A 71,587-nucleotide genomic window follows, 5' to 3' on the forward strand; every position below is an offset into this window, starting at 1 on the left:
TCAAGCAACAACTAAACGAGCAGACAGCAGAAACGTCAGATGTCTAACAACGGGTACGAGGCGACAGGATTAGGCGTCAGGCCGAAGCGAGAGTCATCCATACGCCACACGGAAAGGACAATCAGGATAGCACAAGGACATGGATAAGGGTTTCTCGTTAATCCAGACGGCGAGGCCAAAGGATTATGCGTCAGGCCGAAGCCGAAAGGTCAAGGACGTGGATAGGGATGGAAGGTGATCCCGACCGCAAGGCAACAGGATTCAGCGTCGGGCAGTTGCCAGAGTCATCCGCGATAACGCCAGGTGGAAGGGACACTTACAAAACGGCACAAGGATACGGGTAACGTAGAAGAGAGTATGCGCGGAAGGAGACAAGCAACACAAGACGCGCAGTCCAGACATACACCGCAGCATCCGGAGATTCTATACGGAATGCGCCGGACGAGCTCGTCTAGTTGTTACCCGAGGAAAAGGGGAGGACGGTGCAGAATCAGATCTACACCGTAGCCAGCTGGTCACAAAAAAAAAAAAAACAGAAACACGCACCACACCAACAGTTGACTAAAAACAAGAAAAAGAACGGGGCATGCATGGGCCGCACCAGCAACCCGAAATTTAAAGGGGGCTTAATGCAGGAAAGAGAAACGGACATCATAAATACTTACCTGCTGTCCTGGTTGCGAAGCGAATGCGAAGTCCTCTCCGCACCCGCTCTCAAAAGCTGCCAATGTGGAGTCAGATGCTGCCAACAGAGGACGAGTGAAGGGCGAGAGAGGACGAAAGGATGAGATAAAAAGGAGTGAAGGAAATGCAAAAGAAACTTACATACCTATGAAAGTTGCAAAATCACCACGAGCCAGGGAAGGGGGCGCCTCGATAGGCGATCGATTGGCACTGGACGATAGTGCGATCGATGGGCACACGACAATGGAAATATCGGCCAAGGTGGAAATATCGCAAACGAGCAGGTGGCAACGCCGCACCGTCGGTATCGATATGCGAATAAATATCGATCACGCACGAATGGTGTGACCAGGCGGAGGAAACATGGAAAGGAGTGAGACGCAGCAACGAGCACCGAGCTGGGATCGATAGCCCATGAGTATCGATGTCCCAGTGGAGACACGGGAAACATCGGCGCGGGAGATTTAAAGTTGCTACGAGGAGGATGATCAGCGCTGTAGAAGCTCAAGGGAGTTAAGAGCGTCGAGGGAGCATCGAGGGAGCAACGAGGGAGCGCCGCGGGAATCACAATGACTCGAAGGCTAGGACATGCAAGGAAACGCCGGAGGGTAGAAACAAGTTCTAAATGTTTCCCGAAGTAAGGGGGGAATGTGAGGAGTTGAATAACTCCCCACAAATAGAAGCAGCAGCAGATGGCCGGCCGCTTACCAGTTACGCGGCGAATTCGCGGAGTAACGGCGCGGCGAGGAGAGTTTGAAGACTTGGACGGAGAGCGAGAGAGTTTGGAGACCAAGGATGGAGATCGAGAGAGTTTGGAGACCAAGGATGGAGATCGAGAGAGTTTGGAGACCAAGGACGGAGAGCGAGAGAGTTTGGAGACCAATGAAGGAGAGCGAGAGAGTTTGGAGACCAATGAAGGAGAGCGAGAGAGATTGGAGACCAAGGACGGAGAGCGAGAGAGTTTGTAGACCAAGCATGTTGAACGAGAGAGAATGGAGACTTCGCGGGCAAGGCAAGAGTGCCGTGTGCAAAACAGGATAACGGAACTCAACCGGACTTTGGACTTTCCCGTGAACTTTGGACCGGGAGAGGAAGTGCCACATCTCGGCAGTGGAGCGGCACACAGGCGTGCCACAAGCAGCACGGCAATCAGCGGAGTGGCACCAGTGGGCGGAGCATCTATTGGAAGCGGTACGTGAAGGACAAGTGGGTCAACCAGGAGGCACGGACTTTGGACCCAGAGTGGAGAGATCCTTTTTTTTTTTTTTTCATTTTATTCAAATTTTATTTCGGCCGCTCCTCGAACACTCTCGTGCCCGCCAGCCCCAACCGGACGCGGAACGCGCGCCCCTCTCTCCATACGCGCACGCTGCGCCTGCCGCCCAGGATGCGAGCCTCCTGTACCACCGGTGCCTCCGCGATCCCTTCGGACCACTCATGCTCCGCGATCTCTCGCCATCGCTGGCCCTCCGGCGCCGACACCGTCCGCGACAATTTCGGCCGTGTCACCACCTCGGACACTTCGGGCGCCCAGTGCTGCCGCTTGAGCGGAGGACGGCCGTTTTCCACGGGCTCAGGCCAGGGTCCTCGCTCCAGAGGCTCCGCGGTTACTGTCGCGCTCCCGGTAGGCATTGGCGTCGATGGCCCTGTCCTTGGCGTTGTTGGTCCGGTGCTCGGTGTCGGTGGTGCCCACTCCGGTCTGCCACGGGTCCTGGGATCCAGCGGGCTCACCCGGGGACCACTTTCTTCCCAGATTCGGGGCTCCTCCGTCGCTGCCGTCTCCTCTACGGGTCCCTCCGGCTAGGTCCAGACAACCGTCTGCTGTCGCCACCTAACTCATTCGGCCACGAACGTCCGGGTGCCGGTATGTCCGTCCGGATGTGTTGCTGCTGCGGTGGTGGCTGCTGCTGTGGTGGTGGCTGCTGCTGTGGTGGCTGCTGCTGCGGTGGTGGCTGCTGCTGTGGTGGCTGCTGCTGCGATGGTGGTTGCTCGCGCTCGAGCTGCTGCTGCTGTGGTTGCTGCTTCTGCGGTGGTGGCTGCTCGAACCTCGGCGTGGGCGGTCGTGCTGGCGTCCACTGTGGTGACCCCTCGTACCGCGGTGTGGGCGGTATTTAGGGCAGCCACCGCGGAGGTGAGGACGCCCAGTCGTCTGCCACTTCTTGCGGCGGGATGCAGGGCTCGGGCGCATACCTCGGCGTGGGTGGGTACCCCGGGTTTTCCCACAGCTGCTGCTCCTCCTCCTCGGCCATCCGCAGTTGGGCCTGCCACTCCGGCGACTCCTCCATCTCCTTTCACCGCCGCTCCTCACTCCGCCTTCGCGCCACGCACTTTCGTCGAAACTCCCACGTTGCCGCTACCACAGCCTCGGCATGGCTACTGGGAGCCAGCTGGTCCTGGGGCGGCTCTTCGCTAGCCCACTCCACCTCCGCCTCGCCAGTCGGGATGCGTCCGTCGGCCCGGTTGACCGCTTTGGGAAACCGCCATCGCCGTTGCTCCACCCGCGGGTCCTCCACTAACTCGACGTCGCTGTCGGAGCTGATGACCGGCTCGGGGACGCCCCGCCCGGAGATCCGCCGCGAGGTTCGGGTAGGCCGGGCTGTCGACCATCCTTGCCCCGGGCTAGATCCTCCGGACGGCTGGTGGGCAGCCATCATTTTGCGCGCTTCGCTCCTGGCTATGCGAGTGCTCATGATGCTCGTCGATTTTGATTGTTCAGCTGGAGCCTGGGCTCCCTTTAATGACACCTCGGTTCCGAGCCTTCCTCTTTGCTCAATCCCGCTTTTTCCATCGGCCTCTCCTTCTTACTACCCAGATCTACGGTACAGCTCTCTGCTCTGTGCCGTCTTCCCCCTTCCTTCGGCAGACTTTTGATGCGTGTTTTTCCTTCCTCCGATCAGTCCCAATCGAGACCTTAGACGCTCTGGTTCGCTCCCTTTGTGTTCTTAACGTTCTCCTGATGTCCTTTATGTGTTTCATTGCGCCTTTGTAGATGCCCTGTAGTATCCTTGGAGTCGATTTGTAGTATCCCTTTCGAATCCTTGGAGGTATCCTTGGAATTTGTTCGTAGTATCCTTTGGGAATCCTTGCAGGTATCCGTGGACTCTTTTCGTAGTATCCTTTGGGCATCCTTGGAGGTATCCTCGGAATCCTTTCGTAGTACCCTTTGGGCATCCTTGGAGGTATCCTTGGACTCCTTTCGTAGTATCCTTTGGGCATCCTTGGACGTATCCTTGGACTCCTTTCGTAGTATCCTTTGGGCATCCTTGGAGGTATCCTTGGGATCCTTTCGTAGTATCCTTTGGTCATCCTTGGAGGTATCCTTGGACTCCTTTCGTAGTACCTTTTGGGAATCTTTGGACGTATCCTTGGACTCCTTTCGTAGTATCCTTTGGGAATCCTTGGGGGTATCCTTGGGATCCTTTCGTAGTATCCTTTGGTCATCCTTGGAGGTATCCTTGGACTCCTTCCGTAGTATCCTTGGGGCATCCTTGGGGGTATCCTTGGACTTTGTGAGGAGTCGTTTGACCCCTCACAAATAGCGCCACCAACATCGCCAGCGCCAACAGCATCGGCCGCCAGCGCCAACAACATCGCCAGCTAGCAGCTACAACATCGCCAGCGCCAACAGCATCGGCCGCCAGCGCCAACAACAACGCCAGCTAGCAGCTACAACATCGCCAGCGCCAACAGCAAACAAAACCCTCGCGAATAACTTTGTAAAAAAAAACATTGTACAGTGCATTTAATATATAAGCTTAGCCAATAATCATAAGATTTGTAGTTATATTGATACACAATAATTATTTTAGCTCAGCCTAAGCGATAGGTTCTGTTTACCTTTTCCCCCTCCGTTCTCACATCAGCAGTAGCCACACACACACACACACCAGGAGAGCAACGAAATATTCACCACGATAAGTGCAGCGCCGCACAGGAGCAAGCGAGAGAGGACATGCGATCGAGGAGGAAAACAACCCCCGAAAATTGGCACGCGCCAAGCGAAGAGCGAGATAAAAGGAGTACCGAAACTTCGACAAGTGGAAAAAACCCAGAGCAGCCGAAAACTTGAACAAAACGCGGCGGCAAAGCTTAACTAGCTCTCTTTTGGAAAAGGCGGTGCACGGGATCAGAAGTGCGAGGAGTAATTTTTGCAAAGGCGGTGCACGTGATCAGAAACAGGAGCTCTCTTTTGGAAAAGGAGGTGCACAGGATCAGAAGTGCGAGGAGTCATTTTTGCAAAGTCGGTGCACGGGATCAGAAACAGGTCTCTCTTTTGGAAAACGCGGCGCACCGGACCAGAAGTGCGAGCAGTTCACTTTTGGAAAACGCAGCGCACCGGACCAGAAGTGCGAGCAGGTGACTTTTGGAAAACGCGGCGCACCGGACCAGAAGTGCGAGAAGCAGGGGACTCTTGCAAAGGCGGCGCACGGGATCAGAAGTGCGATCAGAGCAAATTTATGTGGACAACAGGAGTCTTTTGCCTTCGGGCTGATGCCAAGTGACCCAGGAAGGCGTTTACCTAGACGACCTCGAGGAGAGTGTGCCGGCCCAGTACCAGCGGCGGAGCACCCGGAGTCACGCGTGTGTGTGTGCGTGAGAGCGAGACGGGTGAGTGAGTGGAGTGAACCGCGTTTTGGCCAGCGAGAGTCCCGTGCAATGAGAAATTTCTCGAAGGCCTCGATGCGGTTTCGCCCAGAGTAGGCTAGAATTTATAAACCATGACCTAACCTAACCCGTTAGTTGCGAGCACTGAGAAAAAAAAACATGAACCAAGAATTTAAATAAAGAATATTTTCTTACATATCTGAACACATGTTGTTGCCATGTTGTTCTTTTTCCCTTTGACTACTTTGATTTCTGATTTGATTTCCGAGCTGACTACACCGAGAGAAAGGGGTGGACCCAACTTTAGGAAACCCGTTGCTCATTAATTAAATAAAAATATTTCTCAGATATTAAAAATACTACGCACTGCCACACCCTCTTTCCAAAGGAACTTCGGGAAATATTTTTTTAAAAGGAAAATTTGTTCTTCTTCTTTTATCACTGCCGGCTGTATTGAGCCAACTCGCGCCCGACTACACTGGGAAAACAAAATAAAGTAGAAACTCGAGTTACAAATGAATCAATAAAAATACCCCAATAAAAGTATTTCTCGCCTGATTTTAATGCAACTCGTAGGGAAAAAAAATACAATCAAGCTGGCCACGCATAAATATGAATATTTCCAGACAAATGCCTAGATTTTAGGCCATAAATTCTGCCCTAGCGAAAAGTTGTCCCCATAATCGATCCCCTCTCTCTCGTCCTTCTCGTAGCGAATGCTATGAGCCAGGCCCAAATGCGCGTTACCGCTGACGCTTTTCACTCTGCTACAGACACCGAATAAACTGTTTCTCTCACTCCGTACCCCGGTGGCTGGCACTCTACATCTCACGCCAGCCAACCGATTTTCGTCTTAGACCTTTTTGTCCCATATCTTTACAAATATTTTCGGAAAAGAGACCCTGGCGGGACTGAGTATATCCCAGCCTACGAGACTTCTTTACAGAATGGAGCCCGAACAGGGACATGGGGTTTACGAAAATTTTAGACGACCTAAATATGGCCTAAATACCCATCTGTGTACAGAGTTTGAAAATTTTCGGTTCAGTCACTTAGAAGCGAAATTTTTAAGTCGGAACGTAAGGAGAGTCATATATCGAGGGACACAAAAATTTCTAGGGCAGGAAACAGGAAAATATATATATATTCAAAAATATACCAACGCATCGAACATAACCTCAGAAAAAAAAACTTAGAATTTAAGCAGAGCACATGGCATTCGGGAGAACTTATACAAAAGTATACCCACACACAGCGAGAAATTTATAACGCACGCAGACACACATACATGTATTTCTAAGCAGAGCAAAGTACATAACCTAAAATCAGATATTCTTTGTTCCAAGCTCACGTGGCCAGCAAATCAAGTGAGGACGAAACACATACAGGCAGATAATCGGAAAGAGAGAGAGAGCGAGAGCCCTCTAGGCTAGCCAACTCAGCGCAGCCATTTTGTTTTTTTCGTTTTCACTCTCATCGTCGTCCCTCTCACACGAGCAGGAGTCGATCAAGTACAGGCAACGGGATCACATCGTTGGGGGCTTCTCATATAACTATCGCCGAGTCAACACGTGCATCGGCAGCTCTCAAAAACATCGTCGTGGAAAAATTTAAAACTACATCGTCGTCGAACAAAATTTAATCACCGTCGAGAAAATTTAGGAATTAAATCGTCGTTTGACATCGGATTGTGGTCACCATCGTTGCACGTGGGAATTTAGTGAATTCTTGATGACAAATAAAATAAAATTTTCAATGAAGATTTTAACCAGTTCGAACATCGTTTGACCCTCGTCCAAGAATTTCTCTCGTCCTATCGAAACTTTTCCTGTCGTTTGCCAGTTAACTATTATTTCACAGCAATATGGGGGCGCGTTGGATTTCGTATCTCCGGAAGCGGGAATTGGAGGCGATTCTGAAGGAGTTTTCCTTGGAAGCAACCGGAACAGTTGAGGAAATGAGGAGCCGGCTGTCTGCTTTTAATAATCGGGACGACCACGTGCTGGAGATAGCCGAGCGGCTACAGGATTGCGAAGCGGAAGTTACAGCCGCCCTAACGGATAGGAAGCAGCGTTCACCGACTCCGAACCCACACCCACCGGGTCCAACACAGCTTCAGGTGCCAGCACTGGAAGGCCGAGGTGCCGCCGATGTAGTCGGAGACACGGAGATCCATCCGGTCAAGCGGGAAATTTTTCCCAGGAAATCAGAGATGTCCGCAGCCACGCTAGCGGAAAAGCTGAAGAATTGGGGAATCACTTTTGACGGGACCACGGACCCCATAACCTTCATCCAACACCTCGAGGAACGAGCCACCGCACACGAAGTTGACGTGGAGAAGATGCCGCAGGCCATCCCTGGTCTTTTGACGGATACAGCTGAGCACTGGTTTCGGACAAGCCAGCTGCTAGGAAAATCTTGGACGAACTTTAAGAAGGCGTTTCTTGACTTCTTTCTGCCACCCAGGTTCTTTCAGCGACTCGAGGATGAACGAGTACGAGATCCCAGCGTATGCAGGAGCATCACCAATAGGTCAACAGAATTTCACACGACCGGCCAGACGACCACCCACCCCAGCCACAGTTTTACAATCAGTTCCTCGAGTGGGGAACAGGTCAATGGTGCCGAACTTCAGTCTTGCTTGCAGGAATTGTGCCCAGGAGGGTCACCGTTTAGCTACATGTCGCAATCCCATAGTCCTCTTTTGTTGGGATTGTGGTCGCAGAGGAGTACGCACTCTCGAGTGTTGCCGTCGTACCCAGCCGGGAAACGAGAGGAGTCTTCCCCGGAATTAGGAGAAATCTTACAGGTTCAGTCGAGCAGAAATATCGCGCAGGTGCAAATCGAGGGTCAGGAGTTTAACGCTACCATAGACACCGGAGCTAGCAGAAGCTTCGTGAGCGAACGAGTTGTTCAACGTGTAGGGACGCCACATAACGTACGGTCGGTACACACACACGTGCGAAATAATTTATTTCGACGGAATCATGCTACTGTTTCAGCGGAACCAGTAGAGGAAGGGCGAGCGCCTTCCCCAGTCAGACCAGGATACACGCCTGACACTGGAGGAGCACTAGCCGCAATCACCGCAAACGCCGAGCAAGAAGAATTAGAACCCTGGGTAAACAAATTCCTACAGGAGGAATTGGCCAAATTCGAAGGATTGACGGGAGTGTCAAATATCGCTGAGCATACGATCACGATGCGAGATGATAAGCCCATCAAACAGAGGTATTTTCCTAAGAATCCCGCGATGCAGAGGATTATCGATGAGCAGATCGACGAACTGCTACGCAACGACTGTATAGAGCCTTCTCGGAGCCCCCACAGCGCCCCTATTGTACTCGTGGGCAAGAAATCTGGAGAGATGCGACTATGTGTAGATTTTCGACAACTAAATGCCCATTCTATTCCAGATGCATACCCGCTGCCAAGGATAACACACATCTGGGAGCGTCTGCGCCATGCCAAGTACATATCGACGCTCGATTTGAAGAGCGGATATTGGCAAATCCCTGTAGCCGAGTCCAGCCGCGAGTGCACAGCATTTACAGTCCCCGGGAGGGGCTTGTACCACTGGAAAATGATGCCGTTTGGCCTCCACTCAGCACCAGCCGCATTCCAGCGGGCGCTCGACAGCGTCATAGGACCGGACATGGAGCCCAACGCGTTCGCGTATTTGGATGACATCATCATCATCGGCCGCACTCTGGAGGAGCATGTGCAGCATCTACAAGAAGTATTTCGACGGCTACGAAAGGCGAACCTTCGTCTCAACGCGAAGAAATGCAGTTTCTTTAAGCGCAGCCTGGTGTACTTGGGACACGTCATCAGTGAGGAGGGAATTCACACGGATCCCGACAAGATTTCGGCAGTACGGCGACTGAGTCCGCCCACCACATGCAAGGAGTTGAGGAGATTTGTACCCAACTTTGCCAGCGTAGTGCAGCCCATGTCTTTGCTACTCAAGAAAGGAAAGAAATGGCAATGGTAGCAGGAGCAGCAAGATGCGTTCGAGGAACTCAAAAGAAAACTCACGGAGGCGCCGGTTCTCGCCTGCTCCGACTTCAACGAGAAGTTCGTGTTGCAAACAGACGCCTGCGACATCGGCCTAGGAGCAGTTTTAACGCAGAAAATCCAGGGAGAAGAACGAGTCAACGAGAACGCATTCGCCAGCAGACGCCTCATCGCCGCCGAGGAGAACTACTCCGCCACAGAAAAGGAGTGTCTGGCTATCATATGGGCCATCAGGAAACTCAGATGCTACTTGGAAGGTTATCGATTTGAGGTGATAACGGACCACCTCGCCTTGAAGTGGCTCAACTCGATTGATAATCCCACCGGCCGCATAGCGCGCTGGGCGTTTGAACTGCAGCAGTACCAGTTTGACGTCACCTATTGACGCGGGAGCCAGAACATTGTTGCAGATGCACTTTCTCGACAGCCTTTGGAAGTACTTCAGATGATCCAGGAGGATAAGCCGGGATGCACATGGTACCAGCGGATGCTGAAACTTGTTCAGGACAGGCCTGAAGATTACCCGGACTACGCGTACGAGAACCAACAGCTCTATCGGCATATCGGATCCCGACCTGACGACGAAGACTCCGTGCCCTGGAAACTGTGCGTAGCCAAGGAACACCGACAGCGAGTACTGTCGGAATGCCATGACCAGCCGACGGCAGGACATCTCGGAACCAGGAAGACAACCACCCGCATCGCCCAGAGATATTACTGGCCAGGTCTTTTCCGCGATATTGCCAGGTATGTCCGCAAGTGTGACACTTGCCAACGGTTCAAAGTCAGCCAAACCAAACCGGCGGGTAAAATGTTCACCAGACAGATTAACGAGCCGTTCGATACTGTCTGCGCCGATTTTATTGGCCCCTTCCGCGATCCAAGAGTGGGAATACGATGCTGCTCGTATTCTTCGACGCCTTTGCGAAATGGGTTGAGTTGGTCCCCTTGAGAAAAGCTACTTCGGCGCATCTCGAAAAATCCTTTTGGGAGAGGATTTTGAATCACTTTGGTATTTCCCGAACATTTGTCTGCGATAATGGGACACAGTTTACGAGTCGTTCATTCAAAGCCTTCTGCAAGCAGGCGGGAATGGAGATCCAACATACAGCACCTTATACTCCGCAGCAGAACCCGACAGATAGGGCCAATCGCACCATTAAAACGATGGTCGCCCAGTATATCGAGGACAAGCAGACGACGTGGGACGAACTTCTGCCCGAACTGAATCTGGCAATTAATAGCAGCATCTCAGAATCAACCGGATTCAGTCCAAGGCAGAGAGCCACGACTCCCAGGAGCCTTGTATGATGAAGTGACTCCAGGACCAAGCCAAGCGCCACGTTCACCCGAAGCGAAAGCGGAATTGCTACGGGACATTTTCAAGGTAGTACAGGAGAACACTCAGAGAGCTTCGTTGGAGCAGCGGAAGCATTACGATCTCAGGCGACGTGCGTGGAGACCGACCATAGGATCGCTGGTCTTCGTAAAACAGCATCATTTGTCCAGGGCAGCGGATAACTTTGCCGCTAAGCTAGCACCCAAGTACGAGGGCCCGTACAAAGTAAAGTAAAAACCCAGTTAGTAATCGTTAAAACAAAGCACTAATACCCTTTTGTTCTCCCCTACAGACATGGCGTCGGACAACCCGTCACACCTGTGGCGCATGACAACACGCAAGCCACGGCCACCCACATTTCTCAACGCCCCCCGAAGTAGGAGGGGAATGTGAGGAGTCGTTTGACCCCTCACAAATAGCGCCACCAACATCGCCAGCGCCAACAGCATCGGCCGCCAGCGCCAACAACATCGCCAGCTAGCAGCTACAACATCGCCAGCGCCAACAGCATCGGCCGCCAGCGCCAACAACAACGCCAGCTAGCAGCTACAACATCGCCAGCGCCAACAGCAAACAAAACCCTCGCGAATAACTTTGTAAAAAAAAACATTGTACAGTGCATTTAATATATAAGCTTAGCCAATAATCATAAGATTTGTAGTTATATTGATACACAATAATTATTTTAGCTCAGCCTAAGCGATAGGTTCTGTTTACCTTTTCCCCCTCCGTTCTCACATCAGCAGTAGCCACACACACACACACACACCAGGAGAGCAACGAAATATTCACCACGATAAGTGCAGCGCCGCACAGGAGCAAGCGAGAGAGGACATGCGATCGAGGAGGAAAACAACCCCCGAAAATTGGCACGCGCCAAGGGAAGAGCGAGAAAAGGAGTACCGAAACTTTGACAAGTGGAAAAAACCCAGAGCAGCCGAAAACTTGAACAAAACGCGGCGGCAAAGCTTAACTAGCTCTCTTTTGGAAAAGGCGGTGCACGGGATCAGAAGTGCGAGGAGTCATTTTTGCAAAGGCGGTGCACGTGATCAGAAACAGGAGCTCTCTTTTGGAAAAGGAGGTGCACGGGATCAGAAGTGCGAGGAGTCATTTTTGCAAAGTCGGTGCACGGGATCAGAAACAGGTCTCTCTTTTGGAAAACGCGGCGCACCGGACCAGAAGTGCGAGCAGTTCACTTTTGGAAAACGCAGCGCACCGGACCAGAAGTGCGAGCAGGTGACTTTTGGAAAACGCGGCGCACCGGACCAGAAGTGCGAGAAGCAGGGGACTCTTGCAAAGGCGGCGCACGGGATCAGAAGTGCGATCAGAGCAAATTTATGTGGACAACAGGAGTCTTTTGCCTTCGGGCTGATGCCAAGTGACCCAGGAAGGCGTTTACCTAGACGACTTCGAGGAGAGTGTGCCGGCCCAGGACCAGCGGCGGAGCACCCGGAGTCACGCGTGTGTGTGTGCGTGAGAGCGAGACGGGTGAGTGAGTGGAGTGAACCGCGTTTTGGCCAGCGAGAGTCCCGTGCAATGAGAAATTTCTCGAAGGCCTCGATGCGGTTTCGCCCAGAGTAGGCTAGAATTTATAAACCATGACCTAACCTAACCCGTTAATTGCGAGCACTGAGAAAAAAAAACATGAACCAAGAATTTAAATAAAGAATATTTTCTTACATATCTGAACACATGTTGTTGCCATGTTGTTCTTTTTCCCTTTGACTACTTTGATTTCTGATTTGATTTCCGAGCTGACTACACCGAGAGAAAGGGGTGGACCCAACTTTAGGAAACCCGTTGCTCATTAATTAAATAAAAATATTTCTCAGATATTAAAAATACTACGCACTGCCACACCCTCTTTCCAAAGGAACTTCGGGAAATATTTTTTTAAAAGGAAAATTTATTCTTCTTCTTTTATCACTGCCGGCTGTATTGAGCCAACTCGCGCCCGACTACACTGGGAAAACAAAATAAAGTAGAAACTCGAGTTACAAATGAATCAATAAAAATACCCCAATAAATGTATTTCTCGCCTGATTTTAATGCAACTCGTAGGGAAAAAAATCCAATCAAGCTGGCCACGCATAAATATGAATATTTCCAGACAAATGCCTAGATTTTAGGCCATAAATTCTGCCCTAGGGAAAAGTTGTCCCCATAATCGATCCCCTCTATCTCGGCCTTCTCGTAGCGAATGCTATGAGCCAGGCCCAAATGCGCGTTACCGCTGACGCTTTTCACTCTGCTACAGACACCGAATAAACTGTTTCTCTCACTCCGTACCCCGGTGGCTGGCACTCTACATATCACGCCAGCCAACCGATTTTCGTCTTAGACCTTTTTGTCCCATATCTTTACAAATATTTTCGAAAAAGAGACCCTGGCGGGACTGAGTATATACCAGCCTACGAGACTTCTTTACAGAATGGAGCCCGAACAGGGACATGGGGTTTACGAAAATTTTAGACGACCTAAATATGGCCTAAATACCCATCTGTGTACAAAGTTTGAAAATTTTCGGTTCAGTCACTTAGAAGCGAAATTTTTAAGTCGGAACGTAAGGAGAGTCATATATCGAGGGTCACAAAAATTTCTAGGGCAGGAAACAGGAAAATATATATATATTCAAAAATATACCCACGCATCGAACATAACCTCAGAAAAAAAAACTTAGAATTTAAGCAGAGCACATGGCATTCGGGAGAACTTATACAAAAGTATACCCACACACAGCGAGAAATTTCTAACGCACGCAGACACACATACATGTATTTCTAAGCAGAGCAAAGTACATAACCTAAAATCAGAGATTCTTTGTTCCAAGCTCACGTGGCCAGCAAATCAAGTGAGGACGAAACACATACAGGCAGATAATCGGAAAGAGAAAGAGAGCGAGAGCCCTCTAGGCTAGCCAACTCAGGTCACGAGAGTTTCGAAAGAACGAGGTAGGGAAAAGCTAACGTATACTCCCTACAGCGCAGCCATTTTGTTTTTTTCGTTTTCACTCTCATCGTCGTCCCTCTCACACGAGCAGGAGTCGATCAAGTACAGGCAACGGGATCACATCGTTGGGGGCTTCTCATATAACCATCGCCGAGTCAACACGTGCATCGGCAGCTCTCAAAAACATCGTCGTGGAAAAATTTAAAACTACATCGTCGTCGAACAAAATTTAATCACCGTCGAGAAAATTTAGGAATTAAATCGTCGTTTGACATCGGATTGTGGTCACCATCGTTGCACGTGGGAATTCAGTGAATTCTTGGTGACAAATAAAATAAAATTTTCAATGAAGATTTTAACCAGTTCGAACATCGTTTGACCCTCGTCCAAGAATTTCTCTCGTCCTATCGAAACTTTTCCTGTCGTTTGCCAGTTAACTATTATTTCACAGCAATATGGGGGCGCGTTGGATTTCGTATCTCCGGAAGCGGGAATTGGAGGCGATTCTGAAGGAGTTTTTCTTGGAAGCAACCGGAACAGTTGAGGAAATGAGGAGCCGGCTGTCTGCTTTTAATAATCGGGACGACCACGTGCTGGAGATAGCCGAGCGGCTACAGGATTGCGAAGCGGAAATTACAGCCGCCCTAACGGATAGGAAGCAGCGTTCACCGACTCCGAACCCACACCCACCGGGTCCAACACAGCTTCAGGTGCCAGCACTGGAAGGCCGAGGTGCCGCCGATGTAGTCGGAGACACGGAGATCCATCCGGTCAAGCGGGATATTTTTCCCAGGAAATCAGAGATGTCCGCGCCACGCTAGCGGAAAAGCTGAAGAATTGGGGAATCACTTTTGACGGGACCACGGACCCCATAACCTTCATCCAACACCTCGAGGAACGAGCCACCGCACACGAAGTTGACGTGGAGAAGATGCCGCAGGCCATCCCTGGTCTTTTGACGGATACAGCTGAGCACTGGTTTCGGACAAGCCAGCTGCTAGGAAAATCTTGGACGAACTTCAAGAAGGCGTTTCTTGACTTCTTTCTGCCACCCAGGTACTTTCAGCGACTCGAGGATGAGATCCGCACCAGAGATCAGCGACGGGGAGAGGCTTTCAAACAATACCTAGTCAACATCAGACTCATGATGCACAGAGCGGGGTATAATGCGGAGCAGGAGTTGGACCGGATCTATGAAAATCTCCAACCGGAGTACCAGATGTACGCAAGGAGGCACGACTTCACCACTTTGGAGCAACTTACCACTTTAGCGGTAAACTACGAGGTCACCCGCGATCGGAGCACAGGAAGCCATGCCAGAATGTTGGCCGAACCACAACCAGCGCCTAGAAGGAACGAGTACGAGATTCCAGCGTATGCAGGAGCATCACCAATAGGTCAACAGAATTTCACACGACCGGCCAGACGACCACCCACCCCAGCCACAGTTTTACAATCAGTTCCTCGAGTGGGGAACAGGTCAATGGTGCCGAACTTCAGTCTTGCTTGCAGGAATTGTGCCCAGGAGGGTCACCGTTTAGCTACATGTCGCAATCCCATAGTCCTCTTTTGTTGGGATTGTGCAGAGGAGTACGCACTCTCGAGTGTTGCCGTCGTACCCAGCCGGGAAACGAGAGGAGTCTTCCCCGGAATTAGGAGAAATCTTACAAGTTCAGTCGAGCAGAATTATCGCGCAGGTGCAAATCGAGGGTCAGGAGTTTAACGCTACCATAGACACCGGAGCTAGCAGAAGCTTCGTGAGCGAACGAGTTGTTCAACGTGTAGGGACGCCACATAACGTACGGTCGGTACACACTCATGTCAGCCTGGCGGAAGGCTCACGCAAGGAGATAACCAAGTCTCTGGTAGTTTTCCCTTCGTTCATGGAAGACGTACTATTGGGCATGGGCATGTCTGCCACTCTCCAATGCGGCCGCGCTTCGCTGCAGCTGTACCCTCTCCTAATAAGCAGCCCCACTAACGACTTAGCTATGCCTCCTCTCTTGACAAATGCGTTCACTCCAGCAAACAACGATCCAGATAACGAGGTGCAAACCACCCCGACCAGCAGTATTTTAGGGTCTCGAGACGACAACGCCGTGCGAAATAATCCATTTCGACGGAATCATGCTACTGTTTCAGCGGAACCAGTAGAAGAAGGGCGAGCGCCTTCCCCAGTCAGACCAGGATACACGCCTGACACTGGAGGAGCACTAGCCGCAATCACCGCAAACGCCGAGCAAGAAGAATTAGAACCCTGGGTAAACAAATTCCTACAGTAGGAATTGGCCAAATTCGAAGGATTGACGGGAGTGTCAAATATCGTTGAGCATACGATCACGATGCGAGATGATAAGCCCATGATAGGTATTTTCCTAAGAATCCCGCGATGCAGAGGATTATCGATGAGCAGATCGACGAACTGCTACGCAACGACTGTATAGAGCCTTCTCGGAGCCCCCACAGCGCCCCTATTGTACTCGTGGGCAAGAAATCTGGAGAGATGCGACTATGTGTAGATTTTCGACAACTAAATGCCCATTCTATTCCAGATGCATACCCGCTGCCAAGGATAACACACATCTGGGACCGTCTGCGCCATGCCAAGTACATATCGACGCTCGATTTGAAGAGCGGATATTGGCAAATCCCTGTAGCCGAGTCCAGCCGCGAGTGCACAGCATTTACAGTCCCCGGGAGGGGCTTGTACCACTGGAAAGTGATGCCGTTTGGCCTCCACTCAGCACCAGCCACATTCCAGCGGGCGCTCGACAGCGTCATAGGACCGGACATGGAGCCCAACGCGTTTGCGTATTTGGATGACATCATCATCATCGGCCGCACTCTGGAGGAGCATGTGCAGCATCTACAAGAAGTATTTCGACGGCTACGAAAGGCGAACCTTCGTCTCAACGCGAAGAAATGCAGTTTCTTTAAGCGCAGCCTGGTGTACTTGGGACACGTCATCAGTGAGGAGGGAATTCACACGGATCCCGACAAGATTTCGGCAGTACGGCGACTGAGTCCGCCCACCACATGCAAGGAGTTGAGGAGATGTCTAGGGATTGCGTCATGGTACAGGAGATTTGTACCCAACTTTGCCAGCGTAGTGCAGCCCATGTCTTTGCTACTCAAGAAAGGAAAGAAATGGCAATGGGAGCAGGAGCAGCAAGATGCGTTCGAGGAACTCAAAAGAAAACTCACGGAGGCGCCGGTTCTCGCCTGCTCCGACTTCAACGAGATGTTCGTGTTGCAAACAGACGCCAGCGACATCGGCCTAGGAGCAGTTTTAACGCAGAAAATCCAGGGAGAAGAACGAGTCAACGAGAACGCATTCGCCAGCAGACGCCTCATCGCCGCCGAGGAGAACTACTCCGCCACAGAAAAGGAGTGTCTGGCTATCATATGGGCCATCAGGAAACTCAGATGCTACTTGGAAGGTTATCGATTTGAGGTGATAACGGACCACCTCGCCTTGAAGTGGCTCAACTCGATTGATAATCCCACCGGCCGCATAGCGCGCTGGGCGTTTGAACTGCAGCAGTACCAGTTTGACGTCACCTATCGACGCGGGAGCCAGAACATTGTTGCAGATGCACTTTCTCGACAGCCTTTGGAAGTACTTCAGATGATCCAGGAGGATAAGCCGGGATGCACATGGTACCAGCGGATGCTGAAACTTGTTCAGGACAGGCCTGAAGATTACCCGGACTACGCGTACGAGAACCAACAGCTCTATCGGCATATCGGATCCCGACCTGACGACGAAGACTCCGTGCCCTGGAAACTGTGCGTAGCCAAGGAACACCGACAGCGAGTACTGTCGGAATGCCATGACCAGCCGACGGCAGGACATCTCGGAATCAGGAAGACAACCACCCGCATCGCCCAGAGATATTACTGGCCAGGTCTTTTCCGCGATATTGCCAGGTATGTCCGCAAGTGTGACACTTGCCAACGGTTCAAAGTCAGCCAAACCAAACCGGCGGGTAAAATGTTCACCAGACAGATTAACGAGCCGTTCGATACTGTCTGCGCCGATTTTATTGGCCCCTTCCGCGATCCAAGAGTGGGAATACGATGCTGCTCGTATTCTTCGACGCCTTTTCGAAATGGGTTGAGTTGGTCCCCTTGAGAAAAGCTACTTCGGCGCATCTCGAAAAATCCTTTCGGGAGAGGATTTTGAATCACTTTGGTATTCCCCGAACATTTGTCTGCGATAATGGGACACAGTTTACGAGTCGTTCATTCAAAGCCTTCTGCAAGCAGGCGGGAATGGAGATCCAACATACAGCACCTTATACTCCGCAGCAGAACCCGACAGATAGGGCCAATCGCACCATTAAAACGATGGTCGCCCAGTATATCGAGGACAAGCAGACGACGTGGGACGAACTTCTGCCCGAACTGAATCTGGCAATTAATAGCAGCATCTCAGAATCAACCGGATTCAGTCCAGCGTTCATCGTCCAAGGCAGAGAGCCACGACTCCCAGGAGCCTTGTATGATGAAGTGACTCCAGGACCAAGCCAAGCGCCACGTTCACCCGAAGCGAAAGCGGAATTCCTACGGGACATTTTCAAGGTAGTACAGGAGAACACTCAGAGCTTCGTTGGAGCAGCGGAAGCATTACGATCTCAGGCGACGTGCGTGGAGACCGACCATAGGATCGCTGGTCTTCGTAAAACAGCATCATTTGTCCAGGGCAGCGGATAACTTTGCCGCTAAGCTAGCACCCAAGTACGAGGGCCCGTACAAAGTAAAGTAAAAACCCAGTTAGTAATCGTTAAAACAAAGCACTAATACCCTTTTGTTCTCCCCTACAGACATGGCGTCGGACAACCCGTCACCCACATTTCTCAACGCCCCCCGAAGTAGGAGGGGAATGTGAGGAGTCGTTTGACCCCTCACAAATAGCGCAACCAACATCGCCAGCGCCAACAGCATCGGCCGCCAGCGCCAACAACAACGCCAGCTAGCAGCTACAACATCGCCAGCGCCAACAGCAAACAAAACCCTCGCGAATAACTTTGTAAAAAAAAACATTGTACAGTGCATTTAATATATAAGCTTAGCCAATAATCATAAGATTTGTAGTTATATTGATACACAATAATTATTTTAGCTCAGCCTAAGCGATAGGTTCTGTTTACCTTTTCCCCCTCCGTTCTCACATCAGCAGTAGCCACACACACACGCACACACCAGGAGAGCAACGAAATATTCACCACGATAAGTGCAGCGCCGCACAGGAGCAAGCGAGAGAGGACATGCGATCGAGGAGGAAAACAACCCCCGAAAATTGGCACGCGCCAAGGGAAGAGCGAGAGAAAAGGAGTACCGAAACTTCGACAAGTGGAAAAAACCCAGAGCAGCCGAAAACTTGAACAAAACGCGGCGGCAAAGCTTGACTAGCTCTCTTTTGGAAAAGGCGGTGCACGGGATCAGAAGTGCTAGGAGTCATTTTTGCAAAGGCGGTGCACGGGATCAGAAACAGGAGCTCTCTTTTGGAAAAGGCGGTGCACGGGATCAGAAGTGCGAGGAGTCATTTTTGCAAAGGCGGTGCACGGGATCAGAAACAGGTCTCTCTTTTGGAAAACGCGGCGCACCGGACCAGAAGTGCGAGCAGTTCACTTTTGGACTTTTGGAAAACGCGGCGCACCGGACCAGAAGTGCGAGAAGCAGGGGACTCTTGCAAAGGCGGCGCACGGGATCAGAAGTGCGAGCAGAGCATATTTATGTGGACAACAGGAGTCTTTTGCCTTCGGGCTGATGCCAAGTGACCCAGGAAGGAGTTTACCTAGACGACCTCGAGGAGAGTGTGCCTGCCCAGGACCAGCGGCGGAGCACCCGGAGTCACGCGTGTGTGTGTGCGTGAGAGCGTGAGAGTCCCGTGCAATGAGAAATTTCTCGAAGGCCTCGATGCGGTTTCGCCCAGAGTAGGCTAGAATTTATAAAGCATGACCTAACCTAACCCGTTAATTGCGAGCACTGAGAAAAAAAAAACATGAACCAAGAATTTAAACAAAGAATATTTTCTTACATATCTGAACACATGTTGTTGCCATGTTGTTCTTTTTCCCTTTGACTACTTTGATTTCTGATTTGATTTCCGAGCTGACTACACCGAGAGAAAGGGGTGGACCCAACTTTAGGAAACCTGTTGCTCATTAATTAAATAAAAATATTTCTCAGATGTTAAAAATACTACGCACTGCCACACCCTCTTTCCAAAGGAACTTCGGGAAATATTTTTTTAAAAGGAAAATTTATTCTTCTTCTTCTATCACTGCCGGCTGTATTGAGCCAACTCGCGCCCGACTACACTGGGAAAACAAAATAAAGTAGAAACTCGAGTTACAAATGAATCAATAAAAATACCCCAATAAATGTATTTCTCGCCTGATTTTAATGCAACTCGTAGGGAAAAAAATCCAATCAAGCTGGCCACGCATAAATATGAATATTTCCAGACAAATGCCTAGATTTTAGGCCATAAATTCTGCCCTAGGGAAAAGTTGTCCCCATAATCGATCCCCTCTATCTCGGCCTTCTCGTAGCGAATGCTATGAGCTAGGCCCAAATGCGCGTTACCGCTGACGCTTTTCACTCTGCTACAGACACCGAATAAACTGTTTCTCTCACTCCGTACCCCGGTGGCTGGCACTCTACATCTCACGCCAGCCAACCGATTTTCGTATTAGACCTTTTTGTCCCATATCTTTAAAAATATTTTCGGTAAAGAGACCCTGACGTAACTGAGTATATCCCAGCCTACGAGACTTCTTTACAACTTTCAATGTTGTTTTGCGTCTGTTGTGTTTGCTTGCTGTGGCCGCTCGCTTGTGTTTTCCGTTTGTTGCTGTTTTTTGAATATAAAATAAACGACGCGCCGAAAGTAATTGTTATTTGTTCCCCGTGCCCCGTGTTTTTTTTCGCGTCTAGTAGTCCTTGTGCCCGTCGAACGGAAGTGTCAAACTCACCAGTGCTAGTCGCCCCAGTTGTGCAGTCAGTAGGACCACAAGTTTCCACACACGACAGGCCTGTTTGCTGCTCTCTCTGCCCGGCAAACAAACATTTAGTGAATATTTTCTACACTTTTTGTTCGGTCGTGTTTTTTTTATTTTGCTAAAGACACGTTGTGCCATCGGTATTGTTTTCGTTTCGGTTTTCGGGGAACAGTGCCGTTGTTCGTCTTGGCGGTCTAGTGACCTTGCGCGACCCGCACCATGGACCTGCGCAGCTGGCGTAAGGTCCTTATCCAGTAGGTCATCGAGTGTCGCTTTACCGAACACAACTTCATCACACTGGAGCAGTCGGACATCGATGCCTTCTTCTCGATCTACGTGCAAAAGGCCCAGGTGGCGCCGGTAGAGGAGGAGAACGCGCTGCCGGCCCAGCCTGGGGAGCACCGCTCCCCCCTGCAGAACTTCCTCCGAGATCATTATCCAGAGTTCAGTGCCCACATAGATGGCCGTGGCCAACTTGTGACCGCGGACTACGTGTATGTCTACACACTGCTCCTGCATTACTCATGCGTGAAGCAGCCCAGCGTGTTTATCCACAGCATCTGCAAGAAGCTGCCGGAGCTAGTGCAGACCTGCATCGCAAACTTCTTCGGCCAGACGTTGGAGCAACAGCTGACGCGCCAATTTCTCCGCCAGTCTATGAACAATGTGGCTGTGATTTACCGCCAGGGCGTCCAGATCAGCCCCAGTCGTCCGAGCTGCAGCACCATGAGTCCCGAACTGACCATTCCTCGTCCACATCCGCATCGCCTCAGCCGCCGAGCAGCACGCCACAGATCCGTCATCCAGCGCCTCCAAATGTCCGCCAACGAAATGCTAGCAGCGCACCCGGGAGCTGCACGGTGTTCGGGCCCAGCTGGAGGTGGTGTCCTACGAGAAGACCATGCTCGAGGAGCAGCAAACGGAGAAGGAGGACCTGATCATAGAAATGCTGGACAACATTGATGGGGCCAGAGGGTCAGGCTCGATGCTGTGCTTCTCGACGAAGCAAGCCACACTCTCGCTTAGCTCCAGCAAGATAGCGTTCTGCTTCTGCAGCTCTTTCCTCAGCTCGGCGTTCTCGTGCTCCTTCTCGCGCAGCTGCTTGTCGACCACAGAGCTGTGCAGATTCTCGGGCGTGGTGTTCGGGGACAGGGAACAGTTGAGCAAATCCGAGGACGCATTTAGAACCTCACGTCGGTTGTGTAACTCCTCGCGCGCTTCCTGTAGACAACGATCCAGCTCCTGCTTGTCGCGCTTCAGGCTGGATTCCTCCAGGCGCTGTTCCAGCTATTCAAGAAGAAAAACAAAAAAATATAAATATATATTTATGGAATTTTGGGTAGGTATTATGTAGGTACTTTGAATTTATATTTCCTAAACAGCGCCCTTTTTCGCCAATATTAATTTTAGAATTATGTACCTAGTAGCTTTAATTTAATTAAATAATTAACAACCATTAAATATGAATTCAAAAATATTAATTTAACAAATAAAATTCCCTCTCAATACCAAAAGTGTGTACAGTTCCGACCCAAAGATGACTAGTTTTTCGCTGATATTCACACAAAATTCGCCGGATTTAGTTCTTTTGTGTAATGCCCCCATAAAATCAGAGAGGTAGCATACCTGCTCGACAAGCTCGGATTTTTCGGCGCGCAAATCCTGTAGCTTATCGTTAGTCTCGGCTATAATGGCCTCCTTTTGGCTGCTTTCCTTCATCAGGCTTCGCTTCAACTGAAATGAGGAAAGTTTTATTATTGGTTTATGGCACCAAGTACCTGTGACCATCTGGTGGTCTACTACCTACATGATCGAACTCATTTAGCACGTTGTCTGCATTCTCACCATTCTGGACGGCGTTCTTGAGCTTGGCCAGTTGACTCTTGGCCATCATGTTCTCTGTAATGGGAAAAAACGATAAAATATGTTACTATCATATTTAACTACTATCAGAGGGATGTAAGCCACAAGATCTATGAGGCATTCTTACCTTTGTTTAGCGTTTTAATCAGATCCTCGTCCGCTTGCTGCCCTTCGAGCATGGTCTTCTCGTAGGACACCACCTCCAGCTGGGCGCGAACACCGCGCAGCTCCCGGGTGCGCTGCTCCAGCAGCTCGGTTCTGGGTGTGAGCGGAGCGGACATTTAGAAGCGCTGAATTTTGTGTGAATATCAGCGAAAAACTAGTCACCTTTGGGTCGGAACTGTACACACTTTGGGTATTGAGAGGGAATTTTATTTGTTAAATTAATATTTTTGAATTCATATTTAATGGTTATTAATCATGTTAAGCTACTAGGTACATAATTCTAAAATTAATATTGGCGAAAAAGGGCGCCGTTTAGGAAATCTAAATTCAAAGTACCTACATAATACCTACCCAAAATTCCATAAATATATATTTATATTTTTTTTGTTTTTCTTCTTGAATAGCTTAAAACGTCCGGGAACAAACTACTCGCGTGCGTGGACAGAATCCGGGAGCTGGAACAGCGCCTGGAGGAATCCAGCCTGATTGTATCTTCCAGAGAAGATACAATCAGCTCCCTGAAGCGCGACAAGCAGGAGCTGGATCGTTGTCTACAGGAAGCGCGCGAGGAGTTACACAACCGACGTCAGGTTCTAAATGCGTCCTCGGATTTGCTCAACTGTCCCCTGTCCCCGAACACCACGCCCGAGAATCTGGACAGCTCTGTGGTCGACAAGCAGCTGCGCGAGAAGGAGCACGAGAACGCCGAGCTGAGGGAAGAGCTGCAGAAGCAGAACGCTATCTTGCTGGAGATAAGCAAAAGTGTGGCTTGCTTCGCACAGCATCGAGCCTCTGGCCCCATCAGTGTTGTCCAGCATTTCTATGATCAGGTCCTCCTTCTTCGTTTGCTGCTCCTCGAGCATGGTCTTCTCGTAGGACACCACCTCCAGCTGGGCGCGAACACCGTGCAGCTCCCGGGTGCGCAGCTAGCATTTCGTTGGCGGACATTTGGAGGCGCTGGCGATCGCGATGATCAGCTCGGCGGCTGAGGCGATGCGGATGTGGACGAGGATGTGCCCGGTGTGGTGTCAATGGTTAGCTCGAGACTCATGGTGCTGCAGCTCGGACGACTGGGGCTGATCTGGACGCCCTGGCGGTAAACCACAGCCACATTGTTCATAGACTGGCGGAGAAATTGGCGCGTCAGCTGTTGCTCCAATGTCTGGCCGAAGAAGTTTGCGATGCAAGTCTGCACTAGGTCAGGCAGCTTCTTGCAGATGCTGTGGATGAACACGCAGACGTACACGTAGTCCGCGGTCACAAGTTGTCCACGGCCATCTATGTGGGCACTGAACTCTGGATAATGATCTGCGTTGGAATAAAAATGGGTCTCATTATTTGGCTAGTTTTAAGCAACAAGTTAGGGGAGGAAAATCCTTGGAAAATCCCAAAACCTTTTCGAGGCGCCAAGGGAACTAGCTTAAAAGAGGACTTGAGAAGTGTACATACCCTTGCATGTCCTATAGTAATCTAAGGTTTCACTAAAATTGTATAAAATGGCCATTAATCCTTGAATAATCCTACTATTTCAACTAGTTTATTGACAATAAAGTGAAGTAAAATGGAAGAAAGAAAATCCTTTGAAAATCCCAAAATAAGAAAATAACTAAATTAAAAAGGGGAATTTGATATGTACATATCTAAAAAGAATTTATATTCCCTTGTATTTATAATCACAATTCAATATTTGACTAAATAGGAATAAAATAAACATTTGCCCTTGAACAATACTTATATTTCAACTAGTTTTATTGAAATTAAAAAAAATTGCTCATATAATCAGTTCTATAAGTTAAATATCAAGTCGGTTAGGGTCTATTCAAAGTCCTTCCTTTTCCCCATGAATGTTCCTATATCCAAAACATTTTTTTCTTATCTAGATATGAGGTAATACACCCTGACAGTACTGAAATAATATACAATGACCATTAGTCCTTGAATACCATTATTTCCACTTGTTCTGTTTACAACAAAGTGAAATTCTCATATAATCAGTTCTTTAACAATCGACTCTGGTAGGTGCCTATGTTTTTTCTATATGAAAGTTCCTATATCAAAGGTGTCTTGGAATGTAGACTCATGACATTTGGGCAACCATGACTTTGAAAAAATAGTATCCCCTATAGTATAGTATAGTATTGAAAAAATAGTATAGTATAGTAGTAAAATAGATGAAAGATGACAACCCTGTTTTTCAGGAGACATGACATGCAAAATTATTTCGGGCTGGAAATGCAAAATACCCGAACTCACCTCGGAGGAAGTTCTGCAAAGGCGAGCGGTGCTCCCCGGGCTGGGTCGGCAGCGCGTTCTCCTCCTCCACCGGCGCCACCTGGGCCTTTTGCACGTAGATCGAGAAGAAGGCATCGATGTCCGACTGCTCCAGCGTGATGAAGTTGTGTTCGGTGAAGCGACACTCGATGACCTGTGTCGGGAAATCGCGTAAGTGGATGGCATCGGGAAGACCTGCGAAGATCCCAGGATCTCTACTACTTACCCACTGGATAAGGACCTTACGCCAGCTGCGCAGGTCCATGGTGCGGGTCGCGCAAGGTCACTAGACCCCCGACGAACAACGGCACTGTTCCCCGAAAACCCAACCGAAAACAATACCTATGGCACAACGTGACTTTAGCAAAATAAAAAAAAACACGACCGAACAAAAAGTGTAGAAAATATTCAATAAATGTTTGTGTTTGCCGGGCAGCGAGAGCAGAAAACACGTCTGTCCTGTGTGGAAATGTGGAAGCCTGTGCTCCTACTGACTGCACAACTGGGGCGACTAGCACTGGTGAGTTTGACACTTCCGTTCGACGGGCACAAGGACTACTAGACGCGAAAAAAAATACACGGGGCACGGGGTACAAATAACATTTACTTTCGGCGCGTCGTTTATATTATATTCAAAAGCCGACGCTAGGGATGGGAGAAATGTATCAAAATCGATACTTTTCGTATAAAAATAAATATTTATATCGTGATATTTTTCAACTGACTTATCGCTGTTATCGCTATCAGCAACGTAAGTGACGGAAACGTAAGTGCGTAAATACAAATAAATATTTATGTCCTTCAAATTAGCGTCGGCCTGTTAGCAATGTCCGTCAAATTAGCGTCGGCCTGTTAGCAACGAAAGTGGAACGGTGGAATTTGGAACATGGGGGCTCTTTTTATTTTTAAATTTTCTCGCTTTTTGGGGACCAAATCGAAAAATCTAAAATGCTAGATTGTTAAGAAAGAAAAGATCTATCGATCTAGGTAGGTTGGAGACACATCCGAGGTCTATTAATGTTTCAAAAATGCATTTGAAAAATCGTGTCCCCACAATTTTCTTAACTGCTCCCCTCACAGAGGTTGTGCCAATATGCACGATAAGCCAAGCTATTGGGAGTTAATTCAAGCTCCTTTTCTGAAAGTTTCATTAAAATCAAACCCACAGTTTTCGAGAAAACAGCCTAACAGTGACGCAACCTCGGATTTTCCCAATACAAAAAAGGGGGCAAAAATGAAATTACCTACGTCTCCACTCCTAGAAGTTGTGCCAACATGCACGGTATATGGGTAGATAGGGGATAATCTAAGAAGTGTTCTGTGAAAATGTTATCAAAATCAAACCCACAGATTTTGAGAAAACTGCTTTACAGTTGGGGGTGCTAAAAAGGTTAATAAAAGACCGTTTAATCCAGAAACTGAACCTTTAGATACTAAGACATGAACCTCAATGTAAACAGCTTAGCCATGACAATCATTCGACGCTAACTTTCTATAACTTTATACAACTTTCACAGAGGTTGTGCCAACTTGCACGGTATCGCATTAGAAGGGGCATCATTTTAGCTAATTTCTGAATAAATTACAGGCAATTCAAATCCACAGTTTTCGAGAAATTCAAGTATTTTCAATTATGGCTTTTGCCACGCGGTCACACTGTCCAGGCCAGCGAGAAATCGTATGCACCCGTGACATCAACCATCAAAATATATATGCAAATTTTAATTAATTCATACAACTCTCACAGAGATTGTGCCAACTTGCACGGTATCGCATTCGAAGGGGCATCATTATAGCTAATTTCTGAGTTAATTACAGGCAATTCAAACCCACAGTTTTCGAGAAATTCAAGTATTTTCAATTATGGCTTTTGCCACGCGGTCACACTGTCCAGACCAGCGAGAAAGCAAATTCAGCCAAGACATTTACCACGAAAAGGTATTTATCGGTATATGGCCAAGTGCCAAGCTACGAGCTACAACACTTAATTGAGCCAATCGAATACTTTTGGCCGCCAAGTATTGAAAAATATATATTTTATGTTTCAAATTTTCATTGTGATATGTATGCACCCCCTAATTGGTATTTATTTCCCTATTATTTTAATGTATAATTCATCGAAATCGAGCCAGTGGTTTGGTAGAATTTAACATTTTATTGATTTAAGAAAAATATAAAAATTACCTATTTGCTATTGTGGAGTTGCCATACTGCCGAACAGAATCCCCGTTACTTTGAATTAGAAGCTCGTGCAGAGAAGTAAAGTGAAAAGAAAATAAAAGCTGAAATTTATAATAAAACTTAAAACATAGATACATCATGTGTAATTTATTCGTATTAAAACTATTTTGCTGCTCGCTAATGCGATTAGTGTGAGTGCTGGCAGCGCGGTTGCCAAACGATTTAAAAATCGCTTAACAGACAACACATCCGCGGCCCAGCTTCATCGCGCCCAACATCCCAGCTTCCACAAAGTGCATATCGATTTCCTTCTGTGTCGACATGTTGATGTCCCAGTGCCACAGAGAGTCTGCTGCATCATTTCTAAGTCTCCTCCGGCTTTTGTTTGAGTTTCGATTCGTGACTTCTCCATCCTGGTTGAAAGTAAATCCGCTCGACACAAAAGGAGCGCGCAGAAGCACACGGAGCATAGCTGGTACAGCGAGGAGCACTCTTCAACTTCCTCCCTCCCCGGCATCGCTATCTTCGTTATCCTTATCATTATCCGGCATACGCGCGGAAACATCGTCCACCCCGAGTAAACAATGTTGGCGCCTGGAAACACTCAAGTGCAATATTTGGCAACAATAACTTAATGTCAACATAAGGTTTTTTCGGATCGTGACTGCAACTCCAGTGGCGGCTTATCAATGTTTAACCAGAGCTGCATAACAGGCGCAGAGCTACAGCAATAAGCCCCGGAGGAGATACTGCTGAGAAGACTTGGATATTTTTGAGAAAACATTTTTTTATTGGACGGAAGAGGCGAGCCCCAAGTGGTATGCATAGCCGAGGACATCGGGCAGGTGCTGAAATCCCATTCTCCCCCAACTAACATTCCGGGGATATGGCGACAAATCCGCTCTTAATTAATTAAGATTTGACTTTGTGTACCGCCATGTGAGCTAATTAGAGGTCGCGACCCCCCGCATGGCGACCCCATTAAACCCGAGTGCGCTTCGGCTGCTTTCCGGAATGGTGTCATACCTGCCATAAAGCATGTCTGCCAGCCGTCAAAGGCGCCGTGTCAACACGACCATTGCACTTCTGCTCCGGCGGGACCAAGATGACATTGCATCACCACCATCGATTCCAGTGGGTCAACAGCCGTCCCGGTGACGGGGTTGCCATCCCCCCGACCCAGGGCTTAGTTCGGTGCGTGTGATTAAACAATTGCATGGCCGGGTGGGAAGCCCTATTTGCCTTTCGGAAAAGAAATTCCTGGAACGGCCCTTATTAAATTGCTCAACCTAAAAGTTTTGAATTTCTCACACGGACACCCTACAACAATTTGGCTCTCAAGTGGCGGCAATGTGACAAGTGGGGGTATTATTTCAAGTGCAGTGGCGTTCATGACTGGGACCCCGGGTGGAGCGGACGCGTCCGCAAAACATTACTCAAATCGCCCCTAATGGTGGTGTATTTATATTTCGGGGCACGGAGGCCAGCTGACCGACTCATGGACGCGCAACAATTCCATTTACAAATTATAGCTTCGGTGTTTTATAACATATAACCTCCTAAGCTTGGAAATAATTTTTATTTATTTATTTACATTCTGGTTTTGGGACAATTGCAAATTGCCACCAACCACTTAATTTAGCTATAGCTACTGGGCCTTAAGCTATTTACATATTTTCTGCAAAAGTTTATTTATATATAGTTATTAACAAAATTTAGATATTGTTATATAAGCGTATGGCCTTGATGAAATCATTGGCGCTGGCGATATTGGTGGATTTTGGGGATAGGGCATCAGGTGACTTTATGGAGAGGAAAAAGTGCCGCACGTTGTTTCGCGTACCGCAGTGCTCGCACTGGGGTGGGGGTTGTTTATTGAGAACATGCTCATGGGTGTATCTTGAGTGTCCAAAACGTAGTCTTAAGAATTTTGTGAGATCTCTGCGGTTGATGTTGTCTTCGGATGGGATGGTGTATTCTTTAATTGATCATTTCTTTTCGTTGACATATTTGTAGTGGTCAGATGCGTTTTATCAGATCGATTCCATTTGTGTTTTGAAAGTATTTTAAATGAATAACTGTGTGTCTGTGAAGTTATAGTTGCATTCCATAACCTGTGGGCTTCTTTTGTTGTGAGCTTCTTTTGCTGCTAGGTCTGATGTGTCGTTACCTGGAATCCACAGTAATATAATCTTTGGTTGGTGGCGGTTGAGGATGTCTCGAGTACGAACGGTATAGAAAGATTGGTTATTGGTGTTGGTAACTAAAGTTACAGCCCTTCAGTTCAAAAAAAAAGTTTCACTTGTGAATCACCTTGTGAATCCCGTGGGACATGTCCTCTTGCACAAGTGAAGAACAAGTGACGCTCCATATAGAAAATTGTATGGGATGTCCGCATTTTCACAAGTGAAAATTCAAATGAAAATTTTTCGAAGTCCCACGGGATTTCACTTGTTCCTTATACCCATTTTTCGTATGGCCTGTCACGTGCCGGTGACACGTCTCAAGTGAAATCACTTGTGAAAATAACATTTTTCCCATGAGTTTTCACTTATGAAATCACTTGCAAGTGACACGTCCCAAGTCAAATCACTTGTGAAAATGAGATTTTTTCCATGCGTTTTCACTTATGAAATCACTGGCAAGTGATACGTCCCAAGTGAAATCACTTGTGAAAATCAGATTTTTTCCATGAGTTTTCACTTATAGAATTTAAAATACATAAATTTGTATATACTTTTAAATATTTTCTGTTAAAGGACAATTATTTTTAGTAAGCCTAATTTTGTGTTACGTTAATTTGCTTTTTACATTGGTCATCGCCTTCCTTAAACCTTTGTCCGGGTCCTCCGAATCCTTGGCCAACGCTCCTGATAACGATCGTAACGAGTGATACACCAATCGAAAGGTATCGTAAAAACCAAAAAGATTGCATACCAAGACTTTCGAAATATAGATTTGTTTGGGAGAAAAGGCGGTGAAAGTGTAAAAGTAAAATTTTAGAAAATTGGAGCTGCTGGATACGGTGGGGCTAAAAACCCCCGGCTATTTAGCTAGTTTTATTCTTACTGGGAATAAGCGTCGAATGACACCTCATTTGTTGAAATGAATTTTAAAAGCAATTAAAACTTATACCAAAAGTACACCAAACTTTTATAAACTATATACTCATGTTTGTTAAATTAAGTTTAGTTCGACTTAACTTGTTTCCAGTCCATTTTTAAAGTACTTAGACCAGATAATAATAAGAAACAACACGATCCTTGAACGATCACATTTTCCCCAATTTCAAAGGCGACTCAACATACAAGCTCAAAGTGTCCCAACTTACAGACCTCCTAATTTTCCGACCTCTCCCCTAAAAATTAAAAAAATTACATGAATATTTTCTTGTTATTTTCAGAAATAAAAATGTAAACGTGACCAAGGCTATAGAAGCCGCTTTAGAGCTAGGACTAATAGGGACGTCAGGCCGTTTGTCAGAAAACGAGTACCAAATAATTCTTACGTCTTTACGTAAAAATTTTTGTATTGCCAATAGTGGATATTTTAAGCAAAAAAATGCTCCAAACAAATGGCAGAAACGAATTTTCCTAAATTACAAAAGAGTTTTAGAAAAGTTGAATTTAAAAAGAAAGACTTTTTTATTGGAAAATAAATCAGAGAAATCAGAAAATGAATTTCCTGAAGTTAGTGGTAGTGGCTTCCTGAATTGCAATCACTTCCGCTTGGAAAACACTACAGTGGTCTGGTAGGCGGAATGAGACTTTTAAGTCTAGTTCGGGGGAAAAGACTCCCCCACCTGTTTGGGAGTTAAGCTTGGAACCGTCAGTGTATATGTTGACGGCGTTTACGAATTTATGTGGGAGGTTGTCCCAGTCTGAACGGGTGGGTATATAAATTTTGTATCTTCTTTTGAAGTCGACTATGGGTGGGGCGTAGTCTGTATAACGTGGTAGGGGTGAATGCTTTGATAGGATATTGGAGTGACCCGTGGAGCCTGTTGTCCAAGCCGCTGCTTCACGGAGCCTCAGCGCTGTGGCTGATGCCCAGCTTTTGGCAAGTAGGTCCAGGGGTTGGAGATCGAGAATTGTATTTAGTGCCTCAGTGGCGGTAGTGCGCAGCGCCCCACTGATGCAGAGCTCTGCGCCTCTTTGGATCTTGTGAAGGATCCGGAGGTTACAGTTTTTATCTAGAGAAGGCCACCAAACGATGTTTCCGTAGAGTAGAATGGGTCTGACTATTGCAGTATATAGCCAGTGAACTATCATGGGGGAGAAACCCCACTTCCTCCCCATGGCTTTTTTACAAGCGAAGAGGGCTATGGCCGCTTTGCGTGTGCGATCTAGGATGTTATCAGTCCAGAGGAGCTTTTTGTCAAGAATGACACCTAGGTACTTTGCTTGGTTGCTAAAGGTTAGGCGCGTTTGGTGTAGTTTTGGGGGAACTAGAATTGGTACCTTGTACTTCCTTGTAAAGAGAACTAGTTCGGTTTTTTCCGGGTTAACTCACAGTCCACAGCCAGCTGTCCACCGGGAGAGGGTGGATAGGGCTGTCTCCATTAGATTGCAAAGGGTTTGCGGGAATTTACCCTGCAGTAGGATAACCACGTCATCCGCGTAGGCTACCACTTTTGTGCCCGCCTCTTCTAGGAGTGAAAGCAGTTTGTTGACCACTAAAACCCATAGAAGAGGTGAGAGTACGCCCCCTTGGGGGGTTCCTCTACTGACGTTCCTGGTCGAGTGGGCCGGTCCCATAGTGAAGTGCACTACCCTGCTGGTTAGCATGGTGTGTATGAGTCCCACTATGGGCCACTCAATGCCCAGTTCAGTCAGAGCACAAGTAATCGCCGTTGGGGTGACGTTGTTAAAGGCGCCTTTTATGTCTAGAAACGCTACAAGAGAGTATTCCTTATTGCGGAAGCCTCGTTCTGTACTGTACACTAGAGAGTGGAGGGCGGTATCGGTTGACCTACCCTTACGGTACGCATGCTGTGCGTCAGAGAGTAGGCTATGGTCGATGGTTAGTCTGATATGGGTGTCGATTAGCCTTTCCAGGGTCTTCAACAAGAAGGAAGAGAGACTGATCGGGCGGAAGTCCTTTGGGTTGGTGTGGGAGGGCTTGCCGGCTTCGGTATAAAAATTACCTTAACGTCCAGCCACCTTGTTGGAATATGGTTTAGAGCAAGGCAGCCGTTGAAGATGGCTGTCAGCCAGGGAAGGGACATATCTAGTGTCCGTTGTAACTGGGCCGGGAAGAACCCATCTGGGCCAGGTGATTTGCAGGGCTTAAAAGAGTTGACAGCCCACTGAATGCGGCCAGGGTTTGAAATGTTGTCAATACTCTGGTCGTCTAAATTCTCCTCTATGTGGAGGTCCTCCACTACATGGGTGTTCTTAGGGAAGTGGGTGTCTAATAGTAGTTCAAGGGTTTCCTGAATGTTTTCCGTCCAGCTGTCAGCATTGGTTTTACGATAGCCAATGGTCGCTGGAGCTTTAGCTAGAATTTTTCTGAGTCTGGATGCCTCCGCAGTAGATTCTATACCACTGCAGAAGTTAGCCCAGGCTCTTCGTTTTGATATTCTAATTTCCTTTTTGTATAGGCTTAGTTTTGTATGATATAAATTCCAGGAGGATTCGCTATTATTGTATTTAGCTTTATTGAAGTAAGTTCTACACTCTCTTTTAAGGTTCGCTAGGGTTGGTTTCCACAATGGGGGTTTGTTCTTTGTTTTGACTGTTCTACATTACATTGCCCTGGTACCACCCTGCATCTGTGCAATCGGGTGGCGGGCCTGGGTTTTCGTCCAGCACTTTCAAGGCCACTGATGCAAGGGCCCGTCTAACCAGACCCCATTGGTTTCTTGGGATCCTTCCGCCTTCAACGCTCTGGTCGATGACACCAATGATCTTCCGATCCTTTACCACTTCCGCAAAGGATCTCGACCATGTGCCGCGGTTGGTTACCTTAGCCTTCTTGCTCGCTGGTTGAGCTGACTCCATCGACCTCTCTCGCTTGTTGCTGTGGGTGGTGGTCATAGCGATGTCGAAGTCTGGGATAATTGCCTTTGCCCAGGCTATGTCCTCTTGGATTTTCAGGTAATCCAATTTCGATGTCTGATCCTCCCGTATCGGATTGGTGGCCAGCCGTTTGAGGATCCTAGAAGCCTTCCTTCTTTCAAGAGGTCCTGCCTGGTTAGGTGGTACCCTTTTAAACTCCTTTGCCCTGGTACTCACCACGAGACCGGCCTTAGCGCTACCCTCAGGTTGGAGTGGCTTGTTAGCCACACATACGCTGGTGGGAGGCTTGGGCTTGTCGCTATGGCGAGTTGGGCTTAGCCGGCTGCGTTGTTCGCTGGCCTTGGCAGGGGTGGACGTCTCGTGGACTGGGGTAGTCAGAGCCGTGATCTTGCTCTTTCTTTCGTCGTTGGTTACGACTTCCGACTTTATAAGAGTGTCGGGCTCTTGTCTTGTGCAGTCTTTTAATTTTATATTTGTTAAATTCTTCATGTTAATTCCCACGAGCTGCGGAGAAAGGACAGGTCCACCCGGGCAGAGATCCGCCGTACCCGGGTAAGGCTGAATTAGAACAGGCGGTCGCCACTTGCCTGAACTCACCGTTTGAGACTGAGTTGTTTGATGACTCGGGCTCCCAGCCAGATTGACTCTCGGCACGGTACGAGTGACACCTTAGTCCAGCCCGGGGTGAGATGAGTTGTGTGGGTAGGGAAGAGGTAGGTACAGAGCGTGTGGGCAGGGGTGTGTGTGAGCTATTTGTCGGAGGCGGCAGCACAAGCGCGACGTCGGTACTGCTACGGCGCAGATACCCGCTGACTGTCCGGGGCTACTTATTTGCGCTTCGTGTTGGGGGCTTGGTGGTAGCCGGGCCGTGTCCAACTTCCACGCTTATTCGTAGCTACCCTGGAGAACCAGGGCGCTCGCTATCCGCAACCTGCGACCCGTTCGGTAGCCTTCAGCTCGGCGCCCTCAGAGCCATCCCACTAGCTCTTTGGCCGAAAAAAAAAGGAACAAGTGAAATCCCGTGGGACTTCGAAAAATTTTCATTTGAATTTTCACTTGTGAAAATGCGGACATCCCAAACAATTTTCTATATGGAGCGTCACTTGTTCTTCACTTGTGCAAGAGGACATGTCCCACGGGATTCACAAGGTGATTCACAAGTGAAACTTTTTTTTTTAACTGAAGGGCTGTAACTTTAGTTACCAACACCAATAACCAATCTTTCTATACCGTTCGTATTCGAGACATCCTCAACCGCCACCAACCAAAGATTATATTACTGTGGATTCCAGGTAACGACACATCAGACCTAGCAGCAAAAGAAGCTCACAACAAAAGAAGCCCACAGGTTATGGAATGCAACTATAACTTCACAGACACACAGTTATTCATTAAAAATACTTTCAAAAAACAAATGGAATCGATCTGGCAAAACGCATCTGACCACTACAAATATGTCAACGAAAAGAAATGATCAATTAAAGATTATACCATCCCATCCGAAGACAACATCAACCGCAGAGATCTCACAAAATTCTTAAGACTACGTTTTGGACACTCAAGATACACCCATGAGCATGTTCTCAATAAACAACCCCCACCCCAGTGCGAGCACTGCGGTACGCGAAACAACGTGCGGCACTTTCTCCTCTCCATAAAGTCACCTGATGCCCTATCCCCAAAATCCACCAATTGGCGCCAGCGCCAATGATTTCATCAAGGCCATACGCTTATATAACAATATCTAAATTTTGTTAATAACTATATATAAATAAACTTTTGCAGAAAATATGTAAATAGCTTAAGGCCCAGTAGCTATAGCTAAATTAAGTGGTTGGTGGCAATTTGCAATTGTCCCAAAACCAGAACATAAATAAATAAATAAAAATTATTTCCAAGCTTAGGAGGTTATATGTTATAAAACACCGAAGCTATAATTCAGCTGGCCTCCGTGCCCCGAAATATAAATACACCACCATTGGGGGCGATTTGAGTAATGTTTTGCGGACGCGTCCGCTCCACCCGGGGTCCCAGTCATGAACGCCACTGCACTTGAAATAATACCCCCACTTGGCACATTGCCGCCACTTGAGAGCCAAATTTTTGTAGGGTGTCCGTGTGAGAAATTCAAAACTTTTAGGTTGAGCAATTTAATAAGGGCCGTTCCAGGAATTTCTTTTCCGAAAGGCAAATAGGGCTTCCCACCCGGCCATGCAATTGTTTAATCACACGCACCGAACTAAGCCCTGGGTCGGGGGGATGGCAACCCCGTCACCGGGACGGCTGTTGACCCACTGGAATCGATGGTGGTGATGCAATGTCATCTTGGTCCCGCCGGAGCAGAAGTGCAATGGTCGTGTTGACACGGCGCCTTTTACGGCTGGCAGATATGCTTTATGGCAGGTATGACACCATTCCGGAATGCAGCCAAAGCGCACTCGGGTTTAATAGAATGGGGCGACTAATTGGGGTCGCCATGCGGGGGGTCGCGACCACTAATTAGCTCACATGGCGGTACACAAAGTCAAATGTTATAATGTAGACATTATTATGTAGACATTAAATTATTGTTGCCAAATATTGCACTTGAGTGTTTCCAGGCGCCAACATTGTTTACTCGGGGTGGAGGATGTTTCCGCGCGTATGCCGGATAATGATAAGGATAACGAAGATAGCGATGCCGGGGAGGGAGGAAGTTGAAGAGTGTTCCTTGCTGTACCAGCTAAGCTCCGTGTGCTTCTGCGCGCTCCTTTTGTGTCGAGCGGATTTACTTTCAACCAGGATGGAGAAGTCACGAATCGAAACTCAAACAAAAGCCGGAGGAGACTTAGAAATGATGCAGCAGACTCTCTGTGGCACTGGGACATCAACATGTCGACACAGAAGGAAATCGATATGCACTTTGTGGAAGCTGGGATGTTGGGCGCGATGAAGCTGGGCCGCGGATGTGTTGTCTGTTAAGCGATTTTTAAATCGTTTGGCAACCGCGCTGCCAGCACTCACACTAATCGCATTAGCGAGCAGCAAAATAGTTTTAATACGAATAAATTACACATGATGTATCTATGTTTTAAGTTTTATTATAAATTTCAGCTTTTATTTTCTTTTCACTTTACTTCTCTGCACGAGCTTCTAATTCAAAGTAACGGGGATTCTGTTCGGCAGTATGGCAACTCCACAATAGCAAATAGTTATTTTTTATATTTTTCTTAAATCAATAAAATGTTAAATTTTACCAAACCACTGGCTCGATTTCGATGAATTATACATTAAAATAATAGGGAAACAAATACCAATTATATATTTTTCAATACTTGGCGGCCAAAAGTATTCGATTGGCTCAATTAAGTGTTGTAGGTCGTAGCTTGGCACTTGGCGATATATCGATAAATACCTTTTCGTGGTAAATGTCTTGGCTGAATTTGCTTTCTCGCTGGTCTGGACAGTGTGACCGCGTGGCAAAAGCCATAATTGAAAATACTTGAATTTCTCGAAAACTGTGGGTTTGACTTGCCTGTAATTAACTCAGAAATTAGCTATAATGATGCCCCTTCGAATGCGATACCGTGCAAGTTGGCACAACATCTGTGAGAGTTGTATGAATTAATTAAAATTTGCATATATATTTTGATGGTTGATGTCACGGGTGCATACGATTTCTCGCTGGCCTGGACAGAGTGACCGCGTGGCAAAAGCCATAATTGAAAACACTTGAATTTCTCGAAAACTGTGGGTTTGAATTGCCTGTAATTTATTCAGAAATTAGCTAAAATGATGCCCCTTCGAATGCGATACCGTGCAAGTTGGCACAACCCCTGTGAGAGCTGTATGAATTAATTAAAGTTTGCATATATATTTTGATGGTTGATGTCACGGGTGCATACGATTTCTCGCTGGCCTGGACAGTGTGACCGCGTGGCAAAAGCCATAATTGAAAATACTTGAATTTCTCGAAAACTGTGGATTTGAGTTGCCTGTAATTTGTTCAGAAATTAGCTAAAATGATGCCCCTTCTAATGCGATACCGTGCAAGTTGGCACAACCTCTGTGAAAGTTGTATAAAGTTATAGAAAGTTGGCGTCGAATGATTGTCATGGCTAAGCTGTTTACATTGTGGTTCATGTCTTAGTATCTAAAGGTTCAGTTTCTGGATTAAACGGTCTTTTATTAACCTTTTTAGCACCCCCAACTGTAAAGCAGTTGTCTCAAAATCTGTGGGTTTGATTTTGATAAAATTTTCACAGAACACTCCTTAGATTATCCCCTATCTACCCATATACCGTGCATGTTGGCACAACTTCTAGGAGTGGAGCCGTAGGTAATTTCATTTTTGCCCCCTTTTTTGTATGGGGAAAATCCGAGGTTGCGTCACTGTTAGGCTATTTTCTCGAAAACTGTGGGTTTGATTTTATTGAAACTTTCAGAAAAGGAGCTTGAATTAACCCCCAATAGCTTGGCTTATCGTGCATATTGGCACAACTTCTGTGAGGGGAGCAGTTAAGAAAATTGTGGGGACACGATTTTTCAAATGCATTTTTGAAACATTAATAGACCTCGGATGTGTCTCAAACCTACCTAGATCGATAGATCTTTTCTTTCTTAACTGTTCGTACCCAAAGGTACTCAACATGACCACACCCAACAAATCAAGCAGTAGCCAAGTTGGGAACAGTACCAGGCGCTCAGTAGCACCCACTGCATATGAGAATTGCTGATCAGCATATTATATGTCTCACTAACTCACCGTCTCACCGACTCAACGGCACACTGACCGGCCAATGCAGTCAGCACATTTTGCAGTGTCAGCCAACTACGCAAAGCCAACTACGCAAACTGCTACCATAATCATAATTCCCTGATCTACTTTAGAATATAGCTTACTTCACTAATCATTACACTAAACTTCCGTGTTCCAAGTAGTATATAAACATGTTCCAAATGAAGAATAAAACAGTTATCAACACACCTCTTAACTCCGCGGTTCTACTTCCTACATCTGGGAATAGGGCTCGTAATACACTATCTCAACTAACAGCTAACCACGTTAGCTCACCCTCAGCGCAGCTCTAGCATCGCCTGTGGTCCGGCATCGTAGTAACCATCGTTACCATTGCCGCGACGCGATCGTCCTGCCATCAAAGCGTCCCCGTGCCAGCGACAAGTGCTCATTACCCCCTTGTCCCGCGGTGTGACCCGGAAGTGTCTACTTCGGTTAGGCACAAACATTGGTGACCCCGACGTGATCCTTTAACAACAAAGGATCACACTCAAGCAACCCCCTTCCCACTAAAGGACTCACAGCTTTATCCAGCTTCACAGGATACGCTTCGTCTTCCAGCGTCACAGGAACTTCAACTTAATCCAGGTTCACAGGATACGCTTCGTCTTCCAGCGTCACAGGAACTTCAGCTTAATCCAGCTTCACAGGATACGCTTCTTCTTCCAGCGTCACAGGAACTTCAGCTTAATCCAGCTTTACAGGATACGCTTCTTCTTCCAGCGTCACAGGAACTTCAGCTTAATCCAGCTTCACAGGATACGCTTCGTCTTCCAGCGTCACAGGAACTTCAGCTTAAACCAGCTTCACAGGATTCGCTTCTTCTTCCAGCGTCACAGGAACTTCAGCTTCATCCAGCTTCACAGGATACGCTTCTTCTTCCAGCGTCACAGGAACTTCAGCTTCATCCAGCTTCACAGGATACTCAGCTTCATCCAGCTTCACAAGATTCTTTGTTTCCAAGACACACAATATGTCTACTTCATTCATTGAGGAAACAAGTCACACAAGAATCGATTTACACAATCGATTACTAGACACCCAAAACGACCTGCAAGGGAAAATCCAACAGCTCATTAAGAATTATGGCAAGGATTCTGCCGACCGACGCCACCGAGACGGCTATTATTCCGGTAAGCTAAATCAGTTAAACGATCTCTGGCAGCAGTTTTGCGACCTAGATGAAGAAGTCCAGCAAGCGGCATTACCCACTGGAAGTGAGTACTCTTCACGACTAGTAGCACTTAAAGAGCTGGTCGAAAAATATCAGAATATCTTTCTGGACAACGTGCCGACTGGAAGCGGGCTTCCGAAGGCTCCCAGACGAACTTCGGCCAACATCAAGCTTACAACAAGAGATCAAGTCAAAGGAGATTCCGCAATTGACACGGTGATCCGACAGTTGCAGAGAAGATGCAACGAATTGGAGTCATCATTAACATTAGCCTCGAACGCCCCAACTGTCACCCCAGCCTTACAAAGGCACCTGGATCTCCATTGGGCGTTACTGAGGCAAGCCCACGACGAATTGGATAGCACACCTGGGGCCGCAGCTCTGGCAGAAGCAGAGCTAGCCCAATTCCACACATTATACGAGGAATACGAAATGAACCTGCTACGAGAAAACGACGCGCCAATGAGCCTAAACTTGGCACTTCCGCCAATTAGCATTCCGGAGTTCAACGGCGAGTATCTAGACTGGCCACGGTTCCATGATCTCTTTGTGGAATTAGTACATAACAAACCATATTCGGCCAGTCAAAAACTACATATTCTACAGAGTTCGCTTCGTGGTGAAGCGAGGAACGTCTTGACAGACACAGCCTTCTCACAGGGTGGCTATGACGACACCTGGTTGCGGTTGAAGGCCAGGTACCAGAACGGCAAAATATTAGTATTCGCCGCCATAGCTAAAATTATTGACCATAGGCCTATAGACGGCTCCTCGCGCCAACTAAGGGCCTTACATGACACTATAAAAAACTCAATGAGTACTCTTAAAACCTCGATATCAGCACAAAATCCTGGGATCCAATCCTGTGTTTTCTTATCAGAAGAAAACTAGACCAGCAATCTCTAGCTGCTCTAGAAAATTCAGCGGATGCACCAACGGAAATTCCAACGTTAAGGAGTGTACTAACGTTTATTGAACGGCGCGCTTGCATGCTGGAGACGATAAGCGCTCAACCTACAGCAACACTACGCCATCAGTCAGTTCACAACGAAGAGAGCTGTAAGATTTGTCACCTAGGACCACATAATCTTAGAGCATGTAGCCGGTTCCAGGAAATGGACCCCAAAACACGGCGCCAAGCCATTATTCAAATAGGAGCATGCACAAATTGTTTGTCGACAGCTCATATGGTTGAAAACTGTGGATCACCGACCAATTGTCGAGTCTGCCAGCAACGGCACCATTCACTGTTACACAAAGGACCAACTAGCAATCCAGTGGCCGGCGCAGTAACCATTGCAGGCTACGACAACGTAGGAGGATATACTATGCTCGCGACCGCCAAGGTCTCATTACAAGGGCCAAACGGTCAATTACAAACATGTCGCGCTGTAATAGATGGTGGATCACAGGTGAATCTTATCTCAAGGAGAATGGCAGAGCTACTATCTCTTAAGGAAGGTTCACCGATTGAAATATCTGGAATCGGAGGAAAGATATCAACAGTAATTAGATCAACACTAAAGCTCTTATCCTGTACATCAGGGTTTGAAAAACTATTAGAGGTATTTATTATGCCCACAGTCATTACAGACCAACCGTCAGTACCGATTACAACCGATCTTAATATTCCCGAGGGACTGCCATTAGCAGATCCTGACTTTCGGCAACCTGGACCCATTGACCTAACCTTAGGGTCTGAGGTGTATTCTCGTGTAATAACCGGTGAACTTCTTGAACTAGGACCTAATAAACCTTTGGCACAAGGCACTAGGCTTGGTTATGTAATCACAGGTTATCTCAATAAAGAAACCTCATCTGATACGGAAATCAACCCTATTCTGGTAGAAGGCAGAGGTGATTTTGCAGGACCGAACGTTGCTTATGAACCAACGAAAGATAAAAATCCGATGAATATAGAACCAACTTCTCATCAATTCAAAACCTACAAGAAGGCTGACTTTGGTTCACCATTTCTAAACTTAACCAAGAAAGATCTTAGTTTTGTTGCAGAACGTCCACATACCATAGACGTTCCAAATGATCAAGTTCTACGAGGGCACAATTTCAGTCCCCACGGTAATGTCAATTTTATCGCAAAGGGGAGTGTTAAGCAGCATCAAGAAGATGTGAAGGACCTGAATTACAATCATGAACCTCAGTTGAAGGAACGATCCACCTTGGTCAATGATTTGTTAGGTGCTTCCGATACAATTCGGTCAAGGACTGACCGACATCACGACCTAATTGAGGGTACCCCTCAATGGGGGGGAGAATGTTCGTACCCAAAGGTACTCAACATGACCACACCCAACAAATCAAGCAGTAGCCAAGTTGGGAACAGTACCAGGCGCTCAGTAGCACCCACTGCATATGAGAATTGCTGATCAGCATATTATATGTCTCACTAACTCACCGTCTCACCGACTCAACGGCACACTGACCGGCCAATGCAGTCAGCACATTTTGCAGTGTCAGCCAACTACGCAAAGCCAACTACGCAAACTGCTACCATAATCATAATTCCCTGATCTACTTTAGAATATAGCTTACTTCACTAATCATTACACTAAACTTCCGTGTTCCAAGTAGTATATAAACATGTTCCAAATGAAGAATAAAACAGTTATCAACACACCTCTTAACTCCGCGGTTCTACTTCCTACATCTGGGAATAGGGCTCGTAATACACTATCTCAACTAACAGCTAACCACGTTAGCTCACCCTCAGCGCAGCTCTAGCATCGCCTGTGGTCCGGCATCGTAGTAACCATCGTTACCATTGCCGCGACGCGATCGTCCTGCCATCAAAGCGTCCCCGTGCCAGCGACAAGTGCTCATTACCCCCTTGTCCCGCGGTGTGACCCGGAAGTGTCTACTTCGGTTAGGCACAAACATTGGTGACCCCGACGTGATCCTTTAACAACAAAGGATCACACTCAAGCAACCCCCTTCCCACTAAAGGACTCACAGCTTTATCCAGCTTCACAGGATACGCTTCGTCTTCCAGCGTCACAGGAACTTCAACTTAATCCAGGTTCACAGGATACGCTTCGTCTTCCAGCGTCACAGGAACTTCAGCTTAATCCAGCTTCACAGGATACGCTTCTTCTTCCAGCGTCACAGGAACTTCAGCTTAATCCAGCTTTACAGGATACGCTTCTTCTTCCAGCGTCACAGGAACTTCAGCTTAATCCAGCTTCACAGGATACGCTTCGTCTTCCAGCGTCACAGGAACTTCAGCTTAAACCAGCTTCACAGGATTCGCTTCTTCTTCCAGCGTCACAGGAACTTCAGCTTCATCCAGCTTCACAGGATACGCTTCTTCTTCCAGCGTCACAGGAACTTCAGCTTCATCCAGCTTCACAGGATACTCAGCTTCATCCAGCTTCACAAGATTCTTTGTTTCCAAGACACACAATATGTCTACTTCATTCATTGAGGAAACAAGTCACACAAGAATCGATTTACACAATCGATTACTAGACACCCAAAACGACCTGCAAGGGAAAATCCAACAGCTCATTAAGAATTATGGCAAGGATTCTGCCGACCGACGCCACCGAGACGGCTATTATTCCGGTAAGCTAAATCAGTTAAACGATCTCTGGCAGCAGTTTTGCGACCTAGATGAAGAAGTCCAGCAAGCGGCATTACCCACTGGAAGTGAGTACTCTTCACGACTAGTAGCACTTAAAGAGCTGGTCGAAAAATATCAGAATATCTTTCTGGACAACGTGCCGACTGGAAGCGGGCTTCCGAAGGCTCCCAGACGAACTTCGGCCAACATCAAGCTTACAACAAGAGATCAAGTCAAAGGAGATTCCGCAATTGACACGGTGATCCGACAGTTGCAGAGAAGATGCAACGAATTGGAGTCATCATTAACATTAGCCTCGAACGCCCCAACTGTCACCCCAGCCTTACAAAGGCACCTGGATCTCCATTGGGCGTTACTGAGGCAAGCCCACGACGAATTGGATAGCACACCTGGGGCCGCAGCTCTGGCAGAAGCAGAGCTAGCCCAATTCCACACATTATACGAGGAATACGAAATGAACCTGCTACGAGAAAACGACGCGCCAATGAGCCTAAACTTGGCACTTCCGCCAATTAGCATTCCGGAGTTCAACGGCGAGTATCTAGACTGGCCACGGTTCCATGATCTCTTTGTGGAATTAGTACATAACAAACCATATTCGGCCAGTCAAAAACTACATATTCTACAGAGTTCGCTTCGTGGTGAAGCGAGGAACGTCTTGACAGACACAGCCTTCTCACAGGGTGGCTATGACGACACCTGGTTGCGGTTGAAGGCCAGGTACCAGAACGGCAAAATATTAGTATTCGCCGCCATAGCTAAAATTATTGACCATAGGCCTATAGACGGCTCCTCGCGCCAACTAAGGGCCTTACATGACACTATAAAAAACTCAATGAGTACTCTTAAAACCTCGATATCAGCACAAAATCCTGGGATCCAATCCTGTGTTTTCTTATCAGAAGAAAACTAGACCAGCAATCTCTAGCTGCTCTAGAAAATTCAGCGGATGCACCAACGGAAATTCCAACGTTAAGGAGTGTACTAACGTTTATTGAACGGCGCGCTTGCATGCTGGAGACGATAAGCGCTCAACCTACAGCAACACTACGCCATCAGTCAGTTCACAACGAAGAGAGCTGTAAGATTTGTCACCTAGGACCACATAATCTTAGAGCATGTAGCCGGTTCCAGGAAATGGACCCCAAAACACGGCGCCAAGCCATTATTCAAATAGGAGCATGCACAAATTGTTTGTCGACAGCTCATATGGTTGAAAACTGTGGATCACCGACCAATTGTCGAGTCTGCCAGCAACGGCACCATTCACTGTTACACAAAGGACCAACTAGCAATCCAGTGGCCGGCGCAGTAACCATTGCAGGCTACGACAACGTAGGAGGATATACTATGCTCGCGACCGCCAAGGTCTCATTACAAGGGCCAAACGGTCAATTACAAACATGTCGCGCTGTAATAGATGGTGGATCACAGGTGAATCTTATCTCAAGGAGAATGGCAGAGCTACTATCTCTTAAGGAAGGTTCACCGATTGAAATATCTGGAATCGGAGGAAAGATATCAACAGTAATTAGATCAACACTAAAGCTCTTATCCTGTACATCAGGGTTTGAAAAACTATTAGAGGTATTTATTATGCCCACAGTCATTACAGACCAACCGTCAGTACCGATTACAACCGATCTTAATATTCCCGAGGGACTGCCATTAGCAGATCCTGACTTTCGGCAACCTGGACCCATTGACCTAACCTTAGGGTCTGAGGTGTATTCTCGTGTAATAACCGGTGAACTTCTTGAACTAGGACCTAATAAACCTTTGGCACAAGGCACTAGGCTTGGTTATGTAATCACAGGTTATCTCAATAAAGAAACCTCATCTGATACGGAAATCAACCCTATTCTGGTAGAAGGCAGAGGTGATTTTGCAGGACCGAACGTTGCTTATGAACCAACGAAAGATAAAAATCCGATGAATATAGAACCAACTTCTCATCAATTCAAAACCTACAAGAAGGCTGACTTTGGTTCACCATTTCTAAACTTAACCAAGAAAGATCTTAGTTTTGTTGCAGAACGTCCACATACCATAGACGTTCCAAATGATCAAGTTCTACGAGGGCACAATTTCAGTCCCCACGGTAATGTCAATTTTATCGCAAAGGGGAGTGTTAAGCAGCATCAAGAAGATGTGAAGGACCTGAATTACAATCATGAACCTCAGTTGAAGGAACGATCCACCTTGGTCAATGATTTGTTAGGTGCTTCCGATACAATTCGGTCAAGGACTGACCGACATCACGACCTAATTGAGGGTACCCCTCAATGGGGGGGAGAATGTTCGTACCCAAAGGTACTCAACATGACCACACCCAACAAATCAAGCAGTAGCCAAGTTGGGAACAGTACCAGGCGCTCAGTAGCACCCACTGCATATGAGAATTGCTGATCAGCATATTATATGTCTCACTAACTCACCGTCTCACCGACTCAACGGCACACTGACCGGCCAATGCAGTCAGCACATTTTGCAGTGTCAGCCAACTACGCAAAGCCAACTACGCAAACTGCTACCATAATCATAATTCCCTGATCTACTTTAGAATATAGCTTACTTCACTAATCATTACACTAAACTTCCGTGTTCCAAGTAGTATATAAACATGTTCCAAATGAAGAATAAAACAGTTATCAACACACCTCTTAACTCCGCGGTTCTACTTCCTACATCTGGGAATAGGGCTCGTAATACACTATCTCAACTAACAGCTAACCACGTTAGCTCACCCTCAGCGCAGCTCTAGCATCGCCTGTGGTCCGGCATCGTAGTAACCATCGTTACCATTGCCGCGACGCGATCGTCCTGCCATCAAAGCGTCCCCGTGCCAGCGACAAGTGCTCATTACCCCCTTGTCCCGCGGTGTGACCCGGAAGTGTCTACTTCGGTTAGGCACAAACATTAACAATCTAGCATTTTAGATTTTTCGATTTGGTCCCCAAAAAGCGAGAAAATTTAAAAATAAAAAGAGCCCCCATGTTCCAAATTCCACCGTTCCACTTTCGTTGCTAACAGGCCGACGCTAATTTGACGGACATTGCTAACAGGCCGACGCTAATTTGAAGGACATAAATATTTATTTGTATTTACGCACTTACGTTTCCGTCACTTACGTTGCTGATAGCGATAACAGCGATAAGTCAGTTGAAAAATATCACGATATAAATATTTATTTTTATACGAAAAGTATCGATTTTGATACATTTCTCCCATCCCTAGCGTCGGCTTTTGAATATAATATAAACGACGCGCCGAAAGTAAATGTTATTTGTACCCCGTGCCCCGTGTATTTTTTTTCGCGTCTAGTAGTCCTTGTGCCCGTCGAACGGAAGTGTCAAACTCACCAGTGCTAGTCGCCCCAGTTGTGCAGTCAGTAGGAGCACAGGCTTCCACATTTCCACACAGGACAGACGTGTTTTCTGCTCTCGCTGCCCGGCAAACACAAACATTTATTGAATATTTTCTACACTTTTTGTTCGGTCGTGTTTTTTTTTATTTTGCTAAAGTCACGTTGTGCCATAGGTATTGTTTTCGGTTGGGTTTTCGGGGAACAGTGCCGTTGTTCGTCGGGGGTCTAGTGACCTTGCGCGACCCGCACCATGGACCTGCGCAGCTGGCGTAAGGTCCTTATCCAGTGGGTAAGTAGTAGAGATCCTGGGATCTTCGCAGGTCTTCCCGATGCCATCCACTTACGCGATTTCCCGACACAGGTCATCGAGTGTCGCTTCACCGAACACAACTTCATCACGCTGGAGCAGTCGGACATCGATGCCTTCTTCTCGATCTACGTGCAAAAGGCCCAGGTGGCGCCGGTGGAGGAGGAGAACGCGCTGCCGACCCAGCCCGGGGAGCACCGCTCGCCTTTGCAGAACTTCCTCCGAGGTGAGTTCGGGTATTTTGCATTTCCAGCCCGAAATAATTTTGCATGTCATGTCTCCTGAAAAACAGGGTTGTCATCCTTCATCTATTTTACTACTATACTGTACTATTTTTTCAATACTATACTATACTATAGGGGATACTATTTTTTCAAAGTCATGGTTGCCCAAATGTCATGAGTCTACATTCCAAGACACCTTTGATATAGGAACTTTCATATAGAAAAAACATAGGCACCTACCAGAGTCGATTGTTAAAGAACTGATTATATGAGAATTTCACTTTGTTGTAAACAGAACAAGTGGAAATAATGGTATTCAAGGACTAATGGTCATTGTATATTATTTCAGTACTGTCTGGGTGTATTACCTCATATCTAGATAAGAAAAAAATGTTTTGGATATAGGAACATTCATGGGGAAAAGGAAGGACTTTGTATAGACCCTAACCGACTTGATATTTAACTTATAGAACTGATTATATGAGCAATTTTTTTTAATTTCAATAAAACTAGTTGAAATATAAGTATTGTTCAAGGGCAAATGTTTATTTTATTCCTATTTAGTCAAATATTGAATTGTGATTATAAATACAAGGGAATATAAATTCTTTTTAGATATGTACATATCAAATTCCCCTTTTTAATTTAGTTATTTTCTTATTTTGGGATTTTCAAAGGATTTTCTTTCTTCCATTTTACTTTACTTCACTTTATTGTCAATAAACTAGTTGAAATAGTAGGATTATTCAAGGATTAATGGCCATTTTATACAATTTTAGTGAAACCTTAGATTACTATAGGACATGCAAGGGTATGTACACTTCTCAAGTCCTCTTTTAAGCTAGTTCCCTTGGCGCCTCGAAAAGGTTTTGGGATTTTCCAATGATTTTCCTCCCCTAACTTGTTGCTTAAAACTAGCCAAATAATGAGACCCATTTTTATTCCAACGCAGATCATTATCCAGAGTTCAGTGCCCACATAGATGGCCGTGGACAACTTGTGACCGCGGACTACGTGTACGTCTAAACACTGCTCCTGCATTACTCGTGCGTGAAGCAGCCCAGCGTGTTCATCCACAGCATCTGCAAGAAGCTGCCTGAGCTAGTGCAGACTTGCATCGCAAACTTCTTCGGCCAGACATTGGAGCAACAGCTGACGCGCCAATTTCTCCGCCAGTCTATGAACAATGTGGCTGTGGTTTACCGCCAGGTCGTCCAGATCAGCCCCAGTCGTCCGAGCTGCAGCACCATGAGTCTCGAGCTAACCATTGACACCACACCGGGCACATCCTCGTCCACATCCGCATCGCCTCAGCCGCCGAGCTGATCATCGCGATCGCCAGCGCCTCCAAATGTCCGCCAACGAAATGCTAGCAGCGCACCCGGGAGCTGCACGGTGTTCGCGCCCAGCTGGAGGTGGTGTCCTACGAGAAGACCATGCTCGAGGAGCAGCAAACGAAGAAGGAGGACCTGATCATAGAAATGCTGGACAACACTGATGGGGCCAGAGGCTCGATGCTGTGCGAAGCAAGCCACACTCTCGCTTATCTCCAGCAAGATAGCGTTCTGCTTCTGCAGCTCTTCCCTCAGCTCGGCGTTCTCGTGCTCCTTCTCGCGCAGCTGCTTGTCGACCACAGAGCTGTCCAGATTCTCGGGCGTGGTGTTCGGGGACAGGGAACAGTTGAGCAAATCCGAGGACGCATTTAGAACCTCACGTCGGTTGTGTAACTCCTCGCGCGCTTCCTGTAGACAACGATCCATCTCCTGCTTGTCGCGCTTCAGAGAGCTGATTGTATCTTCTCTGGAAGATACAATCAGGCTGGATTCCTCCAGGCGCTGTTCCAGCTCCCGGATTCTGTCCACGCACGCGAGTATGTTCCCGGACGTTTTAAGCTATTCAAGAAGAAAAACAAAAAAAATATAAATATATATTTATGGAATTTTGGGTAGGTATTATGTAGGTACTTTCAATTTAGATTTCCTAAACGGCGCCCTTTTTCGCCAATATTAATTTTAGAATTATGTACCTAGTAGCTTAACATGATTAATAACCATTAAATATGAATTCAAAAATATTAATTTAACAAATAAAATTCCCTCTCAATACCCAAAGTGTGTACAGTTCCGACCCAAAGGTGACTAGTTTTTCGCTGATATTCACACAAAATTCAGCGCCTCTAAATGTCCGCTCCGCTCACACCCAGAACCGAGCTGCTGGAGCAGCGCACCCGGGAGCTGCGCGGTGTTCGCGCCCAGCTGGAGGTGGTGTCCTACGAGAAGACCATGCTCGAAGGGCAGCAAGTGGAGGAGGATCTGATTAAAACGCTAAACAAAGGTAAGAATGCCTCATAGATCTTGTGGCTTACATCCCTCTGATAGTAGTTAAATATGATAGTAACATATTTTATCGTTTTTTCCCATTACAGAGAACATGATGGCCAAGAGTCAACTGGCCAAGCTCAAGAACGCCGTCCAGAATGGTGAGAATGCCGACAACGTGCTAAATGAGTTCGATCATGTAGGTAGTAGACCACCAGATGGTCACAGGTACTTGGTGCCATAAACCAATAATAAAACTTTCCTCATTTCAGTTGAAGCGAAGCCTGATGAAGGAAAGCAGCCAAAAGGAGGCCATTATAGCCGAGACTAACGATAAGCTACAGGATTTGCGCGCCGAAAAATCCGAGCTTGTCGAGCAGGTATGCTACCTGTCTGATTTTATGGGGGCATTACACAAAAGAACTAAATCCGGCGAATTTTGTGTGAATATCAGCGAAAAACTAGTCACCTTTGGGTCGGAACTGTACACACTTTTGGTATTGAGAGGGAATTTTATTTGTTAAATTAATATTTTTGAATTCATATTTAATGGTTGTTAATTATTTAATTAAATTAAAGCTACTAGGTACATAATTCTAAAATTAATATTGGCGAAAAAGGGCGCTGTTTAGGAAATATAAATTCAAAGTACCTACATAATACCTACCCAAAATTCCATAAATATATATTTATATTTTTTTGTTTTTCTTCTTGAATAGCTGGAACAGCGCCTGGAGGAATCCAGCCTGAAGCGCGACAAGCAGGAGCTGGATCGTTGTCTACAGGAAGCGCGCGAGGAGTTACACAACCGACGTGAGGTTCTAAATGCGTCCTCGGATTTGCTCAGCTGTTCCCTGTCCCCGAACACCACGCCCGAGAATCTGCACAGCTCTGTGGTCGACAAGCAGCTGCGCGAGAAGGAGCACGAGAACGCCGAGCTGAGGAAAGAGCTGCAGAAGCAGAACGCTATCTTGCTGGAGCTAAGCGAGAGTGTGGCTTGCTTCGTCGAGAAGCACAGCATCGAGCCTGACCGTCTGGCCCCATCAGTGTTGTCCAGCATTTCTATGATCAGGTCCTCCTTCTCCGTTTGCTGCTCCTCGAGCATGGTCTTCTCGTAGGACACCACCTCCAGCTGGGCGCGAACACCGTGCAGCTCCCGGGTGCGCTGCTAGCATTTCGTTGGCGGACATTTGGAGGCGCTGGATGACGGAACTGTGGCGTGCTGCTCGGCGGCTGAGGCGATGCGGATGTGGACGAGGATGTGTCCGGTGTGGTGTCAATGGTCAGTTCGGGACTCATGGTGCTGCAGCTCGGACGACTGGGGCTGATCTGGACGCCCTGGCGGTAAATCACAGCCACATTGTTCATAGACTGGCGGAGAAATTGGCGCGTCAGCTGTTGCTCCAACGTCTGGCCGAAGAAGTTTGCGATGCAGGTCTGCACTAGCTCCGGCAGCTTCTTGCAGATGCTGTGGATAAACACGCTGGGCTGCTTCACGCATGAGTAATGCAGGAGCAGTGTGTAGACATACACGTAGTCCGCGGTCACAAGTTGGCCACGGCCATCTATGTGGGCACTGAACTCTGGATAATGATCTCGGAGGAAGTTCTGCAGGGGGGGGCGGTGCTCCCCAGGCTGGGCCGGCAGCGCGTTCTCCTCCTCTACCGGCGCCACCTGGGCCTTTTGCACGTAGATCGAGAAGAAGGCATCGATGTCCGACTGCTCCAGTGTGATGAAGTTGTGTTCGGTGAAGCGACACTCGATGACCTACTGGATAAGGACCTTACGCCAGCTGCGCAGGTCCATGGTGCGGGTCGCGCAAGGTCACTAGACCCCCAAGACGAACAACGGCACTGTTCCCCGAAAACCGAAACGAAAACAATACCGATGGCACAACGTGACTTTAGCAAAATAAAAAAAACCACCGAACAAAAAGTGTAGAAAATATTCACTAAATGTTTGTTTGCCGGGCAGAGAGAGCAGCAAACAGGCCTGTCGTGTGTGGAAATGTGGAAACTTGTGGTCCTACTGACTGCACAACTGGGGCGACTAGCACTGGTGAGTTTGACACTTCCGTTCGACGGGCACAAGGACTACTAGACGCGAAAAAAAAAACACGGGGCACGGGGAACAAATAACAATTACTTTCGGCGCGTCGTTTATTTTATATTCAAAAAACAGCAACAAACGGAAAACACAAGCGAGCGGCCACAGCAAGCAAACACAACAGACGCAAAACAACATTGAAAGTTGTAAAGAAGTCTCGTAGGCTGGGATATACTCAGTCCCGCCAGGGTCTCTTTACCGAAAATATTTGTAAAGATATGGGACAAAAAGGTCTAATACGAAAATCGGTTGGCTGGCGTGAGATGTAGAGTGCCAGCCACCGGGGTACGGAGTGAGAGAAACAGTTTATTCGGTGTCTGTAGCAGAGTGAAAAGCGTCAGCGGTAACGCGCATTTGGGCCTGGCTCATAGCATTCGCTACGAGAAGGCCGAGATAGAGGGGATCGATTATGGGGACAACTTTTCCCTAGGGCAGAATTTATGGCCTAAAATCTAGGCATTTGTCTGGAAATATTCATATTTATGCGTGGCCAGCTTGATTGGATTTTTTTCCCTACGAGTTGCATTAAAATCAGGCGAGAAATACATTTATTGGGGTATTTTTATTGATTCATTTGTAACTCGAGTTTCTACTTTATTTTGTTTTCCCAGTGTAGTCGGGCGCGAGTTGGCTCAATACAGCCGGCAGTGATAGAAGAAGAAGAATAAATTTTGCTTTTAAAAAAATATTTCCCGAAGTTCCTTTGGAAAGAGGGTGTGGCAGTGCGTAGTATTTTTAATATCTGAGAAATATTTTTATTTAATTAATGAGCAACAGGTTTCCTAAAGTTGAGTCCACCCCTTTCTCTCGGTGTAGTCAGCTCGGAAATCAAATCAGAAATCAAAGTAGTCAAAGGGAAAAAGAACAACATGGCAGCGGCAAATTTTGTGTTCAGATATGTAAGAAAATATTCTTTGTTAAAATTCTTGGTTCATGTTTTTTTTTCTCAGTGCTCGCAATTAACGGGTTAGGTTAGGTCATGGTTTATAAATTCTAGCCTACTCTGGGCGAAACCGCATCGAGGCCTTCGAGAAATTTCTCATTGCACGGGACTCTCACGCTCTCACGCACACACACACGCGTGACTCCGGGTGCTCCGCCGCTGGTCCTGGGCAGGCACACTCTCCTCGAGGTCGTCTAGGTAAACTCCTTCCTGGGTCACTTGGCATCAGCCCGAAGGCAAAAGACTCCTGTTGTCCACATAAATATGCTCTGCTCGCACTTCTGATCCCGTGCGCCGCCTTTGCAAGAGTCCCCTGCTTCTCGCACTTCTGGTCCGGTGCGCCGCGTTTTCCAAAAGTCCAAAAGTGAACTGCTCGCACTTCTGGTCCGGTGCGCCGCGTTTTCCAAAAGAGAGACCTGATTCTGATCCCGTGCACCGCCTTTGCAAAAATGACTCCTCGCACTTCTGATCCCGTGCACCGCCTTTTCCAAAAGAGAGCTCCTGTTTCTGATCCCGTGCACCGCCTTTGCAAAAATGACTCCTAGCACTTCTGATCCCGTGCACCGCCTTTTCCAAAAGAGAGCTAGTCAAGCTTTGCCGCCGCGTTTTGTTCAAGTTTTCGGCTGCTCTGGGTTTTTTCCACTTGTCGAAGTTTCGGTACTCCTTTTCTCTCGCTCTTCCCTTGGCGCGTGCCAATTTTCGGGGGTTGTTTTCCTCCTCGATCGCATGTCCTCTCTCGCTTGCTCCTGTGCGGCGCTGCACTTATCGTGGTGAATATTTCGTTGCTCTCCTGGTGTGTGTGTGTGTGGCTACTGCTGATGTGAGAACGGAGGGGGAAAAGGTAAACAGAACCTATCGCTTAGGCTGGGCTAAAATAATTATTGTGTATCAATATAACTACAAATCTTATGATTATTGGCTAAGCTTATATATTAAATGCACTGTACAATGTTTTTTTTTACAAAGTTATTCGCGAGGGTTTTGTTTGCTGTTGGCGCTGGCGATGTTGTAGCTGCTAGCTGGCGTTGTTGTTGGCGCTGGCGGCCGATGCTGTTGGCGCTGGCGATGTTGTAGCTGCTAGCTGGCGATGTTGTTGGCGCTGGCGGCCGATGCTGTTGGCGCTGGCGATGTTGGTGGCGCTATTTGTGAGGGGTCAAACGACTCCGCCTGCTTGCAGAAGGCTTTGAATGAACGACTCGTAAACTGTGTCCCATTATCGCAGACAAATGTTCGGGGAATACCAAAGTGATTCAAAATCCTCTCCCGAAAGGATTTTTCGAGATGCGCCGAAGTAGCTTTTCTCAAGGGGACCAACTCAACCCATTTCGAAAAGGCGTCGAAGAATACGAGCAGCATCGTATTCCCACTCTTGGATCGCGGAAGGGGCCAATAAAATCGGCGCAGACAGTATCGAACGGCTCGTTAATCTGTCTGGTGAACATTTTACCCGCCGGTTTGGTTTGGCTGACTTTGAACCGTTGGCAAGTGTCACACTTGCGGACATACCTGGCAATATCGCGGAAAAGACCTGGCCAGTAATATCTCTGGGCGATGCGGGTGGTTGTCTTCCTGATTCCGAGATGTCCTGCCGTCGGCTGGTCATGGCATTCCGACAGTACTCGCTGTCGGTGTTCCTTGGCTACGCACAGTTTCCAGGGCACGGAGTCTTCGTCGTCAGGTCGGGATCCGATATGCCGATAGAGCTGTTGGTTCTCGTACGCGTAGTCCGGGTAATCTTCAGGCCTGTCCTGAACAAGTTTCAGCATCCGCTGGTACCATGTGCATCCCGGCTTATCCTCCTGGATCATCTGAAGTACTTCCAAAGGCTGTCGAGAAAGTGCATCTGCAACAATGTTCTGGCTCCCGCGTCGATAGGTGACGTCAAACTGGTACTGCTGCAGTTCAAACGCCCAGCGCGCTATGCGGCCGGTGGGATTATCAATCGAGTTGAGCCACTTCAAGGCGGGGTGGTCCGTTATCACCTCAAATCGATAACCTTCCAAGTAGCATCTGAGTTTCCTGATGGCCCATATGATAGCCAGACACTCCTTTTCTGTGGCGGAGTAGTTTGCAACACGAACTTCTCGTTGAAGTCGGAGCAGGCGAGAACCGGCGCCTCCGTGAGTTTTCTTTTGAGTTCCTCGAACGCATCTTGCTGCTCCTGCTCCCATTGCCATTTCTTTCCTTTCTTGAGTAGCAAAGACATGGGCTGCACTACGCTGGCAAAGTTGGGTACAAATCTCCTGTACCATGACGCAATCCCTAGACATCTCCTCAACTCCTTGCATGTGGTGGGCGGACTCAGTCGCCGTACTGCCGAAATCTTGTCGGGATCCGTGTGAATTCCCTCCTCACTGATGACGTGTCCCAAGTACACCAGGCTGCGCTTAAAGAAACTGCATTTCTTCGCGTTGAGACGAAGGTTCGCCTTTCGTAGCCGTCGAAATACTTCTTGTAGATGCTGCACATGCTCCTCCAGAGTGCGGCCGATGATGATGATGTCATCCAAATACGCAAACGCGTTGGGCTCCATGTCCGGTCCTATGACGCTGTCGAGCGCCCGCTGGAATGTGGCTGCTGCTGAGTGGAGGCCAAACGGCATCACTTTCCAGTGGTACAAGCCCCTCCCGGGGACTGTAAATGCTGTGCACTCGCGGCTGGACTCGGCTACAGGGATTTGCCAATATCCGCTCTTCAAATCGAACGTCGATATGTACTTGGCATGGCGCAGACGCTCCCAGATGTGTGTTATCCTTGGCAGCGGGTATGCATCTGGAATAGAATGGGCATTTAGTTGTCGAAAATCTACACATAGTCGCATCTCTCCAGATTTCTTGCCCACGAGTACAATCGAGGCGCTGTGGGGGCTCCGAGAAGGCTCTATACAGTCGTTGCGTAGCAGTTCGTCGATCTGCTCATCGATAATCCTCTGCATCGCGGGATTCTTAGGAAAATACCTATCATGGGCTTATCATCTCGCATCGTGATCGTATGCTCAGCGATATTTGACATTCCCGTCAATCCTTCGAATTTGGCCAATTCCTACTGTAGGAATTTGTTTACCCAGGGTTCTAATTCTTCTTGCTCGGCGTTTGCGGTGATTGCGGCTAGTGCTCCTCCAGTGTCAGGCGTGTATCCTGGTCTGACTGGGGAAGGCGCTCGCCCTTCCTCTACTGGTTCCGCTGAAACAGTAGCATGATTCCGTCGAAATGGATTATTTCGCACGGCGTTGTCGTCTCGAGACCCTAAAATACTGCTGGTCGGGGTGGTTTGCACCTCGTTATCTGGATCGTTGTTTGCTGGAGTGAACGCATTTGTCAAGAGAGGAGGCATAGCTAAGTCGTTAGTGGGGCTGCATATTAGGAGAGGGTACAGCTGCAGCGAAGCGCGGCCGCATTGGAGAGTGGCAGACATGCCCATGCCCAATAGTACGTCTTCCATGAACGAAGGGAAAACTACCAGAGACTTGGTTATCTCCTTGCGTGAGCCTTCCGCCAGGCTGACATGAGTGTGTACCGACCCTACACGTTGAACAACTCGTTCGCTCACGAAGCTTCTGCTAGCTCCGGTGTCTATGGTAGCGTTAAACTCCTGACCCTCGATTTGCACCTGCGCGATAATTCTGCTCGACTGAACTTGTAAGATTTCTCCTAATTCCGGGGAAGACTCCTCTCGTTTCCCGGCTGGGTACGACGGCAACAGTCGAGAGTGCGTACTCCTCTGCGACCACAATCCCAACAAAAGAGGACTATGGGATTGCGACATGTAGCTAAACGGTGACCCTCCTGGGCACAATTCCTGCAAGCAAGACTGAAGTTCGGCACCATTGACCTGTTCCCCACTCGAGGAACTGATTGTAAAACTGTGGCTGGGGTGGGTGGTCGTCTGGCCGGTCGTGTGAAATTCTGTTGACCTATGCATACGCTGGGATCTCGTACTCGTTCCTTCTAGGCGCTGGTTGTGGTTCGGCCAACATTCTGGCATGGCTTCCTGTGCTCCGATCGCGGGTGACCTCGTAATTTACCGCTAAAGTGGTAAGTTGCTCCAAAGTGGTGAAGTCGTGCCTCCTTGCGTACATGTGGTACTCCGGTTGGAGATTTTCATAGATCCGGTCCAACTTCTGCTCCGCATTATACCCCGCTCTGTGCATCATGAGTCTGATGTTGACTAGGTATTGTTTGAAAGTCTCTCCCCGTCGCTGATCTCTGGTGCGGATCTCATCCTCGAGTCGCTGAAAGTACCTGGGTGGCAGAAAGAAGTCAAGAAACGCCTTCTTGAAGTTCGTCCAAGATTTTCCTAGCAGCTGGCTTGTCCGAAACCAGTGCTCAGCTGTATCCGTCAAAAGACCAGGGATGGCCTGCGGCATCTTCTCCACGTCAACTTCGTGTGCGGTGGCTCGTTCCTCGAGGTGTTGGATGAAGGTTATGGGGTCCGTGGTCCCGTCAAAAGTGATTCCCCAATTCTTCAGCTTTTCCGCTAGCGTGGCTGCGGACATCTCTGATTTCCTGGGAAAAATATCCCGCTTGACCGGATGGATCTCCGTGTCTCCGACTACATCGGCGGCACCTCGGCCTTCCAGTGCTGGCACCTGAAGCTGTGTTGGACCCGGTGGGTGTGTGTCGGTGAACGCTGCTTCCTATCCGTTAGGGCGGCTGTAATTTCCGCTTCGCAATCCTGTAGCCGCTCGGCTATCTCCAGCACGTGGTCGTCCCGATTATTAAAAGCAGACAGCCGGCTCCTCATTTCCTCAACTGTTCCGGTTGCTTCCAAGGAAAACTCCTTCAGAATCGCCTCCAATTCCCGCTTCCGGAGATACGAAATCCAACGCGCCCCCATATTGCTGTGAAATAATAGTTAACTGGCAAACGACAGGAAAAGTTTCGATAGGACGAGAGAAATTCTTGGACGAGGGTCAAACGATGTTCGAACTGGTTAAAATCTTCATTGAAAATTTTATTTTATTTGTCACCAAGAATTCACTGAATTCCCACGTGCAACGATGGTGACCACAATCCGATGTCAAACGACGATTTAATTCCTAAATTTTCTCGACGGTGATTAAATTTTGTTCGACGACGATCCAGTTTTAAATTTTTCCACGACGATGTCTTTGAGAGCTGCCGATGCACGTGTGTATTCGGCGATGGTTATATGAGAAGCCCCCAACGATGTGATCCCGTTGCCTGTACTTGATCGACTCCTGCTCGTGTGAGAGGGACGACGATGAGAGTGAAAAAGAAAAAAACAAAATGGCTGCGCTGTAGGGAGTATACGTTAGCTTTTCCCTACCTCGTTCTTTCGAAACTCTCGTGACCTGAGTTGGCTAGCCTAGAGGGCTCTCGCTCTCTCTCTCTTTCCGATTATCTGCCTGTATGTGTTTCGTCCTCACTTGATTTGCTGGCCACGTGAGCTTGGAACAAAGAATCTCTGATTTTAGGTTATGTACTTTGCTCTGCTTAGAAATACATGTATGTGTGTCTGCGTGCGTTAGAAATTTCTCGCTGTGTGTGGGTATACTTTTGTATAAGTTCTCCCGAATGCCATGTGCTCTGCTTAAATTCTAAGTTTTTTTTTCTGAGGTTATGTTCGATGCGTTGGTATATTTTTGAATATATATATATTTTCCTGTTTCCTGCCCTAGAAATTTTTGTGTCCCTCGATATATGACTCTCCTTACGTTCCGACTTAAAAATTTCGCTTCTAAGTGACTGAACCGAAAATTTTCAAACTCTGTACACAGATGGGTATTTAGGCCATATTTAGGTCGTCTAAAATTTTCGTAAACCCCATTTCCCTGTTCGGGCTCCATTCTGTAAAGAAGTCTCGTAGGCTGGGATATACTCAGTCCCGCCAGGGTCTCTTTTCCGAAAATATTTGTAAAGATATGGGACAAAAAGGTCTAAGACGAAAATCGGTTGGCTGGCGTGAGATGTAGAGTGCCAGCCACCGGGGTACGGAGTGAGAGAAACAGTTTATTCGGTGTCTGTAGCAGAGTGAAAAGCGTCAGCGGTAACGCGCATTTGGGCCTGGCTCATAGCATTCGCTACGAGAAGGCCGAGAGAGAGGGGATCGATTATGGGAACAACTTTTCCCTAGGGCAGAATTTATGGCCTAAAATCTAGGCATTTGTCTGGAAATATTCATATTTATGCGTGGCCAGCTTGATTGGATTTTTTTTCCCTACGAGTTGCATTAAAATCAGGCGAGAAATACTTTTATTGGGGTATTTTTATTGATTCATTTGTAACTCGAGTTTCTACTTTATTTTGTTTTCCCAGTGTAGTCGGGCGCGAGTTGGCTCAATACAGCCGGCAGTGATAAAAGAAGAAGAATAAATTTTCCTTTGGGTGTGGCAGTGCGTAGTATTTTTAATATCTGAGAAATATTTTTATTTAATTAATGAGCAACGGGTTTCCTAAAGTTGGGTCCACCCCTTTCTCTCGGTGTAGTCAGCTCGGAAATCAAATCAGAAATCAAAGTAGTCAAAGGGAAAAAGAACAACATGGCAACAACATGTGTTCAGATATGTAAGAAAATATTCTTTATTTAAATTCTTGGTTCATGTTTTTTTTTCTCAGTGCTCGCAATTAACGGGTTAGGTTAGGTCATGGTTTATAAATTCTAGCCTACTCTGGGCGAAACCGCATCGAGGCCTTCGAGAAATTTCTCATTGCACGGGACTCTCGCTGGCCAAAACGCGGTTCACTCCACTCACTCACCCGTCTCGCTCTCACGCACACACACACGCGTGTCTCCGGGTGCTCCGCCGCTGGTCCTGGGCCGGCACGACCTCGAGGTCGTCTAGGTAAACGCCTTCCTGGGTCACTTGGCATCAGGCCGAAGGCAAAAGACTCCTGTTGTCCACATAAATTTGCTCTGATCGCACTTCTGATCCCGTGCGCCGCCTTTGCAAGAGTCCCCTGCTTCTCGCACTTCTGGTCCGGTGCGCCGCGTTTTCCAAAAGTCACCTGCTCGCACTTCTGGTCCGGTGCGCTGCGTTTTCCAAAAGTGAACTGCTCGCACTTCTGGTCCGGTGCGCCGCGTTTTCCAAAAGAGAGACCTGTTTCTGATCCCGTGCACCGACTTTGCAAAAATGACTCCTCGCACTTCTGATCCCGTGCACCTCCTTTTCCAAAAGAGAGCTCCTGTTTCTGATCACGTGCACCGCCTTTGCAAAAATGACTCCTCGCACTTCTGATCCCGTGCACCGCCTTTTCCAAAAGAGAGCTAGTTAAGCTTTGCCGCCGCGTTTTGTTCAAGTTTTCGGCTGCTCTGGGTTTTTTCCACTTGTCGAAGTTTCGGTACTCCTTTTCTCTCGCTCTTCCCTTGGCGCGTGCCAATTTTCGGGGGTTGTTTTCCTCCTCGATCGCATGTCCTCTCTCGCTTGCTCCTGTGCGGCGCTGCACTTATCGTGGTGAATATTTCGTTGCTCTCCTGGTGTGTGTGTGTGTGTGGCTACTGCTGATGTGAGAACGGAGGGGGAAAAGGTAAACAGAACCTATCGCTTAGGCTGAGCTAAAATAATTATTGTGTATCAATATAACTACAAATCTTATGATTATTGGCTAAGCTTATATATTAAATGCACTGTACAGTGTTTTTTTTTACAAAGTTATTCGCGAGGGTTTTGTTTGCTGTTGGCGCTGGCGATGTTGTAGCTGCTAGCTGGCGTTGTTGTTGGCGCTGGCGGGCGATGCTGTTGGCGCTGGCGATGTTGTAGCTGCTAGCTGGCGATGTTGTTGGCGCTGGCGGCCGATGCTGTTGGCTCTGGCGATGTTGGTGGCGCTATTTGTGAGGGGTCAAACGACTCCTCACAAAGTCCAAGGATACCCCCAAGGATGCCCCAAGGATACTACGGAAGGAGTCCAAGGATACCTCCAAGGATGACCAAAGGATACTACGAAAGGATCCCAAGGATACCCCCAAGGATTCCCAAAGGATACTACGAAAGGAGTCCAAGGATACGTCCAAAGATTCCCAAAAGGTACTACGAAAGGAGTCCAAGGATACCTCCAAGGATGACCAAAGGATACTACGAAAGGATCCCAAGGATACCTCCAAGGATGCCCAAAGGATACTACGAAAGGAGTCAAAGGATACGTCCAAGGATGCCCAAAGGATACTACGAAAGGAGTCCAAGGATACCTCCAAGGATGCCCAAAGGGTACTACGAAAGGATTCCGAGGATACCTCCAAGGATGCCCAAAGGATACTACGAAAAGAGTCCACGGATACCTGCAAGGATTCCCAAAGGATACTACGAACAAATTCCAAGGATACCTCCAAGGATTCGAAAGGGATACTACAAATCGACTCCAAGGATACTACAGGGCATCTACAAAGGCGCAATGAAACACATAAAGGACATCAGGAGAACGTTAAGAACACAAAGGGAGCGAACCAGAGCGTCTAAGGTCTCGATTGGGACTGATCGGAGGAAGGAAAAACACGCATCAAAAGTCTGCTGAAGGAAGGGGGAAGACGGCACAGAGCAGAGAGCTGTACCGTAGATCTGGGTAGTAAGAAGGAGAGGCCGATGGAAATAGCGGGATTGAGCAAAGAGGAAGGCTCGGAACCGAGGTGTCATTAAAGGGAGCCCAGGCTCCAGCTGAACAATCAAAATCGACGAGCATCATGAGCACTCGCATAACCAGGAGCGAAGCGCGCAAAATGATGGCTGCCCACCAGCCGTCCGGAGGATCTAGCCCGGGGCAAGGATGGTCGACAGCCCGGCCTACCCGAACCTCGCGGCGGATCTCCGGGCGGGGCGTCCCCGAGCCGGTCATCAGCTCCGACAGCGACGTCGAGTTGGTGGAGGACCCGCGGGTGGAGCAACGGCGATGGCGGTTTCCCAAAGCGGTCAACCGGGCCGACGGACGCATCCCGACTGGCGAGGCGGAGGTGGAGTGGGCTAGCGAAGAGCCGCCCCAGGACCAGCTGGCTCCCAGTAGCCATGCCGAGGCTGTGGTAGCGGCTACGTGGGAGTTTCGACGAAAGTGCGTGGCGCGAAGGCGGAGTGAGGAGCGGCGGTGAAAGGAGATGGAGGAGTCGCCGGAGAGGCAGGCCCAACTGCGGATGGCCGAGGAGGAGGAGCAGCAGCTGTGGGAAAACCCGGGGTACCCACCCACGCAGAGGTATGCGCCCGAGCCCTGCATCCCGCCGCAAGAAGTGGCAGACGACTGGGCGTCCTCACCTCCGCGGTGGCTGCCCTAAATACCGCCCACACCGCGGTACGAGGGGTCACCACAGTGGACGCCAGCACGACCGCCCACGCCGAGGTTCGAGCAGCCACCACCGCAGAAGCAGCAACCACAGCAGCAGCAGCTCAAGCGCGAGCAGCCACCACCGCAGCAGCAGCCACCACAGCGGCAGCAGCTCGAACGCGAGCAGCCACCACCGCAGCAGCAGCCACCGCAGCAGCAGCCACCGCAGCAGCAGCCACCGTAGCAGCAGCAGCTCGAACGCGAGCAACCACCATCGCAGCAGCAGCCACCACAGCAGCAGCCACCACCGCAGCAGCAGCCACCACAGCAGCAGCCACCACCACAGCAGCAGCCACCACCGCAGGCTCAACACATCCGGACGGACATACCGGCACCCGGACGTTCGTGGCCGAATGAGTTAGGTGGCGACAGCAGACGGTTGTCTGGACCTAGCCGGAGGGACCCGTAGAGGAGACGGCAGCGACGGAGGAGCCCCGAATCTGGGAAGAAAGTGGTCCCCGGGTGAGCCCGCTGGATCCCAGGACCCGTGGCAGACCGGAGTGGCCACCACCGACACCGAGCACCGGACCAACAACGCCAAGGACAGGGCCATCGACGCCAATGCCTACCGGGAGCGCGACAGTAACCGCGGAGCCTCTGGAGCGAGGACCCTGGCCTGATCCCGTGGAAAACGGCCGTCCTCCGCTCAAGCGGCAGCACTGGGCGAAGTGTCCGAGGTGGTGACACGGCCGAAATTGTCGCGGACGGTGTCGGCGCCGGAGGGCCAGCGATGGCGAGAGATCGCGGAGCATGAGTGGTCCGAAGGGATCGCGGAGGCACCGGTGGTACAGGAGGCTCGCATCCTGGGCGGCAGGCGCAGCGTGCGCGTATGGAGAGAGGGGCGCGCGTTCCGCGTCCGGTTGGGGCTGGCGGGCACGAGAGTGTTCGAGGAGCGGCCGAAATAAAATTTGAATAAAATGAAAAAAAAAAAAAAGGATCTCTCCACTCTGGGTCCAAAGTCCGTGCCTCCTGGTTGACCCACTTGTCCTTCACGTACCGCTTCCAATAGATGCTCCGCCCACTGCTGCCACTCCGCTGATTGCCGTGCTGCTTGTGGCACGCCAAAGTGCCGCTCCACTGCCGAGATGTGGCACTTCCTCTCCCGGTCCAAAGTTCACGGGAGAGTCCAAAGTCCGGTGGAGTTCCGTTATCCTGTTTTGCACACGGCACTCTTGCCTTGCCCGCGAAGTCTCCATTCTCTCTCGTTCAACATGCTTGGTCTCCAAACTCTCTCGCTCTCCGTCCTTGGTCTCCAAACTCTCTCGATCTCCATCCTTGGTCTCCAAACTCTCTCGATCTCCATCCTTGGTCTCCAAACTCTCTCGCTCTCCATCCAAGTCTCCAAACTCTCCTCGCCGCGCCGTTACTACGCGAATTCGCCGCGTAACTGGTAAGCGGCCGGCCATCTGCTGCTGCATCTATTTGTGGGGAGTTATTCAACTCCTCACATTCCCCCCTTACTTCGGGAAACATTTGTCCTAGCCTTCGAGTCATTGTGATTCCCGCGGCGCTCCCTCGATGCTCCCTCGACGCTCTTAACTCCCTTGAGCTTCTACAGCGCTGATCATCCTCCTCGTAGCAACTTTAAATCTCCCGCGCCGATGTTTCCCGTGTCTCCACTGGGACATCGATACTCATGGGCTATCGATCCCAGCTCGGTGCTCGTTGCTGCGTCTCACTCCTTTCCATGTTTCCTCCGCCTGGTCACACCATTCGTGCGTGATCGATATTTATTCGCATATCGATACCGACGGTGCGGCGTTGCCACCTGCACGTTTGCGATATTTCCACCTTGGCCGATATTTCCATTGTCGTGTGCCCATCGATCGCACTATCGCCCAGTGCCAATCGATCGCCTATCGAGGCGCCCCCTTTCCTGGCTCGTGGTGATTTTGCAACTTTCATAGGTATGTAAGTTTCTTTTGCATTTCCTTCACTCCTTTTTATCTCATCCTTTCGTCCTCTCTCGCCCTTCACTCGTCTTCTGTTGGCAGCTTTTGAGAGCGGGTGCGGAGAGGACTTCGCATTCGCTTCGCAACCAGGACAGCAGGTAAGTATTTATGATGTCCGTTTCTCTTTCCTGCATTAAGCCCCCTTTAAATTTCAGGTTGCTGGTGCGGCCCATGCATGCCCCGTTATTTTTCTTGTTTTTAGTCAACTGTTGGTGTGGTGCGTGTTTCTGTTTTTTTTTTTTTTTTTTGTGACCAGCTGGCTACGGTGTAGATCTGATTCTGCACCGTCCTCCCCTTTTCCTCGGGTAACAACTAGACGAGCTCGTCCGGCGCATTCCGTATAGAATCTCCGGATGCTGCGGTGTATGTCTGGACTGCGCGTCTTGTGTTGCTTGTCTCCTTCCGCGCATACTCTCTTCTACGTTACCCGTATCCTTGTGCCGTTTTGTAAGTGTCCCTTCCACCTGGCGTTATCGCGGATGACTCTGGCAACTGCCCGACGCTGAATCCTGTTGCCTTGCGGTCGGGATCACCTTCCATCCCTATCCACGTCCTTGACCTTTCTGCGTGGCGTGTGGATGACTCTCGCTTCGGCCTGACGCATAATCCTTTGGCCTCGCAGTCTGGATTAACGAGAAACCCTTATCCATGTCCTTGTGCTATCCTGATTGTCCTTTCCGTGTGGCGTATGGATGACTCTCGCTTCGGCCTGACGCCTAATCCTGTCGCCTCGTACCCGTTGTTAGACATCTGACGTTTCTGCTGTCTGCTCGTTTGGTTGTTGCTTGAGCTCGCCAACGTGAACTGACTTTTCTTTTTTCGACTGTGTGTGGCGAATTTTGCAGATCACTGGAGAGACGAAATCTACGACCTGGTAAGGGCCATCGTACCTCGGGGCTAGTTTTGCAGCGAATCCTTCGGCCGCTTTGGACAGGTGATGTTCCTTGGCCCACACTATGTCGCCCACCGCTGGTGACCATTGCCTCCTTCTCAGATTGTAGTGTATGGCTTGGTCCTGGGACGCCTTTTCCATATTTCGCCGCACGATCTCGAATACCTCTCTTAGTTTGTTGGAATTTTCCTCAGGGGTCTCCGTAGCTCGTCCAGTGCCTAGGGTTTCCTTATCCTATAGGCTGCTGCGTCTACCCTTCCCTGGGTAAGAAACGCCGGTGGATTCCGATGTGCTCGTGTTCACAGCTAGCATAATCTCCGGCCACTTCTCGTCCCAGTTTCTCTGGTCCTGCCCTGCGAACTGCGCAATCATGGTCTTGACCGTTCTGTTCGCTCGCTCGGTCGGATTTTCTTGTGGTGTGTATGGTGCGGTGAACTGTTGTCTGATACCCATCTCAGACAGAAAACTCTTGAAGATACGGCTTGTAAGCTGCACTCCGTTGTCCGTTATGACCACCTTCGGGACCCCGTACCTTGCGACTATGCGCTCCCTAAACGCCTTCTTGAGCGACTCTGCTGTCGCACTGCGTAGGGGCACCAGTTCCGTATATTTCGAAAACCTGTCTATCATGACCAGCAGGATTTTGGTTCCCGTGCTTAGATCTTGGTAGGGGTCCAACGAAGTCTGCACATACCGTTCCCATGGTTCCTCCGGCACTTGGCTCAATTTCTTCCCGGCCGCCTGCATCTGATTGGGCTTAAACCGCAAGCAAATCTCGCATTTTCGTGCATGCCTGGCCAGTAGTATCGGGCTGCCAACCGTGCAATTGTCCTTCGGCTTCCTACGTGTCCCGCAGACGGTGCGTCGTGGTTCTCCCTCAACACTGCTTCTCGTAGCGACTTTGGGACGCACATCTTCCATGACGCGACGTCTTCACTGCCTGCTCGGTGAGGTATGTTTCTGTATAGTGTCTCACCATCAATAACATAGTCCGGGTACTTCTGCGGCTGGGTCTTTATCTTTTCGCCCATGTCCTGGATCCAGCTGCATCCTCCTGAAGCTGTAGTTGCCGATGCCTCTTTTAAAACTCATAGTGTTTCCGGTAGTGGTTGTCTTGATAATGCGTCGGCCACCACGTTTAGCTGACCCTTTCTGTACGCTATCTCAAAGTCGTACTGTTGTAGCTCCAGGGCCCATCTGGCGATCCTTCCTGAAGGGCTTTCTATGCTGTTGAGCCACCAGGGCCATTTGGTCGATTACTACCTTAAAGTGGTAACCTTCCAGATATGGCCTGAGCTTCCGGATCGCCCAGACGATCGCCAAACACTCTTTCTCCGTTGTCGAGTAGTTCTTTTCCGCGCCGTTCAGTGTTCGGCTTGAGTAGGAGATTACTCTTTCGCCCTTTTCGGTGTCCTGGGTCAGTATCGCTCCGATGCCGTAGTCGCTGGCGTCTGTTTGCAGGATGAAAGTTCTGAAGTCCGGGCAAGCTCCGGGCTTAACCTCCTCAAACGCCATCTGGTGCTCTGGTGTCCACTCCCACTTACTGCCTTTGCGCAGCAGGTCGTTCAGGGGTTTGACGATTCTGGATTTTCTTGTGGTGTGTATGGTGCGGTGAACTGTTGTCTGATACCCATCTCAGACAGAAAACTCTTGAAGATACGGCTTGTAAGCTGCACTCCGTTGTCCGTTATGACCACCTTCGGGACCCCGTACCTTGCGACTATGCGCTCCCTAAACGCCTTCTTGAGCGACTCTGCTGTCGCACTGCGTAGGGGCACCAGTTCCGTATATTTCGAAAACCTGTCTATCATGACCAGCAGGATTTTGGTTCCCGTGCTTAGATCTTGGTAGGGGTCCAACGAAGTCTGCACATACCGTTCCCATGGTTCCTCCGGCACTTGGCTCAATTTCTTCCCGGCCGCCTGCATCTGATTGGGCTTAAACCGCAAGCAAATCTCGCATTTTCGTGCATGCCTGGCCAGTAGTATCGGGCTGCCAACCGTGCAATTGTCCTTCGGCTTCCTACGTGTCCCGCAGACGGTGCGTCGTGGTTCTCCCTCAACACTGCTTCTCGTAGCGACTTTGGGACGCACATCTTCCATGACGCGACGTCTTCACTGCCTGCTCGGTGAGGTATGTTTCTGTATAGTGTCTCACCATCAATAACATAGTCCGGGTACTTCTGCGGCTGGGTCTTTATCTTTTCGCCCATGTCCTGGATCCAGCTGCATCCTCCTGAAGCTGTAGTTGCCGATGCCTCTTTTAAAACTCATAGTGTTTCCGGTAGTGGTTGTCTTGATAATGCGTCGGCCACCACGTTTAGCTGACCCTTTCTGTACGCTATCTCAAAGTCGTACTGTTGTAGCTCCAGGGCCCATCTGGCGATCCTTCCTGAAGGGCTTTCTATGCTGTTGAGCCACCAGGGCCATTTGGTCGATTACTACCTTAAAGTGGTAACCTTCCAGATATGGCCTGAGCTTCCGGATCGCCCAGACGATCGCCAAACACTCTTTCTCCGTTGTCGAGTAGTTCTTTTCCGCGCCGTTCAGTGTTCGGCTTGAGTAGGAGATTACTCTTTCGCCCTTTTCGGTGTCCTGGGTCAGTATCGCTCCGATGCCGTAGTCGCTGGCGTCTGTTTGCAGGATGAAAGTTCTGAAGTCCGGGCAAGCTCCGGGCTTAACCTCCTCAAACGCCATCTGGTGCTCTGGTGTCCACTCCCACTTACTGCCTTTGCGCAGCAGGTCGTTCAGGGGTTTGACGATTCTGGAAAAATCTGGTACAAATCGGCGGTACCACGACGCTACTCCTAGGTATTGCCGAAGTTCTTTGACGGTCGATGGCGGTTCCAGTTCGGCTATGGCGGCTACTTTTTCTGGATCTGATCCTATTCCCTCGCTTGTCACTCGATGTCCCAGGTACAGTAGTTCCTTTTTAAAGAATTGGCATTTTTTTGGATTCAGCCTCAGGTTTGCCTCTTTTAGACGCCGGAACACTTCTCTCAGGTTTCTTTTGTGTTCTTCCAGCGTGCGACCGATCACTATTATGTCATCCTGGTAAGCGAATGCGTGAGGTGACATCTCGGGGCCAATTACTTGGTCCAAAACTCGCTGAAACGTTGCCGACGCCGAGTGAAGTCCGAACGGCATTACCCTCCACTGAAACAGACCTTTGCCTGGTACCGTGAACGCCGTATACTGCCTGCTACTCTCTTCCAGTGGGATTTGCCAGTATCCATCCTTCAGGTCCAAACTGCTGATGTACCGCGCTTCCCTTAGTTGGTCCAGGATGTAGTTTATGCGAGGCATTGGGTAGGCATCCTTAACTGACTTCGCGTTGATCTGCCTGAAGTCGACACACAGTCTCCACTTGCCTGTCTTCTTTTTCACCATCACGATGGGGGAGCTGTAAGGGCTTTTTGAATGCTCTATGAACCCCATTTGGAGAAGCTCGTCCACCTTTGCGTTGATTTCCCCTTGAGTTTTTGGGTTCTTTGGGTAGTATCTCTGCATGATTGGCTTAACGTCCTTCATTTTGATCTGGTGTTCTGCCAGATTCGATGTTCCCGACATTGTGCTGAAGTCTGCCAGCTCTGTTTCAAGGAATGCTGTAGTATCGTCCAACTCGTCTACTTGTTGAACGACTGCTTGTGTCGGTTCCTGGTTGGTATTATTATCTCATGTCCAGCACACCTTATCTCGCTTCCGACTTGTTTCAGGAAGTTCCATCCCAACATCCTTGGATCCTCGGGCACTAATGGATCCACTACTCCGGGTAAAACCAACAGGCTCATGGTCACTTGTTTGTGGTCCCGAATTTGACCTCCACCTCGAGCTGCGCATCAATTCCGCCGCACCTTCCATCTGCCAACCTAACTTGCCGTCTCGTCCTTGTAATCCTTCCTAGAGCAGCAATATTGTCCGCCAATTCTTCGCTGACGAAGCTTGCCGTTGCTCCGGTGTCGATTGTGGCTTTGTAGCTGTTCCCACCAGTCATCACAGCTGCGGACAACTGCTGCTCCTCCTCGATTAGCTTGCCCGTTAGTTTGGAGTGGCATTGTGCGATCCCCGCTCGCCTCTCTGCGGCGGAGATCGCTGGCCATTTCCCGATCGTTGGCAGCAATCGACGCTCCTATCCAGCAAAACAGCAGCCGCTGGTTTCGACATCCTCTAGCCCAGTGTCCGTTCCCACCGCATTTCCGACAGGCCTCCTGCGGGTCTGTGATATGGGTGGCATCTTGTGGCCTCTGTGTGTTGCTTGGCGGCCTGCACAAGGTATTGTTTGGCTGTCTCTGTTGCTGTGGGGGTGGTGCACAATGGCCTCCGCGTGGTGCGTCTGTTGCCTGCTGTCGTCTGGCTTGGTGTGGTGGTGACAATTGGTCGTTTCCTCGTGTGTCCTGGTTATCTACCACCTCGCATCTCCTGCATGTCACCTGTGTTGGTGACGCCGACTTTGTCTTTGAGAACTTGTTCTCCTGTGCGAAGACTTCCCGTTCCTTTTCAAGTTCTTCGTACTCATCGGCTAGGATCATTAGAGTGTCCAGGTCCGACACTTTGTATGCTCTTAAGAACATCCGTAGGCTTGGGGTGTAGTTCTCTTTAATGACCCTTAACGTCTCTTTCGTAGAATAGCTAAGTGGCCTCACCATCGTCTGCATGTCGATCATGTAGTCCTTGAACGACTCGCTCAAGCCTTGCTTCCTTTGCCGGACCTGGACCGCCAGCCTGGTGAAGAAATCTCTTGGCAGGAAGTATGTGTGGAAACTTTCAATGAATTCTACCCAAGTTCTCCACTGCTTATTGTAGGCGATGAACCATTTCAAAGCCCTTCCTTTTAGCAACTCCGGCATCGCTCGAGGGATCATATCAAGCTCCAAACCGTACGTGTTGGCGGACCATTCTACCTGCTCCAGGAACTCGAATGGTTTTTCCGCCCCGTCGAACCTGAACGACCATTCGCGGACCTTCTTAGCGACCTTTGCATAGTCCGCCTGGCTTGGCCTCGGGGTCAGCGCTGCTGCTTTCTTTTCTTGGCTTGACTCTCTCCTGTGGGCCTCTTTTTGCATGTTGTCAATGCTCAGGCTTGCCACCAGGTTGTCCCCTTCGGCGGTTGTTAACGTAATGCTTGGGCCGGCTCTGTCGTAGTATGTCGCCTCCAGCTCGTCCCAGATGTCGACGAGTTGTGGATCGTTCTCTGTTTCGGAGTAGCATTCCGATAGCGCCTTCCTCATGTCGTCTAGCCTGCCCTCCAGGGCGACGTTGAGCCTCTGTGCGACATGGGCGAAGTCTTCCTTCTTGAGGCGGTAAATCCCCTTCTTTCTCATTTTTATTGTGCTGTTCTCACTGTTGGGACAATCACGTTGGGCGCCAGATGTAACGAACTGATTTTTATGGTCTGCTCGCTACGAGATTCGTGCGGCTAGCTCAGTATATTGTGTGTTGGTCCCACCAAATTTATATTAACGTGACCGCCCAGTAGCTCATTGAGGAAGCACAGAATTCACGGGTTCGTATTGGGTTTATTGCGGGTATATTATTACAAGTGTCTTAGTCGCTTGGTTGGCCTGGACTCGATGCTTGTGACCTTCGGTGCTTCCGACGGTCCTGATTGACTCGACGACCTCTCGCCTTGATGACTCGGTGCTCCTGTCCTGTAGCTCCCCGAAGATACTCGCAGCTCCCTGAAGATCCTCGCCGCTCCCTGAAGAGCCTCGCAGCTCCCTGAAGACGCTCGCTCGCTGATCGCTTCTCACGCGTGACTTGGTGACTGCTGGTACCGACTCGGACTCGCGAGGGGTATCGGCCGTACTGGCTTAGGGAAGCGTCACCATTCTCAGACTAGGGTGAACAGAAGCTGCGCTCTCCAGGATCGCTCCTTTCGACACACCGCCGCCTGACCCTTGCTCTGTCCCGGATGGTCCCACTGGGGTTTCTGCTCAGCCCGCGCGGACAGTCAAGGCGGAACGCCAGGAAGCTGCCTCGCGCCTTACTTCGCTTCCACGCCTAGTGTAAACGAACGTTCCACCCTAGCCTCACCCTTTTGCTTTTTGTTCGGGACGTTTCCGCGTGGCTTTTGGTACTCGGGGTTCGGGCACGCCGCTCCGGGACCTCGCAAGTCGAATCCGTAGGGCTCTCCTGGATAATTCCACTCGAGACCGTACCGATCGACCGCTCTCCCTTCTGGCTTGTTATACTCGGGGTTCAGGCACGCCGCTCCGGGACCTCGCAAGTCGAATCCGTAGGGCTCTCCTGGATAATTCCACTCGAGACCGTACCGATCGACCGCTCTCCCTTCTGGCTTGGTATACTCTTTCCAGGCGTAACGCCAGGACTTTGTGGACAGGGTTAATCGACCGCCTTGACCTAGCCGCGTGAAGCCCTCTGGATCTCAGCTACCTGCGTCTCAATTCGGAGATTCCTGGTATCCCAATCCCGAACGTCTCGACGTAGCAATCTCGCTCCTCGAAGGCTTGGCAATCGTCTGGGCAATCCGAAAGCTCAAACCGTATCTGGAAGGTTACCACTTTAAAGTAGTAACCGACCACATGGCGCTGAAGTGGCTCAACAGCATAGAGAGCCCTTCAGGGAGGATCGCCAGATGGGCCCTGGAGTTGCAGCAGTACGACTTCGAAATAGCGTACAGGAAAGGGCAACTCAACGTGGTGGCAGACGCTTTGTCAAGGCAGCCACTGCGGGAAACGTTTCGAGGGATCAAGGAGACGTCGGCGGCGGAAGCTTCTGCAGCATGCAGCTGGATTCTGGAAATGCGCGAAAAGAAAAGGACACAGCCGCAAAAGTATCCGGACTACGTGATGGAGGGTAACACCCTGTACAGGAATATACCTCATAGAGCGGGCAGCGAAGATGTTGCAACATGGAAGATGTGCGTCCCGAAAGCTCTACGGGAAACGGTGCTGAAGGAGAACCACGACTCACCGATGGCTGGCCATGTAGGAAGCCGAAAGACAATAGCACGTCTGGCAGCCCGGTACTACTGGCCAGGAATGCACAGGGACGCCCGAGCCCACGTGCGAGGATGAGAGACATGCATGAGATTCAAGCCGAATCAGATGCAAATGGCAGGGAAAACGCTTACGCAGGTGCCAGAGGAACCATGGGCTACGGTATGTGCGGACTTTGCGGACCCCTGCCGCGTTCGAAGCACGGTAACCAAATGCTGCTGGTATTGATAGACCGGTTCTCCAAGTGGACTGAGTTGGTGACGCTGCGAAGCGCGACGGCCGAGTCCCTAAAGAAAGCTTTTAAAGAACGTATAATCGCGAGGTATGGGGTCCCCAAAATAGTCATAACGGACAACGGAGTCCAGTTTACCAGCAAAACTTTCAAGAGTTTCCTGGTCGAAATGGAAGCCAAGCAACAGTTCACAGCTCCATACACCCCACAGGAGAACCCGACTGAGACAGCCAATAGGACGGTGAAAACAATGATAGCGCAGTTCGCAGGACAGAACCAAAGAGACTGGGACGAAAAATGGCCAGAAATCATGCTGGCAGTAAACACGAGCGTTTCAGAATCCACAGGTTACACACCGTCGTTCATTAC

At 48.8% G+C, this 71,587-nt stretch overlaps 3 protein-coding genes and 1 pseudogene across 3 annotated transcripts; 2 read left to right on the forward strand and 2 right to left on the reverse strand.

Moving 5' to 3' along the window:
• Window positions 1-7,153: 7,153 nt before the first annotated feature.
• Window positions 7,154-12,293, forward strand: LOC139353628 (uncharacterized). Its single transcript, XM_070997972.1, has 2 exons — window positions 7,154-10,870; window positions 10,938-12,293. Exon 1 carries the CDS (start codon window positions 7,154-7,156, stop codon window positions 9,281-9,283), a length of 2,130 nt encoding a protein of 709 aa, XP_070854073.1. The 3' UTR covers window positions 9,284-10,870; window positions 10,938-12,293.
• An 8,464-nt stretch (window positions 12,294-20,757) lies between these two features.
• On the reverse strand, window positions 20,758-23,158 carry LOC139353643 (protein BCAP-like). The gene is made up of 5 exons (XM_070997985.1): window positions 22,984-23,158; window positions 22,595-22,816; window positions 22,412-22,503; window positions 22,231-22,338; window positions 20,758-21,891 (listed from the first exon to the last, which is right to left on the reverse strand). The coding sequence occupies exons 2-5, from the start codon at window positions 22,746-22,748 to the stop codon at window positions 21,493-21,495; spliced, it is 753 nt and encodes a 250-aa protein (XP_070854086.1). The 5' UTR covers window positions 22,749-22,816; window positions 22,984-23,158; the 3' UTR covers window positions 20,758-21,492.
• A 22,673-nt stretch (window positions 23,159-45,831) lies between these two features.
• LOC139353630 (uncharacterized) lies at window positions 45,832-50,807 on the forward strand (annotated as a pseudogene).
• A 5,027-nt stretch (window positions 50,808-55,834) lies between these two features.
• Window positions 55,835-56,416, reverse strand: LOC139353631 (activity-regulated cytoskeleton-associated protein-like). The gene has a single exon (XM_070997974.1). It carries the CDS (start codon window positions 56,414-56,416, stop codon window positions 55,835-55,837), a length of 582 nt encoding a protein of 193 aa, XP_070854075.1.
• Between the last annotated feature and the right edge of the window lie 15,171 nt (window positions 56,417-71,587).

The sequence above is a fragment of the Drosophila suzukii genome, chromosome Y, assembly GCF_043229965.1.
Source record: "Drosophila suzukii chromosome Y, CBGP_Dsuzu_IsoJpt1.0, whole genome shotgun sequence".
Lineage (NCBI taxonomy): Eukaryota > Metazoa > Arthropoda > Insecta > Diptera > Drosophilidae > Drosophila > Drosophila suzukii.

Bases quoted from the DNA above. Each gene is read 5' to 3' on its own strand.
- LOC139353628 (XM_070997972.1), top strand. From the start codon at position 7,154: ATGGGGGCGCGTTGGATTTCGTATCTCCGGAAGCGGGAATTGGAGGCG.
- LOC139353643 (XM_070997985.1), bottom strand. From the start codon at position 22,748: ATGTCCGCTCCGCTCACACCCAGAACCGAGCTGCTGGAGCAGCGCACC. The intron at 22,504-22,594 runs GTAAGAATGCCT...TTCCCATTACAG, and splicing joins GATTAAAACGCTAAACAAAG to AGAACATGATGGCCAAGAGT. The intron at 21,892-22,230 runs GTATGCTACCTC...CTTCTTGAATAG, and splicing joins AATCCGAGCTTGTCGAGCAG to CTGGAACAGCGCCTGGAGGA.
- LOC139353631 (XM_070997974.1), bottom strand. From the start codon at position 56,416: ATGTCCGCAGCCACGCTAGCGGAAAAGCTGAAGAATTGGGGAATCACT.